The sequence below is a fragment of the Artemia franciscana genome, chromosome 7 (genome assembly GCF_032884065.1).
Source record: "Artemia franciscana chromosome 7, ASM3288406v1, whole genome shotgun sequence".
NCBI lineage: Eukaryota > Metazoa > Arthropoda > Branchiopoda > Anostraca > Artemiidae > Artemia > Artemia franciscana.
In genome coordinates this window covers 9,005,132-9,077,220 of record NC_088869.1, presented here as the reverse complement: position 1 = coordinate 9,077,220, position 72,089 = coordinate 9,005,132, and the positions used below count along the sequence as shown (strand labels likewise).

At 34.2% G+C, this 72,089-nt stretch overlaps 1 protein-coding gene and 1 long non-coding RNA gene across 3 annotated transcripts; one reads left to right on the top strand and one right to left on the bottom strand.

Moving 5' to 3' along the window:
* Nucleotides 1-17,562: 17,562 nt before the first annotated feature.
* On the bottom strand, nt 17,563-60,219 carry LOC136028812 (homeobox protein six1a-like). Of its 2 annotated transcripts, none has more exons than XM_065706719.1 (6): nt 60,043-60,219; nt 50,026-50,234; nt 39,996-40,205; nt 34,070-34,198; nt 31,177-31,340; nt 17,563-19,868 (listed from the first exon to the last, which is right to left on the bottom strand). In XM_065706719.1, exons 2-6 carry the CDS (start codon nt 50,215-50,217, stop codon nt 19,595-19,597), a joined length of 969 nt encoding a protein of 322 aa, XP_065562791.1. In that variant the 5' UTR covers nt 50,218-50,234; nt 60,043-60,219; the 3' UTR covers nt 17,563-19,594. The 2 variants fall into 2 exon arrangements, with proteins under 2 accessions (XP_065562791.1, XP_065562792.1); XM_065706720.1 differs by having other exon boundaries at nt 60,131-60,209.
* Nucleotides 60,220-60,373: 154 nt separating this feature from the next.
* Nucleotides 60,374-67,161, top strand: LOC136028811 (uncharacterized). The gene is made up of 2 exons (XR_010617879.1): nt 60,374-60,451; nt 65,687-67,161. It is a non-coding gene; the product is annotated as an uncharacterized LOC136028811 (long non-coding RNA).
* The last annotated feature ends 4,928 nt before the right edge of the window (nt 67,162-72,089 follow it).

The following is a 72,089-nucleotide window of genomic DNA, read 5'->3' as shown; positions in this document are numbered from 1 at the left end:
TAAGGTACGTATGTTTATTACTAACAAGAACGTACGAAAAAAAAAAAATCTAGTTGCATTTTTAAGTAACCAAAAATGTGAGGGCAGCTGGGTCTCCTCCCCCATTCTTTTTTTATCAAAATCGTCTAATCACAACTATGAGAAAGCCATTTAGGAAAAAAAAAATTAATATGCAAATTTTGTTTCAATTATTCATGTGCGTTGAGCCAAAATCAAAACATGCATTACTTCAAAAACCTTCAGAAATTAAATAAAAAAGTTTTTTTTTAACTGCAAGTAAGGAGCGACATTAAAACTTAAAACGAACAGAAATTATTCCGTGTATGAAAGAGGTTGTCCCCTTCTCAACGCCTCGCTCTTTACACTAAAGTTGTTTTTATTCTTTCAATAAACTAGAGTCGTGACAGAGTCAAACTTTAGCGCAAAGAGCGAGTAGTTGAGGAGGGGACAACCCCTTTCATATACAGAATAATTTCTGTTCGTTTTAAGTTATAATGTCGCTCTTTTCTTGCAGTTAAAAAAACTTGTTTTTTAATGTAATATAAGAAAAACCTACAGGCAAAATTCTCCTGGCTCTCTTCAGAATTTTTTTTGGCCGCATAGTTACTATTGTTCAAATTTTCTTATATTTTTGTTGGTAAATTGTTCTAATTGTTAAATTTCAATTTTCTGCGAAAGAGAAATCATGATAAGTAAGAAATAAAATGTTTCAAAATCAATTCGACCTGTTGTGTACATTTCTAAACGCAATAAAATCGCACTGCTTTTTTAGACTCAGGCCCTTAGGACTCTCCCTCTGCCTCTTTTTTATAACAACCCTAAATACTGAGCATGACAATAAATTAGATACCAAATTTGCTTCTAACTTTTGAACAATCCTGCCTTGTGTCGTATTTTTTTTTAAAAACCAGGTCACAACTTCATATAAAATAATTTTCCTTGACGGATTTATACCTAAAAGCTAATCTAGGTTTATAAAATATTAAATAAAAAAGATTATTTAAATGAAAGTAAGGGACAACATTAAAACCCAAAACGACTGAAAATAATTCCATAAATGAAGGGGTTGTTCCATCTTCAGTACCTTGCTCTTCACGCTAAGTATTTAGCACTTTTAAAAAAGCTTGAAACGGCCGTTGTGTTTCAGAAGTTCTTCTTGAAATACTGAGGCAAACAGCCAAACTTTGGCACAAAGAGCAAGATATTGATGAACGGAGCAACCTCTTCATACACGGACTAATATCTGTTCGTTTTGAATTTTAATGTTGTTCCTTACTTTCAGTTGAAAAAATTGGTTTTAATTTAATTTTTGATCGTTTTTCAAAAAATACTGGTAAATTTGGCTCAGCCCTCTATGAAAAATTCCCTCCCCTCATGGGAAAATCCTCCGTGGAAAGTTCATCCCACGTAAAATACACCCCCCCCCCCCGTAAAATTCTCTTTGGACAGTTCCATCCCCGCTGAAAATTCCCCCTTCTTCTCCTTAAAAATTTCCCCTCTCACTGTTCAGACTGAAGAATTATCATTAACTTGCTTTCACTTGAAACGACTTTAATTTATAATCGTATTACTGATCATTCTGGAAATCCCCCCTTCCGTGAAAACCTCGCTAAAAATGTCCCTCAGAAAATCTCTACATGTAAAGTTGAATTGGCAAAGAGTAAGTGAGACAAATAAAAAGAATTTCAAATAGGAATTCTGTCAATTCACCCAGTATAAAATTTCCCCTGGAAACTTCACATCCCGGAAATTTCCCTCCTCATTGAAAATTCTCCTCATGGAAACCCACCTCAAGCACGACCCCCCATCCCCCCAATATCTGTATACTTCCCAATAATATATACTAAACACAAACAACGGGCGAATTTCACAACTTTCACAAATTTCACACGCACGGGCTGTGGGGGTCATACTACCCCTAAAGGCATAGTTGCTGGTTCTTTCGACTAAGCTGAACAAAATGGATATATCAAAATATTAGTCGGGCGACTTTGGGAAAAAGGGGGTGCGGGAAGGGGGCTAGTTGCCTTCCAATCTTATTGGTCACTCCAAAAAGACACTAGAATTTTCTTAATCTTCTAAGACAATAAGTTCGATACAATCAGCCTGAAAAAAATAATATACACACGTGATCTTTCATCTAGCAAAAAAAAACTACAAAGTTTTACATCTTTGTATATATATGAGCTTGCAACTTCTACTGTAGAATTCTCTGATGCGCTGAATCAGATGGTGTGGTTTTCATTAAGATTCCTTGACTTTTATGGGGTATTTCCCCCTTATTTGAATATGAGGCAAATATTCTCAGGCTCTTAGCTTTTGATAGGTAACACTAAACTTGATGAATCTTATATATTTGGAATCAGCATAATAAGCTGATAAAAAGCATAATAATTGATATAAAAATTCCCTTTTTTAGGGTTTCGGCTACTATTGAACCGGGTCACTTCTTATTTACAGTTCGTTACCACGAACTTTTTGATAAGCCTTGTGAAACATAAAAATGAGTTAGAAGAGGGCTATCCTCCCTCATATTTGGACATAGCAACAACAGATAAAAAAGGGACGGGTTATTAGCCTTTCTTTTTTTGACATACACTTAAGAAATGACGGGATTGGCTAAAACAATGCAATAAGTAACGTCTCAAAAATAAACCAAGACATTATAAAAAAAAATTTGATACGGATGTCTAGGGAGATAAGCCCTCTACTTCTCTCTGATCTACCCACATTCAGTAGCCTACATAATTTTATTGTCGTCTTTTTTTCATTTTTAGCATTTCTTTGAAAGGATTTCACGGTACTTGTGTATTATTCAGAACACGCTCAAAATATGATGAAAATATAATACTTTATTAGGAAAATTGTAAACTAACATAACCTTTCAAACATGGCCTATTGTTAAATTTCCAAAAATGTTCCTTCTCGTAAGAGTATAAAGTCATGTTGTGTCCATTGACGCACTGTGTTGTTGTGGGCAACAACCCCTTATCCTGGAAAAATATAATTGCCTCTTTTTCAGTCTTTGGCAAATCGCAAATCTTCATTTCAAAATCCATGTTCGGACACTATCTTCTATCACTATGCGTAGCAAACTAAACTGAGTTTTGTTTTTGTGGCTATGAAACCATATTTTCTCAACAAATGTACCTGCATCGTAGTTTGTTTCACGAAAGAACCTAACTTCACTTACTGAGTGTGTTCTGAATAATACACATTTACCGATTTCACTTATGATGCTGTAATCTTAAGAGGAAAGATGTCAAGATTATAATCTTAAATAATTAAGCTGTAATATTAAGATAGAAGAAGTCAGGTCAATTTCTATCTCATTTTCATTCTTTTCTTGTCCTGAAGGACAAAACATGAAGCAGTTCTGAATTCTTATGCTGTATTTGAATTTTGTGTAAAGTGTATCTGAATTTTTCTGCTGTATTTGAATTTTATGTTCAATTTATTCTGAATTCTTCTGCTGTATTTGAATTTTATATTCAGTGTATTCTGAATTCTTCTGCAGCATTTGAATTTTATGTTCAGTATATTTTGGTTCTGAATGGCTGACACACGCAAAACCCCACAACCCCGTAGTGTTCTTTTTATAAACGAGCTAGGTCCCGTCAAGTTGATGCTCATTTGTTCCTCAAACAGTGACAGACGAAGTCTACTTTCGGCAAACTTGATTATGACAATTTTGCCTCACTCCTTGATTTTGAAAAGTTCATTTTGCACCCTCCCATATTTTTTTTGTAGATCAATACTTCTGCTTTTTTTTATCTTTTCTCAAATCTAGTGATTTTAGTTGATATATTATAATCTTTTTATTGATGTACTGTGGACTAATTTCAATCTTTGCCGGACCGGTTGCAGCCTATATAGAAAAAGTAATTGTCTTGAAGACCTAGTAGTAAAAACTAAAAGCTTAAGTGGCGTACAATAGCAACAGATAGTTCACCACTATAAATTAGCGTAGATAACTGCTTTTTCGCCTAACTTCCCTTTTTTCCATTTTCAGTAGGGTTTTATCCACGACGCTATCATTTATCTTGTCACAAAATGAGTCAGCGTTTTGAAGAAACAGAAGCTATGTAAAAAAGAACAAAACAAAAAACAAAAAAAAAACAAAGTTGTCAAACCTGGACAACGACTTACCAATCTATTTTTATCCTAATCGGCTTATTGCTGTTATTCTATAATGGACTAGTTGAGAATGAGAGATAACAATAGACACATTGACAATTATTTCGTAAGGAGTTACTACATTAATTTGAGTTTTTTTTGCTAAATATAAAGCTTAATTAGAAATCAATTTTCAAAGCAATAATTGTAAAATCTAAATAAGAAAACAAGTCGAGATACGTTTTAGGCCTAGCAGCAAGGCCGGTATAAACTGAGCCAGTTTATACTGCAGCTTAAAGGCCCGAAGCTTGAAAGGCCAGTTTGTATTTTTTATTTCATGTGGAATCCAATCCGGAAAATAAGAAAATTTCTTAAAACATGTATCTTGTGAAAATTTCCACTTCCTGAAAAAAACTTTCCTGAAATTTCTTAGAACATTTTCCCACCTCATTCGGAGACGATTTGCTTTTTCTTTGACCTTAGGTGAATGGCCAAAACAAAATCGCGTATATGAATATATGAAGCACACACTTCTAGGAGCCGTATTTGAACACTGTTATCAACGTCCCTTCCAATATCCTAATCTTAGTTCATAGACCTGTCTTCTGTTCTTCTATTTTGTTTTCAGCTGCAACTCCCCCCCCCCAAAAAAAACAACCAAATTGGCTATTTTACTTTTTACTTCAATATTAAAGAAAAAGTCTGATATATTAAAGCAAGGGCATATCCAGGACTTTTGTTTTTGGGAGCGGAGGGGGTACGAAAAAAATCTTTACAAGACATTTCAAATATTAGCTTATATGCATTTTTGCTACTTTTTACAGGTCGGAAAAAAATTAGGGGGGGTATAAACCCGGTAACCTCCCTAGATCCAGTCTTGTAAGTAAGGGATCCCTTATATGTATAGCCTTGTAGCAAAAGGTCATAACTGGCTTAGTCAGTTTCAACAATCAGTAAAATATATTATTTATACGGTCGTTTCCCCACTCTAAATATGATGTAGATAATTTTGGAGACCACACTACCTTTCTCTGACGATAAATAATAGTTCTAATAGGGATAAAATCCTTTTAATAGACAGTGATAAATTTCACAAAAATACAAGATATTTCGGCCACATATGCAGTGACCGTCATCAGTTCTACTGGTGATGGTCACGGCATATGTGACCGAAATATCTGGCATTTTTTTTTTATCCCAATTTGAACTTTTATTTATTTTCCCCCTCTTTTTCTTCTTAGTGAAACGCTAACGTCTAGCATTCATCTTAGGCATTTAATCAACTGTCAATCAGTTTTCAGAGAAAAATTCAAACCATTTTTCAAACAACAAAACTCCCACATTCCAGAGTCAACTTTCAAGCACACATCAGACACAACTTCTCCTTCAATACCCTTCAAATACCCTGTAATTACTTGTTATTATGCTACAAAAGAGGGCCCCGTGCTAATGCACGCTTGATTACCCCCCTCTAGTACACAATTCGTTGTTCATTCTACAGTCTATTCACAGCTTGTCGCATCAGTTTAGTGCAGCGAGCTACCTAGCGGTTGCATTATGGAAACACGATGATCCCGGAAGAATACTGTTAGGCGAGGCTACCGTTTACTGTATTTTGAACATTTTGCATAAAAACAAAGGGATTCAAAAATTTTGGTGGGCATTTGGGAGAAAAAACTGAAAGCTATAGGCTTGAAAATGAAAAATATCCTTTTTTTAAAAGTTTGTATATGGTTGATTAAATGTAGGCTCAGTGTGGGTATGTATGCAAAAATGTTTCCGTAGGGTGTCAGGTATAAGGGATGTAGTGGCTTTGAAAAAAAAAATGGAAACACAAAAAATATAGAAAAGCCAAATTAAAGACAAAATATAAGGTACAATAGGAAACACTGCAGAATTATAGTATTTTTCATACATAGTATTTGTACGATACAGTATGTGTATGGTATTTTGGAAAAAAATGAGAAATTGCTGCTTTGAAAAATACAGCAAAATAACTCTTAACTTAAACAGATTTCTATCTATGATAGTTTGAAGATAGGTTCAATCCATGGAAGCATGCACACATACTTCTGAAGTGTGTTAGATATAGAGTGTGGGCGGGGGAATCTGGAAAAATCTATAAAAAAAAATGAAAACGCAAGGAATACAGAAAATGAGGGAGTATAAGAAACTTTGTGAAAAATTCCAAGATCATCAAGGATCATCCAGGATCAAGTTTTTAATGCACATTTTTTTACGGGTTTTTATACAGAGCCAATTGGAGTTGAAAATTGAGCTGGGTATTTTGGAAATAAATCAAAAGGAATAAACTGACTATGTTTCTAAATATTATATATATATATATATATATATATATATATATATATATATATATATATATATATATATATATATATATATATATATATATATAATATACTAGACAACATTTGTTTATTTTTAATGATATTTTTAATTTTGCTTTAATTTTACTTAAGGCAACGCAAATTTTACTTTGGATTCTAGGAATGCAAAAAATGTGCAGAATACGCAATTGTGAAATGGTGTGAAAAATTCAAAACGAATTGAAACAGAAAACTTAAATTAAAGAGCAAAGACAAGAAAATACAGATCAAATACAAGGAGACTCAAGAAATTATCGATATTTGCATGTAAAATATCTATTTGAAATTGTTGCTTGGTATTGTAGAAAAATTTGTTGCTTTGAAAATAAAAAAAAATTCATAGCGTCGTTAAAAAGTCGTTAAAATTTGGGTTCTTGGAACGCATTTAGGGTCTTTCTTAGGACACACATCTAAGGATGCTTCCAAAGGAGCTCAGATATAGTGGGGGTGGAGGAGAACTTTGGAAAATACTATTAAAAAATGGAAACACAAACAATAAAGAAAAAAACATAAGAAACTATAGTAAAATTGAAGCATTATCTTGATTGTCATATACAATATATGATTTTTGTACCAAAAGTATTGCCGATTTTAATAATGTCTCGGGGTGCCAATATCTAGTATTTATTATATTGAGGACAGAAGCAGTTGGTGAACAATTTCAGCTTTCATGCTTTATTTTGAATGAATGTTCTATTTAGAGTACACACTGTCAAAATAGGAACTATTTGTATTTTTTTTAAGGACACATAATCCGAGATATAATCCCTTTTAAAATGAAATCGATACAGGTCTATATTTATGAGTCTTGAATTGATGGTACCTCTGTGGTTACAAAAAAGCATTTTCAAATAAATTCTCTAGGACTAAGCTATCGTATGTAACTCGGTGCATACAGTATGGGGAAGGGGATGTGATAAAGGCTCACTCCAAAATATTATTGGTACCCTCCCTCCGTCAAAATTTCACACTTCCCATCAAAATGTAGGTGTATTTTTTTGGCGTGCTCTGTCCTATTTTTAAATCATGGGCAAGTCCCTGTAAATTTGTCAATAGAATTCTTTTCTACCTCTCCCTCTGTGTGCCTACCAAGCGATTCCAAGTAAAAAAAGGTAATTCTAAGAAAACCTGGACAGGGAACAAATTACGCGTAATAGAAAAAGAACACAATAGTTAAAATACGTTTTAGGACCAAGATCAGGGAGGGAGATAAGACCTTCAGATCCCCTAATAAAGTCTATTAAACCCCAAGCTCAAATAAGTACAAAAAAAATTATAGTGTCAAAAATTTTACTCCTGATTGCCTGATTTTAAGCAGCAGATGCAGCCACATTCAAATGCTAATATTGGTAATTGGTGAATGTTGTAAATCTTCACCTCTTGTCAAAATGAAACATTGTAGCATAAAGTACTAATTTAGAAGCTGCGATATGAGAGTTGAAAAGCAACTACAAGAATATCGAAACCAATGAACTGTTCGTTCTCTTTCGTGGTTGTACATAGTTGTGCGCCCCACGAGTGTTCGCTCACTATCAGAAATCACATACGCCAGGTGGTGAATGCCAAGCGTGGCGTAACTGTACCAAGCTTTTTGGGGAGTTTGCCATATTTTTAGGGATTGTGCCGGTCGTGGCAGAATTCTGCAGTACGCGTGGCATTCCGAGAGATAGGCTACAGCAGTTGGCAGAAAGCCATCACCCCTTAGTGCCTAGATAAAGATTCCAAGTATGGGAATGGAAGCTCCTGATTTTTTCTACTAAAAATATTATAGATTTAACTCAAAACAGCCACAATGTTAACCTAAGGTTTTCTAAAATATTAGCATTGGTCGGCTAAAATTCGATAGAAATAATCAGTCTGTCAGTAAAATCTGTCGGTTTACCCGTCCCACAGTATTTTTTCTAGTAGCATATCTGCCCATACCCCCTTCCAATATGCAACGAACTTACATAATTGCATATGCCTTCCACTCAGTGACACAGAGCATATGGCTTTGAAAATGAATTGCTTTAAGCTGGATTCTGAAGTAATGAAAGTAAATGTAGTCCAAGGGGACAGCCCATAAATTTTACCAGGGAGGAGGGGAAGACAAGAGAAATTACCCTACTGCAAGTAGTTCCTTTTTTCCAGGGATTTAAAAGAAATATTTCAAATATTTTTCTTTGACCGAATTTTAAATTCTTCATGTTTTCCGAGGGAAAATTTTGGCTCTGCTTGGCGGTACCATGCTGGACACCAAATGAAGAATGCCGTTACATTTAGCGAAAGACTAACTTATAGCACTTTTAAATTTCTGGAGGAGGATCAAGCCTTTTTAAGGAGATTTTAATGATTGAAAGGAGTGTGCTAGTTATAGTAAAGTCCAAGCTAAACGCCATAAGAAAGAATGGAGTAGGAAAGGTTTAAAATGCACCCTTTCTTCATCTGTTTTGTCTAATAAACAAACTAAGAAGGGTAGCCTTAAAAAAATATTTTACGAACTGTTCTTTTGTAACAGAAATACAAAAGGGGTTGTTCATTTCCCTTGTTCAAACAATTTACGTGTATATCATGTGGAGTAAGTAATATATGTTCTGAAAAGTTGCTTCGAAGGAATTTTTGCTATCAAATGAGACAGTGCAAGATATTCTGCCATTTTTTTTTAACCAAACCTTAGATTTGTAAATCCTTCAAAAGGCTATGTTTACAGGAATAATTCTTTTCTGCTAACAGAGAAAATTTATCCTCCCATCAACGTTGGTAAAAGTAACAGCCCCCCTCCCAACAAAAATGTTTGTCAAACGTAGATTTTTTGTATTCTAATGAGTTAAATAAACCCCATGCTGTTTAAAATTCCTGTCTATTTAAATTTTTACCATTATAATTATTTCAATAATAGAAAGTATAAAGAATGCTTTGATCGGTATATAAGGCAAAGAAATGAAAAAATGTACCCTAAATCTAGCAACAAATTGCAAAGGTGGTAGCTTTTTAAAATCTGAATTAAGTAGCTTTATTATGCTTTGATGTTAGAATTGCGATAAAAAGTATTAAGTATTTAAGAGGAAACATAAATCCAGTTACCTGTATGTTACTTGCCTCAGTATATATCACTAAACATAAATTTATATACAGTGGAATATGTTATTCAACAAAAATGTCAACCTCAACTGGTCTCTTTGTATTATTTTTCTTCCAAAATTTCTTTCAAAATTTCTATTATTTTTCTCTCCGAAAAGATACCTCCGAAGGTGAAATCTGATGGACGCCAAAAGCTGAAGAAGGAAAAGAAGCCTCCAATTAAAGGAAGAATAGAAAAACAAAATGCTATTCAAAACTAATATTTGTTTTCATTTTAGTTATTAATCTAGTCTCTTGAGGAGTTTCCTGAAATTTATACAGTATTAAGAGTCATTCCTAGCCAAGTCGTTGGCACGCTAGTCTTTATATCGTGTGTCCGTGAGGACAGTGGGTCAAGTCCTGGTGTCGTTGATTATTTGGTTTGGAACGGGGTTAGTGGCGTGACTCTGTAAGCTCAGCCAGAGTTGACTTGGCTCTAAATGGGTAGATAGAGAAATTTGGGGAAGGCAATTAGGAGGGTTTGCAAAAGCAAAAGATGACTGCCCCCCCCCCATTGCACTTCCTGGCTGAAGGGTAAAAAAAAATCAGCACCGGCACCGACGGTTTGGACTTTTGACTTGACAGTCGACCGACCGGCGACGGTCGAAGACCTCGACGGTCAACTTCGACCGATGGTTTGCACTTTCAACGTGCCACATGATTTACTTTTTTGTTATTGAGAGTCTGTTCACTATTTTAACACAAACATCCCTTAAAAACTATAAGAAATGGAGTTTTTGGGTTTGACTTCTGAACAGCTCAATTACATATTTCCGTGTGTTGCTATTTTCAATGAACAAAGATAGAGTGGGATTGCAATTTTAGCGGCTGTAGAATTTCCTTATGTCAATTAAGGCCCATTCATGGTTCGCCACGAGCCCTCAGTTAGTTATGATATGCGTATTCATCTTTTATGACAAATGGTTAGCTGTTGGTCATAAATAAAAGGAAAAGCAGAACTGAAACTAATAGAAGGGACCCGTAGGGAATGTTGTATGAAGATGTTACTGCTCTTCAGTTTTTGAAGGGTTAGAAGCTTCGTAGTTTGTTGATTTTATGATATTGATCAATGGAAAGTGGAATTGTAAATAACTTAAGCATTATTTTAATTTAATTTGGGTTAATTTGTTGCAGTTCAAATATGGCTAAACTAAGTTATTTTACATCAATTAGATTAGCTTAAGGATTTATGATATGTCGTTAGCTGCTACTCACACTAAAGGAAAGAGCACAGCTGTAAACAATAGAAAGGAACCCCAGGCAGTCTTTTCTTGCAAGAATGTTATTGCGATGGAGTTTTTGAATGCTTAAAAAAATTCAGTTTCTTGGTCAATTGAAAGTAGAATTGTGATTGATTTAGTGTATGGTTTCAGTTTAAATGGTGGACTTTATTTGTTAATCTTTAAAATTTTCATTCAATATATTAACACTGTAATAATGAACTGCCGTTTGATATAAAGTCGGTAAAAATAATAATAATAACAACAATAATAATAGCAGTAACAATAATAATAATACAAATAATAGTAATAATAAGGATAATAAGAATAACAATAATAATAATTTATGCCCTTCTGATCGAGTCACATCTGGCTAAATAAAAAAAAAAGTGTGGCGGTAGAGATCTAGCAGCGAGATGACCAGTATAATATTTGAGTCACATCCTAAATACTTATTATACAAAAACAAAGTTATGATGAAAAAAAAATGGTATAGTATGGATGGATTACTAAACCTTTCAATATTGCTGAACAAAACAGTTCTCTTAAAAATTCTGTCGGATATGTTTTCGGAAATCAAAGGACTTGGGGGGGGGGATGATTGTTCTCCATTCATTTTTGATTCTTAAAAGGGCAATAAAACTGTCAATTTCCAATCAAATGAGCTCCATCCAATCCAAAGTTTATACGACTACCCGTTCCGTAAAAACTTATATGCCCCGGGCATAACTTACAACACTTGCCCATAGATTATGGGGGATCGTATCCACCCTAAAGACATTGTTATATGTTTTTGGACTATTGGTAAGAAATAGCTGTTTCACAATTTCAATTGGATGCCTTTTGGGGAAAAGGGAACGTCAGGGATGGGGGTTAGCTGCTCTTCGTCATGTTTGACTCTTAAAAGGGACCTAGAACTATGCATTTCAAATCAATTGAGCCTCTTCTACAATTTACACGACCACCCATTCCATAGAAACATTATATGGCTCTGGGGTATAACTTACGACACTTACAATAGTTTTTTGGGGATTCTGTCCATCCCAAAGGGCCTTTTAATATGATCTTTGGACTATTTTTGAACAAATGGCAATCTAATTTTTTTTTTGTCGGATTTATTATAAGAAAAATAATACATAGGAGGGGTCGGGGCTGCCCATGATTCCTTTGACTCTTAAAAAGGGAACTAGAGCATCTGGCTTCAAATCCAGCTACAGAACCCCCTCTGTAGCTTATACGACCATGCTTTCCATAAAAACCTTATATGCCCTTAGGGCATAACTTACAACCCTTGCGCTGAGGGCTCTAGGGGAGGATTGTCATCCTCAAAGACATAATTTTAGACCTTTCAATTACCTCACAATTTTGATTAGACGTGTTTTGGGAATTGATGGACGTGGGAGGGGGGGGACATTTTTATTTCCAATCAAATGAGCCTTTTTTGAAGTTTCCATGAAAACAAATAGCTATCTAAGAATTCTTGTCAGATGCACTTCGGGAAAATACGAGGTGTTTGGAGGGGGGATCCAATCTCTGACCACATTGAATCAACCAGCTCGTGGTAACGAACTGTAGTAAGGAGCGACCCGGCTCAATAGTAAACGAAACTCTAAAAACGGAATTTTGATGCTAAAAGACACATCAAAAGAATCAGATTTTCATGCTAATTTTGAATATATAAGTTTCATCAAATTTAATCTTTGTCATCAAAAGTTACGAGCCTGAGAAAATTTGCTTTATTTTGGAAAATAGGGGAAAACACCCCCTAAAAGTCAAAGAATCTTAACGAAAATAACACCATCGCATTCAGCGTATTAGAGAACCTTATAGCAACAATTTCAACTTCCTATCTGCAAAAATGTGGAATTTCGTATTTTTTTGCCAGAAGACAGATCACGGGTGCGTGTTTATTTTTTTTTCCCCAGGGTCATCGTATCGACCAAGTGGTCTTAGAATGTCGCAAGAGGGCTCACTCTAACGGAAATGAAAAGTTCTAGTGCCCTTTTTTAGTGACCAAAAATTGGGGGGCACCTAGGCCCCTTCCGACGCTCATTTTTTTCCCAAAGTCAACGGATCAAAATTTTGGGATACCATAATAACTATGTCTTCAGGATGACTCACTCCCCCACAGTTCCTGGGGGAGGGGCTGAAAGTTACAAACTTTGTCCAGTGTTTACATACAGTAATGGTTATTGGGAAGTGTACAGACGTTTTCAGAGGAATTTTTTTGGTTTGGGGGTGGGGTTAAGGGGAGGAGGCTATGTATGAGGATTTTGCTTGGAGGTTTATGTCATGAGGGAAGAGAAATTCAATGAAAAGGGCGCGGAATTTTCTAGCATTACTATAAAAAAAGACAATGAAAAAAAAACATGAAAAAGTTTTTTCAACTGAAAGTAAAGAGTTGCATTAAAACTTAAAACGAACAGAGATTATTACGCATATGAGGGGTTCTAAAAACACCTTAGCATAAAGAGCGAGGTATTTAGGAGGAGATAAATACCGTGCTCTTTATGCTAAAGTATTTCTAGTAATTTCAACTATTTATTCTATGGCCTTTCTGATTCAGGGGTCATTCTTAAAGAATTGGGACAAAACTTAAGGTTTTGTGTAAAGAGCGAGGTATTAAGAAGGGGACAAACCCCCTCATATAGATAATAAAAAATATAAGAATATAAAAGTTTGTTACGTAAGTTAATTCTTAAGTTACGTATATTTTTTACTAATAAAAACGTTCGTTAAAAATTTAAAATTCTAGTTGCCTTTTTAAGTAACCGAAAAATTGGAGGCCAAGTAGGGCTCCTTACCCACCCATTATTTCTCGAAATCGTTTTACCAAAACTAAGAAAAAGCCATTTAGCCAAAAAAAGAATTAATATGCAAACTTCATTTTAATAATTTATGTGCGGAGAGCCAAAATCAAAAATGCATTAATTCAAAAACGTTCTGAAATTAAATAAAGAAAACTAGTTTTTTTTAACTGAAAGTAAGGAGCGACATTAAAACTTAAAACGAACAGATATTACTCCGTATATGAAATGGGTTGTCCCCTCCGCAATCCCTTGCTCTTTACGCTAAAGTTTGACTCTTTGCCACAATTCTACTTTTTAAAACAATTAAAAACTTTAGCGTAAAGAGCGAGGGATTGCTGAGGGGACAACCTATTTCATATACGGAGTAATTTCTGTTCGTTTTAAGTTTTAATATCGCTCCTTACTTTCAGTAAAAAAACTAGTTTTTTTAACTTAAAAAGTTTTTTAATCTTAAAAAGATTACTGCAACCTCTGATTACCTATCTAATGAGTCCTTTCCGGAGTTTATATGACCACTTTACACGCCCCGGGGTATAACTTGCAACCTTGGCCCTGGGGGCTATTGCAGGGGGTGGAGGGGGGTGGGGGGCTTGTCATCATCAGTTTGACTCTTTCTCTCAGTTCTACTTTATAAAACAGTAAATGACTTTAGCGTAAAGAGCGGGACGTTGAGGAGGGAACAGCCCCTTGCATACACGCGGTAATTTCTGTTCGTATTGATTTTTAATGTTGCCCCTTACTTTCAGATAAAAAACTTGTTTTTGTTTATTTAATTTCTGAATATTTTTGAATTAATGCATGTTTGATTTTGGTTCTCCGCAAATGAATAATTAAAACGGAATTTGTGTATTATTTTTTTTTGCTCGATAGCTTTCTCTTAGTTTTGATCAAACGATTTTGAGCAAAAAGGTGGGGGAGGAGGCCAAGTTGCCCACCGATTTTTCGGTTACTTAAAAAGGCAACTAGATTTTTTAATTTTTAACGAACGTTTTTATTAGTAAAAAATATACGTAACTTACAAATTAACTTACATAACGAACTTCTATATTCGTATATTTTTATTATGTATATGAGGGGGTTTGCCCCCTCGTTAATACCTCACTCTTTACACTGAAGCTTTAATTTTGTCCCAATTCTTTAAGATTGCCCCCAGAATCACAAAGGCTGTAGAATAAATAACTGAAGTTACTAAAAAATACTTTCGCGTAAAGAGCGAGGTATTTAGGAAAAGATCAACCCCCCATATGCGTACTAATCTCCGTTCGTTTTAAGTTTTAATGCTGGTTGTTACAGTGGAAAAAACTTTTTATATCTTTTTTTCATATTTTTTTAAATAGTGCTAGAAAATCATGTGCCCCGTTCATTGAATGTCTTCTCCCATGACAAATTCCTCCAAGGGAAGATCTTCCTACGTAGCCCTCTCCCCTCAAAAACCCCTCCTCAACGAAAAAATTCACCTTAAAAGGTCTGTACACTTCCAAATAACCATTACTATATGTAAACGCTGGTCAAAGTTTGTAACCCCTCCCCCGGGGACTGTGGGGGAGTAAGTCAGCCCAAAAGACATAGTTATTAGGTTTTTCGACTCTACTGAACAAAATGGGTATCTCAAAATTTTGATCCGCTGACTCTGGGAAAAAATGAGCTGGGAGGGGGCCTAGGTGCCCTCCAATTTTTTGGTCACTTAAAAGGGGCACAAGAACTTTTAATTTCCGTAAAAATGAGCCCTCCTGCAACATTCTAGGACCACTTGGTCGATACGGTCACCCCTGGGGAAAAAAAAAACAAACAAATCAACACGCAACCGTAATCGGTCTTCTGGCAAAAAATACTAAGTTCCACATTTTTGTAGATAGGAAGTTGAAACTTCTACAGTAAGGTACGCTGAATGCGATGGTCTGATTTTCGTTAAGATCCTATATCATTTAGGGGGTGATTCCTTCTATTTTCCAAAACAAGGCAAATTTTCTCAAACTCGTAACTTTTGATGAGTAAGACTAAATTTAATAAATCTTATATATTTAAAATAAGCATAAAAATATTATCCTTTTGAAGTATCTATTTGTATCAAAATTCCATTTTTTAGAGTTTCGTTTACTATTGAGCCGGGTGTTCCATAATTGATGTCAATGTGTTTATTACCACAATGGGGTTCTGACAATATAAAAAACATACCTGTCATACCCTGGAACAGCCACCATGCCCCACCACTGCAGCTGGCTACAATGGTATATTCTCCAAAGAAACGTCAAATAACGTCCTGCAAAGAGAATATTCTGACAAGAGATCCTAGGACTTGGAACATCTTTTGCTCGCGCATAGAAGAAAACACCCACGATGTTTGCGAAACTCCAAGTTGTCTATAATTTTCTTTTATGCATTAATACATCTATATCGACCTCTTGAAGTACCAATCACAGGGAAAAATCTGAGGTTTTGAATTGCTATGTGGAAACTTACACAATCAAAAATATGATTGATAAATATGATTAATATCTTATTAGATGTCGCTGTTTTTTTTATAATTATTTTGAATTACGAAAATGCTTCAAAATTATCTGGTATATGGTAAATATATTAAAACGGGGAGATTTTAATATATATATATATATATATATATATATATATATATATATATATATATATATATATATATATATATATATATATATATATATATATATATATATATATATATATATATACACACACACATATATATATATATATATATATATATATATATATATATATATATATATAAATATATATTAAACATATGTATAAATATATGTATGTATTTCCATTTCATGCATTCAAAAAAAGTTCACATAGGAATAGTAAGGTACATAAATATGGTACCTTAGAAATTAAGACGATCTAGAAATTAATTTTTATTGAGAAACAGCTCTTTATGCAGTCGTTGATAATAGCGGGTACTTAGTTAGAGAAGAAAACGTGGGTGAAGAAAAAACACCAAAAAGTAAGCTAAAAATCTGTGGGACCTAAAAGCTTAATTTTCTTTTGATGGTAGTTGCAGGGTTGCCACCCCTAGCGATTTATCCCTATTTCTAGTGTGTTTTTATGTTACTTCAGCAAGAAAGTCACAAATCAGCACACAAATCTTAAGATTATTGAAGAAAATCACTAAAATCTAGTGATTTTTTCACTGAGCGGCAACTTGGGGTCTTTGGGAATCAGCACAGGGTTAATGTTTGAATTCTTATGAACGGAAAGCGTTATCAGTTTTCTAGTTTATTTTAATTTCATGATTCAACGTGACAACGTGACAGCATTGCTGGAAATGTCCTAATGCCTTAAAAAGTTCATAGTTTTGGCACAGCCAAAAGAACAATTTTAGAGAGATTTTGGTTCTCAGGTACTGGTGGCGTAATGTGGTCAAAACCCTGGGAAAGGGAGGCAAAGTTGGAGCCAATTTTCCCAATTCAAGGGAAAATGACAGCCCAAATAGTACCATAAAAGCAAAGGTATATTAAAGAAAACTGATCTGTTTCTGAGGGTGCTTGAATTATGTAGACCTACCTTAGTTCTGACAGGATTTTGGTGACGCTAAATTTCAGCTGGAGGGGGAGGGGGTAAACTAGGGTCCGGGGGAGTTTACCCTTGCTGAATAGTAATTTACGCCCCTGTCTTGTATTAATAAACTTTAAATGGGTTCCGGGGGTAAAACCTACTGTGTTTATTTTGAGGTTCCTAATGCCTTGCTATGAGGCGTTATTTTAACGCCTCATACGAGGCCTTGCTATGAGGCGTTATATTTACTATGAGGCTATTTTGCTATGAGCCACTTGATGAAAATAGAGTATTTTTAAATAAAGTTCATTAAGGTTTGGTATCTTTTATCGTTTGTTGTTTTGTTTTTTTGGTATTTCATTACAAGAAAACCTAGTAAAACACATAAAAGCCAAATAAAATATTAATCTTTTATTTTCTTTGGATCGTAAGGAAACACGCACATACGCAATAACTAACTAAAATCACAGTCATTTAAAATATGTAATACACTTTAAGAGTCAAAAACTTATTTGATACAAAATATCTCATCTTGAGAAACAGCTACATAACAATAAATCAAATTTTATTGAATATATTCAAATTCATTCTAAACTTAAGGCATTACATATCTCTTTGTAAAGTATAAAAACAACGACTAGTAAATAAATATTTTACAGCATAAATACTTTTATTAATAATGTCTCTGAGGGGTTGCACCCTCTCCACCATTCGGTGCAAATCTCGGACGTCACTTTTTACGGTATTTGACACACTTCCACCACGCCAAGCTTATACAAAGCATGTCAGACTTGTACTATGCGTCGCACATCCCACTTGGTATACACAATTTTTAAAACTGGAAATCCCTACAAGGGCCCGATCCAAGGGGCCGGGGAGAGTGGACCGCCAAGATATTTCTGGCACAGTCATTCTGTTCTTTTTTTACTCTTAAAAATTGTCAATTTGGTCAGTTACTAGAGCCCATGTAACATTGCCCTCCCTCCCCCCCGATTTTGTTCTAGATCCACCTATGATCCCTAGGACGTCTTTCCCGTATTACAAGCGTGCAATAGCCGAAAATATTACGAGTATGTCGGTACTGTTATCATCACTGGTAGCATATGAAGATGTAAAAAATAAAATTAAAGCTAAAAAAGAGGGAAAACAAGTAAGTGTCACTTTCAACTTATGAAACTTATTTCAACTTTGTACTTCATAAAATGGTAGAGTAAATGAGAATTTCTGCGAATCATATTTTGTGCAATAGCACTTGATAAAGAAAAAAGAAAAGAAAAGAAAAATTAAAATCACACATTTCTTTGAACAAAATATCTAAATGGAGTTGCGTTTGAATTAGTTTTCTGACGTAATCGACAAAACAACTTATTTGAAAAAGTAGGAAACAAAGTTGGCTCACAATATAAATATTTACTCAGACTTCAGAGGTGGATTTGGTGATTAAATTCTTGTGGGGCCGCTATGCTAATGAGAATATTATGTTAAAACATCAAAGCGCAAAAGTACACTCTTTTATTGGATATTGTTAGTCCAATTTTTTGTCTTTTATTTTAAACCAGGTGAACTATTCAGTACTTCAAAATTATAATGAATAAAAATATCAAAAATATAATCTAAATAATTTTCTAGTGGATTCGTAAAACTGGTAGCAGATCTCTCAACCTTAGAGCTCCCAGGCCAGTAGCCAACACTAGCCTATAAGGAAATAGACCTCCTGGGTATCCTTGATTATAAACATGAATAATTGACGGTTGGTATGATAGGTAGGCCTGTTTAGATACGCCTGTGCAGATACGACAGAAGCAACAAACGTAAGGAAATGAAATTCGAGTTTACATTTGGTAGGTATTAAATAAAACGCAACAATTAGTTTTTTGTAAAAATAATTAACGATATAAAACTATTGAATTTAGGTTATCATTAAGCTTCGTTTTTTTTATCTATGTCTTTTTACATCTTGTTTTGTGACTTTTTTCATACCTTGACACGAAAAAAGATAAGAGTCTTATAGCTGAATTTGACAACGACCAAAGATTTTTATCCAGAGAAAACAGGAGCGGGGACTCAGCCATGAAATAATCTATTTTTATCCATAAAAAGGCCCGAAAGTCTGCATTATTGGGTGATGTTTTAGCAGTGGGTGGAGGGTAGGGCATTCCAACTTTTTACTTTTGGGCCCTGCCTGGATTTAGGTTATACTTGGCATTGACATTTTGCTTTAGTTTTTGAATCAGCTCATTAACATAAGGACCCATAAGAAATTTTGGTCAAATATTCAGCGGATGAAAAATATTAAGATGAATTATCGTCAAATTATTAAAAAATCTAAATCCAGGGTACAATGATCAGAAACCCTGGGTGTTTTCCCAATCTTGGTTTCAGTATAAGCAAAACACTTCATATTGCTTTAGAATATCACTAGAATTATTCACAAATTGTGATAGTCATGCAAAAGCTGCTGAATATCGTTACTGCTATGCACAAGTCCTGAAGTCGCTAAATGCATGTGGTATGCAGCTGCTTCACTTTTAATGAGATCACCATAGATACTAGCAGCACCTTGAGACGGCACTTCTGTCATTTGCTGCGTTAGCTGAGGAACAGGAGACGGAGTATCTAATCCTCTTGTCGGATCTCCATCTAAGCTCTCACTGCCAGAGTCTAAACCACTTGCTCCACCGTCGTCCTTAGATCCTGGGGGCCTACAAAATTGTTACAATTATTGTCGGTATTTCTACATTTTCTGTTTGTTTGTATATCTACAATTTTGCAGGTAAGATAAAACTTCACAACTCTAAGTTATTGGTTTTGATTCATCAAAATTAGTTCGACAGATTTCCAGTATTCGATCAATAAAGATTCTACATTATACTTTTCAGTCCATTTGTTGTTGTTTTTTTGTCAGAAGAAACGCTATGGCAATTTATTTAAGTTTTTGCAATTGATATTATGAAATATAAGCATACAAATCTAAATTTTTTTTTCTATCCTTAACTTTTAACTGCCGCCAAAATTTAACAAGGTACGCCAGAGTTTTTTTCTGAAAATATTGAAGTCACAATGTCACATACTATCATCTTTGTGGTTTTGTGAGCAACTTCAGGTAAGCTGGGGATTTTTGGCTCGTATTCCCTCAAAATCCAGTTAGTTTCGCAAAGGCTCATATATATATATATATATATATATATATATATATATATATATATATATATATATATATATATATATATATATATATTTACAAATGTTACTTAATTTATTTATGTTTTGCCTTTGTTTCAAGCTATCTCCTTAACGTACTTTCTTCTGTGAGTTACTTTTACGATTATAATGAGTTTCAAAAATAGATCCCTCACAAACCCCCTAGTTTGAAATTGATTTTGAAATTGATGACGGTATCAAAACTTTCCATTCAAATTTTAAAAAAGAACGATATTTGTGTACTAACGTATAAACGAGATAATTTACATAAATATCCGGAACAAATATATTTCGTGGTATTGTTTTACGATACTATATTGTACTATTTAAGTTTTCAATCACTACCACCTCCCCCACCCCCTTATCTCGAAGATAGGTGATAATCATTACTGAAAGATACTAAACATAAAAAAAGTGTTTTTTTTTCAACTGAAAGTAAGAAGCAACATTAAAACTTAAAACGAACAGAAATTATTACATATATAAGGGGGTTTGTCCCCTCGTCAATACCTCGCTCCTTACGCTCAAGTTCTAATTTTCTTCCAATTTTTTTAGAATGACCCCTGAATTATAAAGGCAGTTTAATTAGAATAAATAGCTCTTTTGAAATTACAAAAAAAAACTTTGGCATAACGAGTGAGGTATTGACGAGGGGGCTAACCCCCTCATATACGCAATAGTTTCAGTTCGCTTTAAGTTTTAATGTTGCTCCTTACTTTCATTTAAAAAACTTTTTTTTAAAGTAATTTCTGATCGTTTTGAAATAACGCTGGGAAATCCCTCCCCCCTTCATGAAAAATTATATTCACCCATGAAAAATTCCTCAGTGGAAAGATCCTCCTACGTAAACCCCTGACTCTGCCCCCTGGGAACTATAGGGGATTAAGCCACCCTCAAAGACATAGCTGTTAGATCTTTCGGCTATGCTGAACAAAATGGCTATCTCAAAATTTGGATCCAGTGACTTTGGAAAAAAATGAGCGTGGGAGGGGGCCTAGTTAACATCTAAATTTTTGGTCATTTAAAAAGGGCACTAGAACTTTTAATTTCTGTTCGAATGATCCCTTTTGCAATATTCTAGGACCGTTGTGTTGATACGGTCACATATGGGGAAAAAACAAAGAAACACAGATCCCTGATTTTTCTTCTGGCAAACAAAAATACGAAATTCCACATTTTTGTAGATAAGAGCTTGAAACATCTACACTAGGGTTCTCTGATACGCTGAAGCTGATGGTGTGATTTCCATTAAAGTGTGATTTTCATTAAGGTGTTATTTTCATTCATTCTCATTCAATGACTTTTAAGGGGTGTTTCTCCCTTTTTTCGAAATAAGGCAAATTTTCTGAGGCTCGTAACTTTTGATGAGTAAGACTAAACTTGATGAAACTTGTATATTTGAAATCTGTAGAAAAATCCCATTCTTTTGATGTATCTACTGGTACCAAAATTCCGTTCTTTAGAGTGTCGGTTACTATTGAGTCGGGTCGCTCCTTACTTACAGTTTGCTACCACGAACTGTTTGATAAAGCAAAGTGATAAATAAGACCGTTTTCGAATTTTGGATATGTTCGTTAACATTAAGCTTAGTATCATTTTTTAACAACATGAGTTAAATTATTATTAGTATCATTTTTTAATTATTAGTATCATTTTTTAACAACATGCAGTTTTTAAACTGCATGTTTGTGCAGTTCGAAACCGCTGTTGAGGTTTAACTCTCATTTTGTTTAATAAATTGCGCAAGGTACTTACGTTGTAGCGGTTATTGTCTCTAATTTATGGGTTAAACCGCATATTTTAGGGGAATTTTGATTGATTAAACTGGTATTTTGCAAATTTTGCAATATTTTTTTTTTAGCAAATTGATTTTACAATTGGCCCTAGAAAAAAAGGTAAAAAGGAATAAGTTACATATGCGTCCATTAATAATTTCATAAAAATAAAATAAAATACAGTCGGAGGTATATAAACCGAATTTAAAACCATGGTCCCATCCATAGGAGGAGGAAGTTACCCAGTTTGGGCTTTCCAAAATGTTTCTCTGACTCATAAACTGGTAAATATACAAGTTAAAAAAATATGCTTCTCCGGAGGAACTAAATGTATTTCTCCGAGTCTTAAATTGGATTTAATAATGCAGGCAAAAAACAAAACCCTTATATGAGACCCTTTGTGAAAGTCCGCGGAAGAAAAGCTCCTTCTTCATTATTTTAGATAATGTGCCTAAAATTAAGGGCCGTCTAAATTCAATTTCGCATACATATCCCTTGCACTTGGGGGGCTTTGGTCCTTTCAGTTACTAAATATTCCCGAAATTTTGAGGCATTTCTTATTCAAATTTTTCAAAAGTTATAATTATTATTATTCCTCTTTTCTCCCCCCAAAAAGATCATACATAAGCCCCCTCCCTTGTAATGTAAAAACAGTAAAAACTGAGTTTTTACGACCACAAAACAAAACAAACAAAAACATTAAGATACCAGTTCAGCAGAGAAACCAAGGCAAAACAAAGGCAGGGGCAGTTCAGAGTTCTGCCAAGTACAGTCACATCATACGACAGCTTTAATCAATTTGTTATATTTTTTGTATAATCGCAACGAACCCAGTTAACTTTCAGTAATCACAGTTATTGTCTCATAAATTTATTTTTTATTACTTTTAGAATTGTTATGAAATTTGGTAAATAACATTTTTACTTCTAAGTTATTCCAAAAAATTTTCTTAGACAAGCTCTGTTCCTTGAGTGGAATACTTGTTATGTTATATGTTTCATCTAAATAAACGATTTAAAACAACAACATCAATGCTAAAGGCTCTTTGATTATTGTTTAAGAATTGGCACCTAACTATTATAGAAATTTTAATGGTAAAATATTCAAAATTTTATTTCGTCTTACTATTTACATTAAAAAAAAATCAAATAGTCCAGGCAACAAGGGTTATCTATATTCAATTCTACGGCTATGACTTTTAGAGTTGTTATGAAATTCGGTAAATAACATTTTTACTTCTAAGTTATTCCAAAAAGAATTCCTTAGACAAGCTCTGTTCCTTGAGTGGAATACTTGTTATGTTATATGTTTTATTTAAATAAACGATTTAAAACAGCAACATCAATGCTAAAGGCTCTTTGATTATTGTTGAAGAATTGGCACCTAACTATTATAGAAATTTTTAATGGTAAAACATTCAAAAGGCTTTTTTTTACTTTTTTATACACTTGCAACTAACGTATTTAACTATTCAGCAATAGTAATCAGACTTCTACAAATTTCATTTATTTTGGCAAAATACGTTTTATTATATATAGGTTTAATTATACAGAGATTTAGATTCAATTTCACGGCTATGTGCTTGAAACAAAAAACTACATAAGTTTTTATGATGAAAAACATTTATACACCAATTCAATAGAGAAAGTACACAGCATGCCGCAAACCGAAGTTGAGACCACAAAATGTTTCACTTGAAAGTCAATATTATTAAGTGTGAAAAGTAAGTGGATTTATTACTTTAGTTTTCATTTATATATAATAATTTGCCAAGTTGGTATCAAGTTTGTAGGAAATTGCCGCTGCTATTATTGAAGCTTAAAAAAATTGCTTAAGGAATAAATATTATAAACAGTGGCCTTTCAAGAGCCCGTATCACCTAGCTGTTCCTATTTTTCTCTAAGTTTTCCAATTCTTCTTTTTATTACGGGCCTTTTTACAACGTTATTCCTTTTCCTTTACTTTATTATTTGTTATTCCTATTTCGTTTTCCTATTCCTTTACTATTCCTATTCGTTATTCCTATTCCATATTCCTATTCCTATTCCTATTTACGTTATTCCTATTCCTTTACTATTTTCCTTTTCAGTAAGGTGTAAACTAAACTTAAACCAGCACGAAGTTTGAAGGGGCGGGGAAAAACAACTCTTGCCCCTGTCATTTTGTATCCGTTTTAAGTTTTACATGAATATTCCTGGTGTTTGTTTTAACTTTGACTTTTTATTAAATGGCTTTATTTTTATTCCTATTCAGGTTCAATATCACTATTTACTTTTTGCTGGAGTTTTATTTTGTTGAAATCTTTTTCTAATTATTCTCCATTTCTTTGTTAATTGACGAAGTCACATTGCTTGTTTGTTGATCACAGGAAGCTTAATAAAGTTATTCTTTTTATAACGGGCCTCAATTCTTTTATAATGTTTTTTTTTTCTTTTTTCTTTCTCCTTAAACTCCCAACCCTAGAGGGTATGTCATGATCTATCTACGTTTATTGTTTACATTTATTGTTAAATTGCTAAATAATAAATCCTAACGAAGTGTAAAAATTGGCTGAAGAAACATAAATATGATTTTTTCAAAAGTCAATATCATAAAATGTTTTTCTTTTATATTTCCTCATTCTCCTTTTTGCTCTGTGTGTTTTTTTTTTTTTTTTCATTTTTTTTGTTCGCCTTTCATTCCAGCCCCTTGAACCTTGTGTGTGTGTTGGGGGGAGGGAGGGCTCAGGATAATTTTTTTGGATTTGTTTTGCACCCGATTGGCACGTAAACGAATAGTCAAAGGGATATTTTTTGCGCAAATAATGATTCATAAAAAAGAAATATCCCATTTGTTTTTTGTCAAGCAATGATATTTATTATAGGGTCAATTTGACTCCATTTACAAATCAATTTGAATAAAGTATACACTTGAAAATATTTTACTTGTCTGAGCTATTAAGTAAATATATATAAAAGAAAATGACCCAATTGTTATTGAGCACTAAATATTTTTTACAAAGCCAGTTTGACTAATTCCGTTCTCACTATAGCTTCAATTTAAAAATAGATCTCAACTAGCTCATCACTTAAGATTATTCTAATCACCTAAGTAACTAACTAAATACCCCCTCCCAAAAGAAAAGATAAAATGGTCTATGATTGAGAGAGCAATAACTCTTTTTATAATGTTGTAGTGTTTATTTCTTGTTTTTTACTTTTACAATACACTGGGTGAAAGATCAAAACGCCACTTGTGGGAAAAGGGCCAACTAATTACATTGCATTTTCTTTTTTTTTTACTAGCTTATGTCTTACATAATAACCTAAGCTAAAGTATTCTACACCCAATGAGAAAACTGCTTATTTAAACGCAAAAGAATTCCGTAATTTCAGAAAATTTGAGGTTAGATCCATACAAATTTGTGTTTTTCAATTGTTTTATTTAATATTTATGTTGATTTTTATTTATGTTTAATTAATAATCTTGTTTTAATTTTATCACTTCCGCCAGGTTAGACTGCACTGTCAGAGGCGCTTCCAGTTTATATTCCTGTTAAACTCATGCTTAAGGATAAAAGTTTCTATTCTCGTCTGTTTGCCCTCCTCTTTACTCTTTATACCTTTTTATTCCTCCTTATTAGGGTGTAGCTAGGCCTTGAATAGTACATCAAACAGTTTGTGGTAACGAACTGTGGTAAGGAGCGACCCGGTTCAATAGTACCAAACTCTAAAAACGGAATTTTGATACCAATAATTACATCAAAAGAATACGTGGGAAAATCTTTCCCTGGAGGAATTTATCACGAGGGAAGAGACAGGGGGCGCGGGATTTTCTAGCATTATTTAAAAAAAAAATGAGAAAATAAATGATTTTTTTTCAAGTGGAAGTAATGAGCAGCATTAAAACTTAAAACAAACATAAGATATTACGTATATAAGGGGATTCGTCTCTTCCATAATACGTTGCTCTTTACGCTAATTTTAGTATTTTCAACTATTTATTCAACGGCCTTTGTGATTCAGGGGTAATTCTTAAAGGTTTGGGACACAATTTAAGCTTTAGTGTGAAGAGCGAGGTATTGACGAGGGGGCGAACCCCCTCATATACGTAGTAAAAATACACAAATATAGAAGTTTGTTACGTAAGTTAATTCGTAAGGTACGCATGTTTATTACTTACAAACATTTTCATAAAAAAAAATCTAGTTGCATTTTTAAGTAACCAAAAATTGGAGGGCAACTAGGCCTCCTCCCCCACCGCTTTTTATCAAAATCGTCCGATCAAAACTATGGAAGGCCATTTAGCGAGAAAAAAAAATGCAAATTTCGTATTAATTATTCATGTGCGGTGAGCCAAAATTAAAACATCCATTAATTCAAAAACGTTCAGAAATTAAATAAAGAAAAACAAGTTTTTTTAGCTGCAAGTAAGGAGCGACATTAAAACTTAAAACGAACAGAAATTATTCCGTATATTAAAGAGGATGTCCCCTCCTCAACACCACGCTCTTTACGATAAGGTTTTTTTATTGTTTTAAAAAGTAGCGTTGTAAAAAAGAGTTAAACTTTAGCGTGAAAGCTTTTGACAAAAAGTACAAAATTCTGCATTTTTGTAGATGGGAGCTTCAAAGTTCTACACCAGGGTTTTGGATGCGCTGAATCATATGGTGTATATGTATATATATATATGTATATATATATATATATATATATATATATATATATATATATATATATATATATATATATATATATATATTAAATAATCATCAATATTTGATTCTTTGTTTTGATGTTTGTTGTTATTAAGAATCTGTTTCTTTTAGTTACGGTCACATACGAGGTTTCCGTTTATTTCTTATCTTATGGGGGAAAACGTTTGGTTGCAATTTTAGAAATTTTCAAAGAAGAAATCACTCAATTCTTGCACGAGTACCGTTCCTAACAATGTCTTATGACTGTTACTTAAAATTGCTCTTTCTAAGTTTAAGAAAATTTGTTGCAAAAATAAAACAAAAAAAAAACTACATTTAAGAATAATAGATACAACAGTTCCTCGCCATAGCATGGAACAATCCTGAACGTCGTCAGTCTAATGGCATAGACGCGAGGTACATGATTGTAGGATTTATTAAAATAGTGATTTGTGTAATCAATTATAACAGCTGATGTCATTTGAAATAAAAATTTATTGACAGCAGTGTATTTTACAACCAAGGTCATAAGTTTATCATCAGACTTTTACCAAACTAAACAAGGTTTTAGCAAAGAATTAATTAAAGTAAAGCCAATTAGAAAAATTTCCATAAACCTTTGTTATTATCGTAAGCTTGTATTAACTGAAGTCCTTGAATAAAGAGTTTTCTGAGAATCGGCGTTTACCCATGCCCCCCACGCCCTAGGAAAATGCCCCTGTGGAAGATATTTGGTATTTGTCTGTTAAACAGAAAACATTCAAGAATTACGCTCAGATCTGACAAAAAACCGGTTTGGCTCTCTGGAATTGGTTGTGATTAGCTGATTTTGAGAGTGGAAAACAACGATGTAAGTATATTTTAATTAAATATTTAATGTTCAGGGATGGTTAGGGGGAAGGTTAAATTGGGTTAGGTATTTAATAAATAAGTTCTGGGTGACCAGCTTTTCATTTTCCTTTGTTGTAGTTTCCATATTTATGTTTCTACACCACTACATTATCATAATATTTTGGCTATTATGATTATATAATATATATAGCATTAGGATTAACCTAACTTCACATCTTGGGTGGGTTCTATTTTACGAGCAAGTACCAAATATCTCACGGAAATGCCCCCTTCCCTGCGGAATATTCCTTTTAGATGATTCCTACCCACATAATAAAGAATTTTTATCTATTTTTTCCCAGAGGTACTTAATTATGGAAGACGTGGTCGTATAAAATTTGGAGGGGACCCCCCGACTCATTCGATGGCTAATTAAAAGTTCTTGTGCAATTTTAAAAGTCAACACTGATGGGCAGGCAACAACCCCTCCCATCACTTTCGTTGGGAGCTTAAAACTTCTACAAGAGGGCTTTCCGATACGCTGAATCTCATGATGTGATTTTTATTAAGATCCCTTGACTCTTAGGAGGTAATTCCTCCTTTTTTGAAAATTAGAGAAATATTTTCAGGCGCGTAGTTTTGATGGGTAACATTAAGCCTAATGAACCTTAAATATTTTTAATAAGCATACTAAGTCAATTCTTTGATATATCTGTTCGTATTAAAATTCTATTTTTTAGAGTTTCGGCTACTATTGAGCCGTTTCGCTCCTTACTTACAGTTCGTTAACACAAACTGTTTGTTATCATAATTATGGTAAGATCGAAACAAATAAAGTCTTATCAATCAATTCGATCAATTCGATTTTTACTGTTTTAAAAAGTAGAGTTAAGAAAAAGAGTCAAACTTTTGCGTAAAGAGGAAAAGCCCCTTTCATATACGGAGTAATTTCTGTTCGTTTTAAGTTTTAATGTTGCTCCTTACTTTCTGTTAAAAAAAACTTGTTTTTTTTATTTAATATCTTTAAGAGAAGGACCGTCAAAACTTCTAAAACAGAATTAAAATTTAGAAACCCATGGAGAATATAATACATTATGGAAACTATCGTAAAATCTCAAGATCCAATGGAAGAGGGGGGGGGCTGCAGTAGTAGCTTTTGACCCTACACATAAAAAGGTAATGGGGGCTTTGGGCTACGGCTCAAAACTATCAAGACTGTCTTTCTCGATTAATGGTGTCATCATGACATGAGATGGCGAGACAAATGAAACCACTAACAGTTGTGTTGCCCACACTGGCTTTGTCCAGGGATAGATTGTTAGCAACAAAGGCAGTAGGCTCTTAGTCCAAGAAGACGGGAGATTTTCAAAATGAGGCAGAGACACACCGGGTGATTGAGGTGTCACATCAAAGAACGCATAAGCTGGTGAATTGCTTGAAAATATATAGGAAATTAAGGGAGAAATCATAAAATCTTGCAATTTTACAGGGCTGTGGGGCAGCAGAGCACTCCTCTCGGAGTGCTCTTTTATGTGCCTGATTGAAACCTAACGGGCAGTAGGATACCGTTATTTCATTACAGATAGTGGATAATTTACAAAATTCCATGTTTTTGTGAAGCAAATTTAAATGACGTAGATAACTTCGAAGACCACACTGCCTTTCCATGACGACAGTATAACAGTTCAAAATAGGGATGAAAACTTTTAATAGACTTGAACAGATATAAAATTTTTAACTGGATATTTCGAACACATATACAGTGTTCATCATCAGCAGTAAAACTAGTTTTACTGCTGATGATGAATACTGTACATGTGTTCGAAACATCCAGTTAAAAATTTTGTATCTGTTCACTATCTATTAAAAGGTTTCATCCCTATTTTGAACTGTTATACTTTCGTAAATTTAAATGACCGACCTGCTCAACATATAAAAACTATTCTCAAATTAAGGAACACAAAAAGCTAAATATTCTCAGCAAAAATGTGAATTCCACAATCTCAAATGTTATTAAAATCCCATTAACAGCTCCCGTGTCGGTGGGGTTCACATTTAACTGTGATTTACCTTGATTTATTATAACCAAGCATTTTTCCGTCATAATTCTGTATAGCTAAGACACATGTTCAGTCGTAAATTCTATAAATTGCTCGGAGGTCTTTCTTTATGATAAAATGAAAAAAAAAATGTAACCACAAGTAGGATATTAAGTTTCGTTGTGCTGGGTGATTTTTTCTGAAAGATCTTAGAAACCCAACTGTTATTTTACTTGAAATTTTGTTGAAAGTTATGATGTGGTTTTTAATGGAACTCGGCGTGGGATTTTGAATTCGACAGATGGAAATTGAAAAATAACTTTAACTTGTCACATTAGTTGATGATTGTCGCGAGGAGACAAAAGAAAAAAGAAGAAATGATTAAATTTACCTGATTTTGGTCTACCGTTTTGAACTAATGCACTGAACAATAATTAAATAATTTAAATATTAATAAATAAATATAAATAAATAATTTAAAAGATAGCAAAAACCTGAATTAGGAAAAATGCTTTGACAATTTAAATTACAACAAAACATTTTTCTTTTCTATATCGAAACTCAAAAGATTAAAAAAAAAACTCCAATAGCAAAAAGAAAGAAAGAAAAAACTCACATCTAGTCATTGTCGAAGCTAAAATTTGACTCTGTTGATAATATGTTTCCTCGGAATTTCGAGGACTCTATTGAAGTTTAAGGCTCATTTCTGCTTCTTCTCGAAGTCCACAGTCAAGTCCAATTAAAAACAGGAATTTATGGATTGGTCTATTTCTACTGATCTAATGGAATGTAATCTTTGATTTTATTTCCCCAAAATTTTACTTAGTTAAACGTTTTTTTTACTTTTAACAGTTTTAGTTTAGCTTTTAGTTTTACAGCCATTAAGGTTGAAAATGCCGCATTACTGGGTATATACCGTGTTTCAAACAGTAAGCTGTAGAAAAAAATGTGGTTCAATCCCACTTTTTAGGGGTATAATGAGGGAAAGGTTGAGTTGGCTAGGACAGGTTTTGCAGATAAAGGATGACAGATTGATGGATATTGTCCTTTTCAGCAAACCATCTATGGCCAGATGAAAAGCGAGTCATCCCTGAAGGGGCTGGAAAACGTAAGAAAGAGTTTCAAGGCAATTGGAACTTTTCGGAAGGGGGCAAAGAGGGAAGCTATAAATATATTGGGATGCGAGAGACGCGTGCACAGCTCTGTTATCCTCAAGAGGCTTAGTGCTGCAGTGAGTTGCTAGTAGTAGTTGTAGTAATAGCCGTTTTTGATATGAAATAAACAATCTCTAAAATACTTTTTCATCGATTTCTTTGAAAAATAAAACGCTATTGGCGAACTATTTACCTAAAATGCTTTGATTTTCAGAGATTCCATTTTTTACTTTTTCTTGAAGGTGGTCTTCAACTTAAATTAAAACTCAAATTTATGGATTAGTCAAGGATTTTTGGTAGACCGATTGGTAAAAATAAACACTGATATAGCTGACCTGTCTTTGTGTTCGGCGGCTCTATCTCTTTGCCTTCTGTTCTTGAACCAATTTGATACTTGTGTTGTCGTTAGCCCTGTAGCTTCGGCAAGTTCTCTTTTCTCTCGAGGGGAAGGATAAGGATTGTGAGAGTACCATTCTCTTAATACTGTTCTTGACTTCTCCTAAAAAGTATTTACAACATGTGAATAGGAAGGAGAATTTGACTCACGTGCCAAACACAAAAAACTGTATGTCACGCAAAGTCTTGTCATTCTCTTTATACTGTTCTTGACTTCTCCTTAAAAGTATTTAAAACACGTGAATAGGAAGAAGACTTTGCCTCACGTGCCAAAAACAAAAAATTGTATGTCACGTAAAATCTTGTCATTCTCTTAATACTGTTCTTGACTTCTCCTAAAAGTATTTAAAACACGTGAATAGGAAGGAGAAATTGGCTCACGTGCCAAACGCAAAAATTTGCGTGTCTCGCAAAATCTTGTCTGACGTACTAAACCCAGAATCTGTTTGTTTGTGAAATAGATCTAGCTATGGGTAACCCATTATAGCAGTGAATCAAAGGCTAGTCAAGTGACTTCATACTAAATGGGTTGTTGAAAGTAGACGAAGAAGATTTGTTATTAGTTTTTATTATAATGAACAAATTATCTAACGAGAAAATTTTGGATTTTAGTTTCTAAATATATATCCGGTTTATTAAGGTTTAAAGAAAGGGGCTTAAATTTCATTTTATATTGCCTTAAATGTGCCAGATTTGGTACTTATTTATTATACGAGAAACACACTCGAGAACTTGAATCGCGAACATGAGACATTACCCGTATTTCACGATGTTAATACCAGACAATTAGCTCTGGCTCGGTGGAAAAGTACAATTTAGCAATATTTTAAGTAAATATTTAGTTGGTATTTTGGTTAGGTTAGTTTAGGTTACGTACTTAATATAATGCACCCTGGGCGGCCCCTCTTCCATAATTTTGTGTTTTAGTTTTCACAGCCGAAGGTAATTGTTTGGTATCAACACTGTGAAAAACGGGTAATGTCTCATGTTCACGATACAAGCACTCGAGTGTGTTTCTCGCATAATACACAAGTACCCCGGATTATCTGAAATATACCTTAAATATTGCTTGAAATATTACCAATAAATTTATCGCAATATTGCCTTAAATATGGATTAGACTGCCAAAGTATGTTTTATTGCCGGTTTGGGTTTGGCTCTTGTTTCTGGATTTTTTGATATATCAACCTGCAAAATCAAGTTTCACTCAGGTCCATCAAAGAAAAACAATAATAGTCACAATTTGAGTTAATTTGTTTGACGTATCTACTGCTACCCCAATAAAAAAAAATTACAGACAGAGACTAAAATTAGGAGGGGTGGTTTGGATGGAAAAATAATTCGAAAATAACGAATAAAATAGGAACTTAAGAAATACAAAAAAAGTCAAATACGCAGCAGGAGGTTGAGTATTAACCTTTCTTTGATAAATGAGCAATAGATATTACAATAAATATAAATTGTGGCAGAGTTCTTGAGGCCACATATCTTTTTTTTCTGTTGTATAATTACGGTTTAGTGAACTTCAGTTAACGAAAACCACAATCATAACGGTATAGATATTGAATAAAATTGCAAAATCTGAATAACTGAAACAAATGGACAATCACCATAAACAATTTAAACGATTTTATTGCAATATGATATTTAAGTTACAGCCAAAAATTTATCGGCCGGTTGTATAATAAAGAAAAAGAGGCATTTGTATGTATAAACAAAAGAAAAAAAAGAAAAAAAAAATTGTCTCTTGAAAATCCTCTGTGTTCATAAACTTATCAAGTTGCAACCTTGTGATGAGAAAGTCACCCTGTTGCATGCCTCTGGGTGAAACCTATTCCACTCCCCTGTAATTGATGAAATATAACTTCTTCTGCTTTTTAACAATGGCACCCCCAACCTTAAAAAAAAGTATGACGTATTCGTCTGCGATCTGTCTGGTAATAGGGAAATAAACAGTGGTATATTTTTACTTGGAATACTGGTCTAGCTGCTTGTTTCTAAAAGTTAAGTTAATATTAAAGATATGGGTTTACAAAGCTTGACTTTTTAGTATTTAAAACCGTCACTGTCTTTGAAAAGAAGGTTTCCAACGCTGCAAGAAGGAATACACTCGAAAGCACGGCTAAAACACGGAGCTCCCGTCAGAATTTAACAATAGCCCGTGAATCACTTGTGAAAAATACCAAGGTTTGAAAACACTTCCCAAGATAATAAATAATAATATACACTGTTCATATACTTTATGCAGATGATAATTTAATGCGTATTCTTCACGCAAGGTTCCAAGATGAAGAATAAAATCCCTAATTCTCAGGAAAAATCGTCCCAAGGGGCAGCCTGGTTTGAACCTCACGTGATGTGCCTATTTGCATGTTCGCCTGAGGTAATTTAAAATGAGCTACATGTTATTGTATCAGTAGACGTTTAAGAAACATTAATCTTAATAATCTTTTATTTAATCTTTTATTAAATCTTTTATTAAATAATCTTTTTAATAAATATCTTGGTATATTGGGCGTGTTTGGTTAAACTAAGATTCACATCACAGATCCTTAAACTAAGGACAATGAATTTAATAACCCAACCTATTTTCAACTTTCAGTTTTATTTTGTACATCGATTTTTTATCCCTCTTCAACATATTGTGCATAGTGAAAAAAATTACTATTTATCATAAGTTAAACTTTAGTGCAAAGAAAGAAGGACTTAAGGGGTGGCAACCCCACTCATGTGGGGATAATATAGTATTTTTTTGTTTTAATTTTCAGCGTCACATTTTATTTTAATTTGAAAAAAATCCTTTTTAAATTTTAATTATGATGAAAAAATTACCTTGAAACAGTAGCTGGTCTCTTCACCATCCCATATGGTGCGAGGAAGAGGAAACTTCCGGCGGACTCGGTATTTCCCAACAGCGCCTAGAGGTCGTCCCCGAAGTTTTTCGGCTTCAATATAATGTGCCTTCAAGTAAAAAAGAATCCATACAAAACAACTGCGCTGAACATTGTAGGGGTCAAATAATATTGCTATGCAACATGATACTTTCTCTGTCTAAACTCATTTATTAACACGAAAATCTTGCTGAGCAACAAAGCTAACAGCGCAAAAAATACAATTGAATCCCCGTTTGAAATAAAGAACCTTGAATTACCCAACTTCAGGGTAGCCACCAGGTCAAAAATGTAATCACAAAAATTTTTGAGAAAGAATGGCTAAATCAGCAAAAATATAGTTGGGGGTGGTTTGGTTCCCGCCACCTGAAAATCTGAATTCTTTGTATTTCCACTATCCATCTGAAAAAATCTTGAAAATCTGGGCACCCCAGATTTTCCAGGGGGGCCAAGCTTCCACCACAAAGGGCCCTTTTCCGGCCATAATTATCCATTATGTCCAACATAATCCATTCTGTTCAAATGATTTGAACTAACTGCACGCCTATTAGCCAAAGAGCGTAATTACCTGACGACTTTTGAGGTAATTACGCTATTTGCTATAAATCATTGTAAACTTTGAAAGTAGGTTAGATTCATAATAAAAGTCTCAAATTCTGTCAAATGCCCCATGCCCACCCCAAGATTTGGCCCAAATGGCGCCTCTGTATAGGTCTGATAGGAAATACTGTACGTAGAAACTAAAATATTACTTTTGCGTTGATAATGGTGATGTTATTATAGCCCAATATCGTTGTCATTCAATTGGCGACAAACAATGTCACTTACCTCATCATCAAAAGTAGGCTCTATGCATGGCTATTACAAGCAAATATGTTGGGAATTGAGAGGGGGGCTAGTAAAACAACATATTGTCAATTTTTACCAACTCCTTTTATTTAACCAGTAACTAAAATAATGGACGTTTTTTCATGCTTTATTATCTAGAGAAAAATTACTTCATATGTTGCTTTGCTGCAATAAACATTTGTAGAACTAATTAGTCACCTAGCAAAGTGACTATTTAGGTGACTAATTAGTCATCTAGCTGTGAATATTGTTGGATTGTTTTTGACGCTTGATGGTACTGGGTAGCAAATTGATTGATGGTAGCTGGGTAGTCCATTTCTACACAATGTTGGATTTCCCAGTAAATCGCTTTACTACCTTAGAATGTCTTTCACAGCTCCTACATTTTCCATTTTCCCAGACAGTATACACTATACATTTTCCCAGACAGTATACTGGACAAACATACCAGAGGAGAAAAAAGGAGTTGCTGTGATAGTATTTTTTTTTTAAGAAAGGGTTTATTCATCAACAATAAACATAAGAAAACCTGAAGTAAAGCTTGTTTAGGTAAATAATTACCTCACTAGACCTATATATAAATTAACTTATGAAAGGTGACGACAATTAAACACCAAAAAACATAACAAGAAATGACAAAAAAAAAATCAAATAAAAAACCATTTGGAACCTGCTATTATCAAACCCAAAAAGTAAAGAATTTGATTAACTTAATAAATAAAGGAACCAGAGAACTCATCACCCATCCGCCTCATAAACCCTAAAACAATCAGATGAGTTGTTTTGGATTGTGCATCAGGGTTGTAACCTCTAGCACCAAAGTGCTATTTTAGCACTATTTTATTATGTATAGCACTGTATCACGTGCTCAGGGTTGCTAAAATACAGTGGAAGTACTATTTTAGCACTATTACAGTCAATTTTTGACTGTAGCACCGAAAATCGCTAGGTAGCACGCAGATTTTAAAAAAAAAAATTTGCGCAAAAAATTGCAGCACTTCAGGAACTAACATGGTGGCAACCCTGCTGTACATCCAGACAACTCTCAACTCTGATTTTGAGAACACCACTAATTTAAATTAATAGATTGTTTCCAGTCATCTATAATTCGGTATCAGAATATGGAATGACCTTCAAAAATGTTTTTTTCATTTGCCATGGGACTCGGCCCATTTTATTTCTTGAAAATATACCTTATGTATTTTTGTGCGGAAGGATATGACATGCATGCAAAGAAGTAGATCAAATATTTTTTATGCTGATTTCAAATATATAAGTTTCATCAAGTTTAGGCTTACCCATCAAAAGTTAAGAGCCTGATAAAATGTGCCTCATTTTCGTGAAAACGGAGGAACACCCCCTAAAAGCTATATAATCCCAGTGAGAATCACACCATCAAATTCAGCATATCTGAGAACGCTACTGGAGAGTTTTCAAGCTCCTATTTTAAAAAAATTATGAAATTTTGTATTTTTTGGCCAAAAAAAAGATCACGGATGCGTCTCTGTTTGCTTTTTTCTCCATGGGTTATCATACTGACTGATTGATCCTAGAATATAGCAAGACGGCTCATTCGATCGGAAATTAAAAGTTCTAGTGCCCTAGGTTACCAAAAATTTGAGGGGAGGCAACCAGGCCCCCACCCAAGCTTATTTTTCCCAAAGTCATCTGATAAAAATTTTGACATAGCTAGTTTGTTCAGCATAGTCGGAAAACTATTAACCATGTCTTTGAGGATTATTTAATCCCAGGGAAGGGTCATAGTCCCGGGGGAAGGGCTGCAAATTATGAGCTTTGCCCGTGGTTTAGAAATAGTATTTTGTTATTGGGAAGCATACAGACGTTCCCAGGGGAGATTTTTGCTGGAGATTTTTTCAAAAGGGCTATTTATTCTAATTAAAAGGCCTTTGTGATTCAGGGGTCATTCTTAAGGGGTTGAAAAAACTTCGAACCTTAGTGTAAAGATCAAGGTATTGACGAGGGGGTGAACCCCCTTATATACTTAATAAATTCTGTTCGTTTTAAGTTTTAATGTTGCTCCTTACTTTCAGTTGAAAACTTTTTTTTTTTTAATTTAATTCCACAAGGCCAAATAATAACCCAAATATTGGAGGTTCTAGAAACCTAATCCTTGTCCTCCCCGCCCTTCAGAAGCTGGATGGGACCGAAACTCCAAACATACGCAGGTGGAGCTCAGACTCCTCACTAGGTTCAGCTGGAATCCGAACGAATTTTTTTGAAGATGTTCTGTTTTCCGAAGTTTTGGGATCCTTTCCTCCCAAGAGATCAGATGGGGTATAGATGATAAAAGATATACTTAGACTAGAATACCTGCTCTCGTTTCCCATTGGGTAGAGATCCTAATAATCTCGTTCAGTAGATGTCTCTAAAGTAAATCTCTTAAAGTAAATTTATTACCCGAAAATTCACATGGAATTTAAACAGAGTATAACAAAGGAAAAGGACAGCGAAACTACCGGCACAAGATGGCTAGCCATGGGCTCGCTCTTCCGTTAGCGTTTTTCAAAAAAAATTCTCGGTGACACACTTAACACAGACTGTAATAATAGTTCTGGACAGAACATCAAATTAAACCTTAAAGGGCAGAAACATTCTCCCATTTTAAATTTTTTTATTGAAATCGGGTAGCCTGTTTTGATAAGTCTATGGATTACAAAATTATAGCCCGAAGTTAAAATTTGATGTAAATTTACCCAGAACTGTTATTACATTATTCGCTTGGCTTGGAAGTTTTTTTTGCAGTGCTAGATCAGTTTGATTTTGTTTCTTTTTTATGCTATTCAGTAGGAAAATAAAACCTTGTTGGACAACGACCAACGGTATTGTAAACTACAAAGAAATTTTCCTTCTCCAATTGTTCTCCAGAGAAGAAAATAATCCACGAAAGCTGTATATTTTGCTCCAAAACAAAATTATTGGAATGGTAATTATTTAGCAGGTATGGTTAGCTTAGAAGCAGTTTAAGGCCGCATGATACCTTAAATAATCCTCCTATAAAAGGCCGAATTCAGGGGGATTACGGGGTTTGGACCCTATCCCCTGAGATGTTTGTCTGACTTGTAAAAGCGTAACAGAAGTACATATTAGCAAATTTTTGATGTGTTCTTACATTTTTTTTGTGTGTAAACATCCCCCAAAAAATGTTGCCCCCTGAAATAAATCCTGGATACAGCCCTAGCCCTGTCTCATCCATTGTAAACTTTTCTGATTTGTGTGGCCAAACTATTTAGAATTGATTGGGTGGTCTTGTCGTAGCTTATAGAGCTTGGATGAGAGGTTCAAATAAGAGACAGAAAACGTTAAGCTGACACCTAATTTTCTGAAAATCTTACAAAAGCCATTTGAATTCCCCTATTTTCTTCCAGAGGCAAAGATGATCAGTTTTCATGAGACTTAACATCATTAGAAAGTGTAATTTTTTTTCCCTTAAACGAAGCAGAATTCTCTTTTTGAAGTTCAAAAAAAGACAGTCCCTAAAGGTGTTCTAGCATACCTGTTAGGAAAACACAGTAAAAAAAAATTCAGTTCAAAGGAATTTTCATTTGAGTAATTTCACCGTTTTGAGAGTTTCCTGTTTCGTGACCCGATTTGACTGAAAAACTAGCTGACAGAATGGAAGCAAATTTCATTGTCTTTTTATTCAAGTTTCTCAGATAAACCACATATTCTTGACATATTTTGATGATAGTCAATTCCCTGGGGAAATTCTCTAATGGACACTTTGTCTTTGAGACAGTCAACCAACACTAAGGCTCGCAAAACAGTTTTTAAGGTATCGAATAGCCTTAAGTATTGCGTGTTATGTAAAGAATGTTACTAGACTCTTTTTTTGGCATAATAATGTTATGGGATATAAAATTTTGAATTCCAATAGAGTCCTTCTTCCAGTTAATCATTCCAAACATGGGTTCATTACCGAAATATTTTATTCTTTTATCTTTTTCAATTTTATTTAGAACTTAAATACTTTTCGTACTTTCTACTTATAATATGCCTTTCGGTTTTCAACGTTTCAGAGATGCTGCTTCAAAATTTAAAAATTTTATAAATAATTTACAATTTAATAAAAATCTTGAATAAAATTTAAAACTTTTAAATTCAACAATCCAAATTCTATAGGGCTTTTTTTTAAAAAGTCAAGAAACCATACTCTTACATTACAATTTAAAAAAAGATTATCAAACTTTGATTTTAGATTAATTATTTTTTAGCATTTGTAAACAAACACGATAATGTGTAACAGTGTTGCAAAGTTGGGAAAGTTTTCGTCCGTTGGGCTAGTAAATCTTAAATTTTGTCTTATAAATTTATAGGCGTTAGCCCGATTTAATGAAAATTAAGGAAAATTAGGCTACTGAGTTTCCTATTTGGACTAGCATATTTCACGATAATCTAGAAACAATGTTAAATAACTTAACTGAACTATCAAAAAACTTGAATTTTAAGATTTCCACAGAGCCAATCATTAAAGGACATAAACTGAAATGATCCTCAACCCCCCCCCCCTAATTTATTAAAAAAAGAAGTTGCAATAAATTGTAATATCGACTTATTGCATTATATCGACAAATATTTTGCACATGTCAATCTCGTATATAGGAGTTTTTTTTAAGAGTGATGAGGATAACAAAGAAGAAAAAAAATGACTAAAAAATCGGAATAAAAAGTGCAAAAAATAACTAAAAAATTATGATCGGAGAGGACCCAGTCCCAAGGACCTCTTGCATACGTGCAGGATATACTGGGATACACGATGGCTTTTAATAAGGAAAATCAAATTAGGGACCTCAAAAAAATTCCATAACTTTACTAATTGGTATCCCGGCCCAAATATAAATATAAAATGTATCTAGTTCGAAACAGAGAGAGATTTACATCGTAATTTTTTTATTTGGGAAAGCATGGTGGATCAGAAACAAAAAAAGTTTTTTTTTCTTCTTTTTTTTAAGCGTTCTCTTGTAAGAAATAAACGGATAAGTACATTATAAAGAACTTACTTTAAGCCATAGTGCTTGAAGCTTTGGATGATTGTGCGTTGAAAACTGATTACTTTCCAAAAGTTTATATAATTCCTTAAAATTTCCTCTGTGGAAAGCCACTACAGCCTTAGCTTTTAAGACACTTTCATTTTTGTGCAAATGTTCACAGGCAGGTAAAGACCACAAAAACCTTGCAAGTCTTTCAATATTTCCACTCTGCTGCAATACCTAGAAAATGGATGCTGCACTGTATATAGATGTATATATAGATGTATATTTATTTTGTATATAGAGGTATATAGAAGTCTTTCAATATTTCCACTCTGCTGCAATACCTAGAAAATGGATGCTGCACTGTATATAGATGTATATATAAATCTATATGTATATAGATCTATATATACATCTATATAGATCTATATGTATATAGATGTATATTTATTTTGTATATAGAGGTATATAGAAGTCTTTCAATATTTCCACTCTGCTGCAATACCTAGAAAATGGGTGCTGCACTGTATATAGATGTATATATAAATCTATATGTATATAGATCTATATATACATCTATATAGATCTATATGTATATAGATGTATATATAGCTGTATATTTATTTTGTATATAGAAGTATATAGAAGTCTTTCAATATTTCCACTTTGCTGCAATACCTAGAAAATGGATGCTGCACTGTATATAGATGTATATATAAATCTATATGTATATAGATCTATATATACATCTATATAGATCTATATGTATATAGATGTATATATAGCTGTATATTTATTTTGTATATAGACGTATATAGAAGTCTTTCAATATTTCCACTCTGCTGCAATACCTAGAAAATGGATGCTGCACTGTATATAGATGCTTGTAGGAATTTTATAGCAGGTGAATTATTTTTTGCAAAGTGGGTTAATTATTTTAACTACTTAAGACATTTTTCAATGCCCTTTGCTTTAGCTGCTCAGATATGTCTAGTCTCATTCGATGGTCCTGGCTATTCATTTTCAAATGAGTTTCTTAACTATGGCGGTAATGGCGCTAGAAATACGCTACTGAAGATTATGAATAGGATTTTTGAAAAGGGGGATGCACCTACGGATTTTAGGAAAACATGTATTTTCGCAAGAAATATGTGGTACGTTTTGCGAACATATGCATTTTGTCTAGAGGTAGGGAATGCTACTGTGTTACAAAAACAAGCCCAGGTGAATTTCAATATTTTTTTTCCCAGAAAAATAAAATATATCCGTTGGTTGAAGCTAAAAGAAAGAACTAAAAGAATTGGAATTTTGAAGTCTCTTAGTATTATGCAGAATCGCTAGGTGGCATGGACATTTTTAATTGTTAATAGGACAACGTGTAGTCAACAATCTTGTTATTTGTGTAAAATTCTAGACGAGGGGCCTTTTTCAATCTTCAAAAGTAGTTTGTTTATTTGAGGGAAACTCTCAGAAAAGATCCAGAGTCTAAATGATCCCCTGAGAAATTGTAATGAAGCAGCTACCTCCAATCCTCCCCCTTCCAAAGGGCAGTTATCTTTAATGATATTTTAAAATCTATGTGTTTAAATGAAATTTCGAGAAACAGTTGAACTGCTCAAATAGGGTACACGGAAAATGTTTTGAGCTTCATTACTTTGCTAAATCCTGATTTATAAGAGCTTTAATTTTTGTAGATCTAATTGTTAAATTAGAAAAAAAAATACTTTATGTGGCTTAAAATTATGCTGAAGTTGCCTAATAGCAATTGCATTTCCAAAAACTAGAGCTAAATACCTTCCCAGGTTATTTTTTGAACCCTAGATTCATTCCTAAGAGTCAAAATAAAAATAAAACAAGTTTTTTTCAACTGAAAGCAAGGAGCGACATTAAAACTTAAAACGCACAGAAATTACTTCGTATATGAAAGAGGCTGCTTCCTCATCAACGCCCCGCTCTTTAGGCTAAAGTTTGACTCTTTCTCTCAATTCTTCTTTTTAAAACAGTAAAAAACTTTAGCGTAAAGAGCGGGGTGTTGATGAGGAAGCAGCCTCTTTCATATACGAAGTAATTTCTGTGCGTTTTAAGTTTTAATGTCGCTCCTTACTTTCAGTTAAAAAAACTTGTTTTTTTTATTTAATTTCTGAACGTTTTGGAATCAATGCATGTTTTGATTTTGGCTCTCCGCAGAGGAATAATCAAAACGAAATTTGCATATTTTTTTTTTTTTTTGCTCAATGGCTTTCTCATAATTTTGATCGAATGACTTTGAAAAAAAGAGCGGGGGACGAAGCCTAGTTGCCCCCCGATTTTTTGGTTAATTAAAAAGGCAACTAGAACTTTTAATTTTTTACCAATCTTTTTATTGGTAAAAGATTTACGTAACTTATAAATTAGCTTACGTAAAGAACTATTGCATTCTCATGTTTTTATTACATATATGAGGGGATTCGTCCCATCGTCAGTACCTCGTTCTTTACAGTAAAGCTTAAATTTTATCCCAATTCATTAAGAATGACCCCCTGAATCACAAAAGCCGTAGAATAAGTAGTTGAAATTACTGAAAATACTTTAGCGTAAAGAGCGAGGTATTAGAAGGAGGTGAGCCCCCCCATATGGGTAATAATTTCTGTTTGTTTTAAGTTTTATTGCTGTTCCCTACTTCCAGCTGAAAAAGCTTTTTCCCTTTTATTTTTTAATTTTTTTTTTAAATAATGCCAGTAAATCCTGCTCTCCCTTCATGGAAATTTTCTTCTCCCATTACAAATTCTGAAGGAAAGTTCCCTCAACATATCCCCCTCTTCTCAGCCCCTCTCCCAAACCAAGAAAATCCTCCTGAAAACGCCTGTATACTTCCCAATAACCATTACTACATGTAAGCACAGGTCAAAGTTTGTAACTTGTTGCCCCTCCCACGGGGACTGTGGTTGAGTAAGTCGTCCCCAAAGACATAGTTATAAGGTTTTTCGACTACGCTGAATAAAATGGCTATCTCAGAATTTTGATCCGTTGATTTTGGGAAAATAATTAGCGTGGGAGGGGGCCTAGGTGCCCTCCAATTTTTTCTGTCACTTAAAAGGGGCACTAGAACTTTTCATTTCCGTTAGAATGAGCCCTCTTGCAACATTCTAGGACAACTGGGTCGATACGATCACCCCTGGAAAAAAAAAACAAAAAAAAAACAAATAAACACGCATCCGTGTTCTGCATTCTGGCAAAAAATGCAAAATATCACATTTTTATAGATAGGAGCTCGAAACTTCTACTGTAGGGTTCTCTGATACGCTGAATTTGATGGTGTGATTTTCGTTAAGATTCTATGACTTTTAGGGGGCGTTTCCCCCTGTTTTCTAAAATAATGCAAATTTTCTCAGGCTCGTAAATTTTGATGAGTAAGACTAAACTTGATGAAACTTATATATTTAAAACCAACATTAAAATGCGATTCTTTTGATGTAGCTATTGGTATCAAAATTCCATTTTTTAGAGTTTTGGTTACTATTGAGCCGGGTCGCTCCTTACTACAGTTCGTTACCACGAACTGTTTGATTCACCAAATTCGACTGCTTTCCAAAATACCAAGAATTCAACTAGAACTTTACTATAATTTGAACTACTTGTGCTTGCAGTAGGGGTGGATCTGGGTGTGAGTGATTAGAAGACCGTGCCCCCCAACAAAATCTGCTGCCCTCATTCGTTTTTCTCTTTTATTTACCTTTTTAAAAATAAATTTGTCAATTTGTTCAATTTTTGGCACCCTTGTCATATTGCCCCCCCCCAAGAGTTTGATCTAGATCTGCCTTTAGCTTGCAGCAAATAATGCTTAACCCCTGGAATTTATACTAAGCAAAAATTGCATGCAGGGTTGTGGGGATTTATGGCCAGACGCCTTTTTTCTGAACGCAAAGCTTGAGAATACAGAACAGGTTTCTGTAGTAATATTGCACAATCCTGCTAAATAAATAAATAAACTGGCCAACTCAACTCGTTGTGTTTGTTTATCAATGCGATGACACTAAATGCAGATATGAGGAAATGAGACTTTTATTGACAAGGGGTTGATGGAATCCACTAAGATGCTATACTAGACCTGGTTCCTGTAAACACCATTTCTATTTTATCATGTAACTTAACGAGAAAGAGAGGCTTTCATCGCTTAGTTTATTGCCAGTAAATGCTTCCCAGACCATGTGCTTTATTACGAAATTAAACAAAAAAAAAACAGGTTTTTTTAAATGAAAGTAAGGAGCGACATTAATTTCTGGACGTTTTTAAATTAATGCATTTTTTTATATTGGCTCTCCGCGCATAAATAATTAAAACGAAATTTGTATATTAATTTTTTTGGACTAAATGGGTTCTTCATAGTTATAATTGGAAGATTTTGAGAAATAAGGAGCGAGAGAGGAGGCCTAGTTGCCCTTCAAATTTTTGATTACATAAAAAGGCAACTATAACGTTTAATTTTTTACTAACGTTTTAATAAGTAAAAAATATACGTGACTTTCGAATTAACTTACGTAGCGAACTTCTATATTCGTATGTTTTATTGTGTATATGAGGGGGATCACCCCTCGTCGATACCTCGCTCTTTACACTAAAGCTTAAATTTTGTCCCTATTCCTTAAGAATGACCCCTGAATCACAAAGGCCGTAGAATAAATAGTTGAAATTACTAAAAATAATTTAGCGTAAAGAGCGAGGTATTACGAGGAGGTAAACCCCTCATATGCGTAATAATTTCTGTTCGTTTTAAGTATTAATGCTGCTCCTCACTTTCAGTAGAAAAAACTTTTCATATTTATTTTTTCATTATTATTTTTTAAATAATGTTAGAAAATTCTGCGCCCCCTCCATTGAAAGTCTCTTCCCCCATGAGAAGTTCCTCCATGGAAAGATCCTCCCATGTAACCTCCCCAAACCAAAAAAATCCCCCTGAAAACGTCTGTACACTTCCCAGTAACCATTACTATATGTAAACACAGGTCAAAGTTTGTAACTTGCAGCCCCTCCCACGGGGACTGCGGGGGATTAAGTCGTCCCCAAAGACATAGTTATTAGGTTTTTCGACTATGGTGAATAAAATGGCTATCTCGGAATTTTGATCCGGTGACTTTGGGGAAAAATGAGCGTGGGAGGGGGCCTAGGTGCCCTCCAATTTTTTTGGTCACTTGAAAATGGCACTAGAACTTTTAATTTCCGTTAGAATGAGCCCTTTCACGACATTCTAGGACCACTGAGTCGATACGATCACCCCTGGGGAAAAAAAACAACAAAAAAAACAAATTAACACGCATCCGTGATATGTCTTCTGGCAAAAAATGTGAAATTCCACATTTTTGTCGATAAGGGCTTGAAACTTCTACAATGAGTCTCTGATACGCTGAATCTGATGATGTGATTTTCGTTAAGATCGTATGACTTTTAGGGGGTATTTCCCCCTATTTTCTAAAATGAGGCAAATTTTACTTTTGACAGGTAAGACTAATCTTGATGAAATTTATATATTTAAAATCAGCATTAAAATGCGATTCTTTTGATGTAACTATTGACATAAAAATTCCATTTTTTAGAGTTTTGGTTACTATTGAGCCTGGTCGCTCCTTACTACAGTTCGTTACCACGAACTGTTTGATATTATACAAAACCAATAGATATTAACATAGAACCTGTCACAAATAGACCTATAAGATCAGCAGCGAAAAAAGCTAGGCTGGCATTAAAAACGTGTTTTTAAATCATTTTCTTTCATTTCAATGAATTGCCTCGTTTCATAACAATTTATTTATCAGTCTGAATTTATTCATAACAATTTATTTATCAGTACTGAGGTAAGGATGCTGGGACTGTTTTGAAAAACTGTTCATTTTAGTTTTATTGGTTTTATCCTCTTGTAAGTTGTTTTTTCTTATTTGTATTGCTGAGGACGGCCCTTGGGCATAGGGCCGAAATATTCATTCTAATTTGTTTCCCACTGTCTTAAAAAATTCCCTATTGTTCTTCTTGTTTTTGATGTTTACAATTATAAATATATAAATATAAATTAAGTAGTCAAATTTATATTTAATATATAAATATATAAAAATAAGTATAAACATTAATATATAAAAATATATAAATATAAGTTAAATTGTTAAATTTATATTAAGTAGTCAAATTTATAATTTATATTACATTTAATATATAAATATAAATATAAATAAATTAAGGAAAAATATATAAGGAGAATTATAAATATAAATTAAGTAGTCCAATTTATATTTAATATATAAGTATGTAAAAATAAATATTAATATATAAAAATATATAAATATAAATTAAGTTGTCAAATTTATATTAAGTAGTCAAATTTATAATTTGTATTATATTTAATATATAAATATAAATAAAAATAAAATAAGGAAAAATAAATAAGGAGAATTAAATGAAATTTCAAGCTGTAAACGAGCATAACTCTCTGTCAGTTAATACACGAAACACAAAACAAAAAGAAATTACCATCAGTAATCAACTCAAACCTAAAACTAACAAAAATTACCACAAAAAAGAATAGGACTCTCTCATGCTTTCTAAAGACTAGGATGAAAGCATAACAATTATTATTCAAAGTGGTTTTTATTTCGAGCTGTGAGTTTTTGTTTGTCGTTACATCAATTAAAAAAAGAAAGAAAATTGCCATAATGACCAAGATTACTGAAAAGCACTAATGAAATGTGAATCGATAGTTTAATATGTGTTGATATTCATTCCTGAAAATGTTAGGTTTTTAATGTTACAACAGAGAAAATATTTCAAATATTTTTTTTGATAAGCGAAAACAACTTTCTTGTTTTTGGAGAATGAGTGGGCACTAGCCCTACTCCTGCTTGTGGAATTTTCCATTCGTATTCGGTTAGTTTCTATTCGTTTTTTTTGGGTTTCATTTAGTTATCGATTGTGATTTATGCCCATTTTAAGCTTGAATAATAAACCGACTTTATCTCTGCTAGTCCTTGGTTTAATGTAGCTCTTTATTTTGCTTTTAAAGGCTTCTTGCGAAGGAGAAGTTTTTGTATATTCTGTACAAAACGTGGCGAGGAAACGTAAATATTTTGGTTATTTATTGTTATTATTGTTATTATTATTATTATTAGGTTATTCACCTGCCACAGGCACAAATAGTTCGAATTATGGTGAAGTTCTAGTTGAATAGCTTCTTGGTATCTTGGAAAACAGTCGAATTTGGTAAATGACTCTTAGGTTATTATTATTATTATTTATTTATTGGTTATTTATTTTTTATTCGTTAATAAAAGGAATAATTGGGAAGGTTTTTCAGTTTTTTTTTCGGTTTTCTTACGAAGGTTTTGGCTTGCTATTTCATTTTTGAACAAAATTTACAGCAAATTCTAAGAATAGTTGTCGTCCAAATTCAAAATTTAAAATTTGCTTGATCCTCACGTCCAATACTCCCTCAAGAATTCAACTGGATCCCTTCAGCTTCTATTTCATACCTTTTAGACCTATCTAGGATATAGTGGATGCGGCCTTTTAACATCTTGGATGGACGTTGTGTGTTCGTATGCTGTTCAACATTTCATTAAAGACTCATTGGAAGTTTAAACTTATTATTCTAATCCACTCCTTGGGATATAGCAGATACGTCCTTTAGACAACATTGATGCACGTAGCGAGTTTTGATTTAGTTCAAAGTCCCCTTTCATGTAGCCAGAAATTTCCAACTTAATATACTCAGCTATTCCTGAGATATTGCAGATATTGCCGCTTCCAACACAGTGTCTTATGCTTAATCATCCACCATTATTCCCTGAGTGTTTCAACTAAATATCTTTATCCATTCTTGATTTGTTTCAGATACGTACTTTTGACATTTGGGATGCACAAAGTGTAGTTCGATTAGTTCGACATACCCCTCAACGTATCCTGAAGGTTCCAACTTGATACCCGTAGCCATTCCTGAGATATGACAGACAGGAACATTGGAATAGTGGATCCACAAATGTGTTTTTTTTTTTATTTAGTTTGACTCCCCATTCCCCTCAAACATTCTAAATGTTTCAACTTAATACCCTTGACCGTCAGTCAGATATTGCAGATACGCTCTTTTGACTACCTGGATGTATACACTACACATTGTCTTTTGATTTAGTTTAGCTGCCAGTATTTCCGAAAAGATTCAACGTAATACCCTTAGCCGTCCGTGAGATATTGAAGAACATCCTTTTAACAAATTAGTTGTGCATAGTGTCTTATTTCTGTAATTCGCTGAAAGCTCCAACTTGGTGCCCTGAGTCTTTTACTCTGATATTGTACGCTCTTTTGACAACCTGAAAATATATTGTGTGTTTTGATTTAGTTTAAGATCTTGCTCAGCATACCCTAACATTTTTAGCATAATAACCTTAGCCTTTCCTAAAACATTGCAAATACACCATTTTGACAGACTGGACATACATAGTGTTATGATTTCGTTTAACATCCCCCCTAAACATTCCCTGAAAGTTTCTAGCTATTACCCCCAGCCTTCCCTATGCGCCCCTAAAACAACTTGGATCCACACAGTATGCTCCAATTTATATAAAGGTGTTCCTCATCGTTCCGTGAAATATTCAACTTACCACCTATAGCTGTTCCTTAGACATTTTAGATACATTCCAGCCACTCCTGAGATATTATATATATGCTCTTTTGCAGCCTGGACTCCTATAGGCTCTTTCGATTTAGTTCAACTACTCTTCCCTTCAATTACTCCCTAAAAGTTTCAACTAAATACTTTTAGTCGTCCGTGAGATACTACTACTAACAACTCACCCTAGCATCAAGGCGTCTGAGGCCAACACAGCTAGACACGTTCCTCCTCCATCCCAATCTATTAAAGGCCTCTCTCTTTACACCCTCTCAGGAAGTTCTCATTTCTTTAAATCTTTCTTTATGACATCCTCCCACCCCAGACGAGGACGACCTGCTTTACATTTAGTCCTAGACGGTTGGCCGTAAAGGACAATCTTTGGTAATCTGTCATCCCTCACCTGCTGAACGTGCCCTAGCCATCTCAACCTTTCCTTCATAATAGCCCTAGAAAGCGGGACTAAACCACATTTTTCGTACAGCCTACTGTTTCAAATGCGGTCAGTCAGCCGGGTACCCAGAACAATCCGTAGGCAATTTCTCAGGAAAACATCAAGTAAATCTTAATCCGCTTTTCGAAGCGCCATGCTTCAGAGCTATATCTGATTACTGTCATCTACGTACCTTCCAATATTCTTGTCTTGGTTTGCAGACTTATCTTCCTATCCTTCCAAACTTTTTTTTAACCGTGAAAAAAAAACACCCTGAGCCTTGGCTATTCTACTTTTAACATCTTCACTGCTCGCACCGTCTTAACAGATTTTTGATTTGGTTCAACATCCCCCTCAGCATTGCTTGAAGCTTATAATAAATACCCTTAATTGTTACCGATATGTTTTGGATGCGTCTTTTTGCAAACTTGGATGCCCTTAGCCTGGGGGGGGGGTCGACACTGAATTTAGCTCAATATCCCTCTACACAGTTCCTGAAAGTTTCAATTTAAGGCCCTTAGAACTTCCTAAGATATTCCACATACGCTCTTTTCACAACAAAGATGTACATAACGCCTTTTAATTTGGTTTAATATCCCCCTTAATTTGTCAAAAACTTTTATCTTATTACCCTCTGCCGTTCCTGAGATATTCCAGACACTTTGGCTATTTTGAATAAAACGGCTATGTTAAAATTTTTACCAGTGTTGAGGGTCACACTGTGTTGCCCAGTGCTAAATGGGGTCAGGGAGGGAGACTGCTTGCCCTCAATTCACCTTTGACTCCTACTTTCAATTTCTATTACTGGAATGTTCTGCCACTACTGATACGGAAACTTTCAATTTCCAATCAAGTGAGCCCCCTCCGAAGCTTTTACGACAACTCCAATGAGGAATGACCTGGTAAAAACAAAAGCAAAAAAACGTAACAGGTATGTCTCATTTCGCGTCCTATGATTCGCTTTACGATGATACAGCGAACCATATAGATTTATAAATTACCTCGCATACACACGCAACTTGTTCTTGGGTAAAACCAAAGGACGGCATCATTGAACTGGCACCTTGGCTGTGGATGTTCTGGGACTGGTGGTGAGTCGCCATTTGTGGCATCATTGATGACATCCCACCCATCATATTACCCATCATGCCACCAACAGACGGTAGAAAATGTGATGCTAAATCTGACATCATCAGTCTGGTCTTCAGTGCTAGAATGAGGAAGTTTAGCTAATTATCTTTTATAGTTTTTTTTTCAGGGACTTTTTTTTCTACTCCAGCCAGTTATTACTAGAGTAAAATTTCCCTCAGCACCTGAAGTTCAAACCCAGCAGCATAATAACTATATTTCAAAATTTCATAGCATCAAAGAATGTGTTGTTATTTTACCTAGACTTTTTTTTATTCTGGGAGCAATAGACGTCCCTGGGGGCAATAGATTTCGCAGAGATGTGGCAGTTAGTATACAAGCTTTAATTTAGTGTGAAATAAAATCAGTTTTTTTTTCCAAACACCGGTGTTTAATCATTAAAAAGTCTATTCATTTCATCTAGCATAGTTGATATACTAAAATATTGTAAAGTGAAAAAGAAAACAAAATGACCAGTTAATCCAAACGATTAACATTCTTAAAGCTGGGAGAGGCCCAAATGAAACTGAATCTCAAAAATTATTCTGTCGATTTCTTAGCCCAAATTAGAATTGTTGGGTTATCAAGCATAATCGAAATAATCGATCATAATCGACTCTACCAGTGAGGATTAGAACGGCTCAGCATCTTCTAGAGTTTAAGAGAAAATTAAAAGAATATCTAATAAAGAATGGTTGAAATGGTTGAATATCTAAGAAAGAATGGTTAAATGGCTGAGAAGGAGGTGGTAGGGAGGTCTGGTTGGTTGAGGGTGGCAGAGAGGAGTGGGTGGATGAGTGATAGTGGGGGTGTATGGTTGTTGGGAGGTATTTATTTATTTTGGAGGGGATATTGTGAAGGAGATTGATCTTTTTTGTTTTGTGTTTTTTTCTTTTTTTGTGGTAAGCTTTTTTCTTTTTTTTTGCTTCTTGTTTATTTCGCTATTTTTTGATGTGTCTAGAAAAATGGTTAAATTTTACTACTGCACGCCAACAAAAGCGTATGTTTTTCCATCAGTGTAGTAGATGTAAAATGTAAGGAGTTATAATTGTGTTTTTTAAGAAAGTAAATATCAATAGCAACTGTCGAGCGAAATCAAGTTCTGGTGATCGTTGGTGACCGTTTTAGTTTGATGATTTCCTTCAAATCGTGGTCCCATTATCACGGTATCCCTCTAAAAACAATAAAAATTGTATATTATTTTAACATATGGTATCATTGATGCCTTCTCCTTTGGTTGATCTTCTTTTCTAGACCTAGCGGATTAAGGCGATAATAACGATTAGGGTCCATTTGACAGAATCTTTTCTATGTGCATTCAATAGCCTGAGATTATCAGCACCAGGTAAAAGGTTTCGTATAGCACGAATTGTGTCAAATTGTTGTCAAAGTGTCGAATTTGTGAAGCCTATTGTCGCCAGGGGTGTAATCTACTATGAAGTAGGGGGTAACTGACCCTCCCAGACCTTGGTTTGTCCCTCCCCTCCAGACCCTGTATCGCCATCCCCCAGCAGCTGAAATTTAGTTTCTTTAGAAATCTTGTCAAAACTAAGATAAGCATGCATAAGTCAAGTACCCACAGAAAGGGGTCAGTTTTCTTTAGTATAAGTTTATTTGTATGGTACTATATCGCTGATTCTTCAGTTTTAGTGCAATTTCATTTGAATTGGGAAAATTAGCTCCAACTTTGCCCCTCCCCCTAGGATTTTGACAAAATTACGCCGCTGATTGTAACTCAGAGGCTTGTTAAACCCTGGTAAGATATTAAAAGAAAGAAAAAAAGATTTTTTGACTGAAAGTGAGGAGCGACATTAAAACGTAAAACGTACGGAAATTATTCCGTATGTGAAAGGGGCTGTCCCTTCCTCAGCGCCTCGCTCTTTAGGCTAAAGTTTGACTCTTTGTTTTAAAAAGAAGAGTTGTGACAAAGAGTCAAACTTTAGCGCAAAGATCAAAGAGTTGAGGAGGGGGCAGTCCCTTTCATATACGGAATAATTTCTGTTAGTTTAAGTTTTAACGTCGCTCCTTACTTTCAGTTAAAAATACTTTTTTATTATTAAATTTCTGAACGTTTTTGACTAATGCTATTTCGAATTTGAAAAATTAAAACAAAATTTGCATATCAATTTTGGCAGATATATATTGTATATGAAAAGTTGCCCCTTCCTCAATACCTTGCTCTTTAAGCTTAAGTTCCTAACATTTTTAAAAAAGCTCCCTATTTTAATTAAACAACCTCCGTGTTTCATTAGTCTCTATTAAAAAAATTTGAACAAACCGTCAAGCTTTAGCATAAAGAGCAAGGACTTAAGGAGGGGGTAACCCTTTATATATGGAATAATTTCTGTTTATTTTGAGTTTTAATGTTGCTCCCTATTTTCAGTTTAAAAAAACTTGTTTTTTTATTTAATTTCTCATTGTTTTCCAAATAATTTCGTTAAATCTGGCTCAGCCCCCATGAAATATACCCCTCCTTCTCACGGAAAACTGTATGGAAATTTCATCCAACACAACCCTCGTAAAATTCCCTCCAGACAGTTTCATCCGAATTGAAAATCCCTCCTCCCTATAAAATTGCTTGGGGCCGATTTTGCCTGAAAAATTATTCTTAGCATTCTTTCATTTAAATAAGACTTTAATCTCACATCCGTTTTTAGATCACTCCAGAAATTCCACCTTCCGTGGAAATCATTTCCCAGAAATCGTGACACGCGTGGTATAGCCCTCGCGCAATTTCCCCGGAACATCTCTACATGAAAGATTTGGTAAGACAATTAAAAAAAAATCGTATAGTAATTCTGTCAACCTCCTATCCCCATCGTATCATTTCTCCTGGAAAATTCACCCCACGAAATTTACCTACTAAAGAAAAATTCACCCCAGAAATTCCCCTCCCCAAGGAAAATTCTCCATTTAGAAATTCAACCCAAACACAACCCCACTCCGAAAAATTCCTTTATACTTCCCAAGAAGAAATACTATACGTAAACATCGGATAAATTCCACAACTTAAAAGGCCTCTCCCCACGGACTGCGGGGGTTTGTTTTACACCAAAAGACACAGTTATTTGATCTTTCAACTCTACTGAACAAAATGGCTATCTCAACATTTTGATCAGATAATTTTGAGGAAAGATGGGCATGGGAGGGGCCTAATAACCCTCCGATATTTTTGGTCACTTAAGAAGGCCAAGATAACTTTAAATTTCCATTAAAATGGACCCTCTCCCAATCTTCTAGGACTATTATTTCATTATGATCACCCTGGGGAAAAAACAAACAAAAGAACAAAACAAATAATCACGCATCCATGATCGAGCTTCTGGCAAAAATAGCGAAATTCCGCATTTTTGTATATAGGAGCTTGAAACTTCCGCAACAGGGTTGTCTGGTACGCTAAATATGATCTCATGATTTTCATTAAGATTCCTTGAATTTTAGGGAGTGTTTCCCACTATATCAAAAATACATCAAACTTACTCAGGCTCGTAACTTTTGATGGGTAACACTAAACTTTATGAATCCCTTATATTTGCAATTAGCGTAATGAGTTGATTTTTTATGTATCTACTGATATTAAAGTTCTGGCTTTTTGAGTTTCGAATACTATTGAGCCGAGTCCCCCCTTACTTACAGTTCGTTACCAGGAACTTGATATGGTATGAATGTGAACTCGGCAAGTTTCTTAAGAATCCCACCAGTAATAGCGCTATGTGGGACTGAGCCTTGTTTCTTTTTTAAACCAAAATTGTTTAGGGGATTGAAAAGTAGTTTTCAGCAGCTATTCAAACGGTAATTAATTTTTATATGCAAGAATTGCTCCCGTTCGCTCGTTAACCTTTGTGTCACGTCAGGTGGAATTAAATGTTACTTAGGATCGGGGCCATAATTTTCAATGGGATAAGGAGGGCAACTGGCATTTTCAATATAGCGACTCACACCCCGCCTTCATTCAGTAAAAAATTACTAAAACTCTAATTCCACGACTTCTGGTAAGTCGTGGAGTTGGTTACTAGTAAAGCAGAAAGAATTTACTTATTTCTAATTCCAGAAGAAGAGAATTGCCCACCTCTCCCGCTTGTGGTCACCCAGATTCCAATTGAAGTTTTGAGTAGGGCAGTATTTTAAATCTATGTAGACAGATAGGCATTGGTATGAAAACACCTTCTGCCATCCTGCCATTTTCGGCTAAATATTTGCAAGATCAACGAGCCCCCGCATTTTAGTCTCTCTAGGCGTTGATTGTTTTGTTATTTTGTTTATATTATCTTTTAGATGGATTAAATTTTATTTTGTTTACTGGAAGGATAAAAGAGTATATTTTCAAATTCGAGCCAAATTTAATTTTGAAGCCAGCAGAAAAGAAGAAGAAGAAAGAAAATCTTCTCTTCGTCGGATAGATAATTGTCAAAATGACAATTCGTATTTATTTCTGCTATTCTGCAAAAACAGTTAAAAATGTTAAAAATTCTTTAATCTTTATTTGATGGAAATTTAAGCCTTAGGAAAAGGAAAAAAAAGATATTTTGTCAGAAAAAAGTCAGCCTTTTCAAATATTGCTGAATATACACTTTCAAAGTTTTATCCCACCCTTACAGGTAAATAAAGCCCCTCCCCCGTTCTTCCGCGCAGTGGTGGTTTCAGGCCTGGACAGTGGGGGGGGGGAGCTGCCCCCCAGTTTTTGTGAATCTTTTTACTTTATATTTTTACACTCTTATGGTATAATTGGCCCTTCTCCCCAGATTACGAGGCCTAAAACCACCACTGCTTCATCATAAATAAAGTCCCACCCTTCCTTGTGGGCCACTTGAGCTCAGTAATAAAAGAAACAATTTTTTTCCGACACCTTTCTATTGGGGTGTGTTACAAGTAGGAGAGAATTCTAAAGAAAACTAATCGACGATGCATGGGTTCAACAGGTTTATGGAATTCAAGGAAATATCTTGGATTCGACTTTTGACTAGGGAGGCTGATAAGCTTAAACAACAGAACTTGTGATGTTTAAAATTCTTTTGAGGCATATATTTAGATTTCGCAGAAAGTTGTTTTGGAGTATTAAAGATCGGAGAAAAGACACGAAAACGTAAAGATGACATGAAAACATATAATTCCTATGATTTCCTATGAGGAGAGCTGTTCCCTCTCCACCAGCTAGTATGTTTTTGATGGTACAAATGTGCCACCATGGGTGGTATACTTCCACGACACCACTCCTCTTCGTGCCACGCATGGAACATATCACACCAACTACGTCATATTACCATCACACATGGCGAACGTCATATGGTCTATATGATTTTTTAGATCTGGCAGTCCCTCAGGAGGGGGTAGCAAGAGCCCCCCCCCTAAGAAAATAAGTATTAGTCCCCTATTTATAGCCTTACAAAAAACTAGAAATATTTATTAGTCGTCTCTAATAAATAAGACATAAAATAATGTAGATAAACTGTATAAAACGGTTATTTCTATTAATAATAGTAAGTTAGTCTACTTCTTAACAAATATGAAATTCATAGGACTAATGTTAAGACTTCTGATTAGACGTATGATTTATGGTATTGTTTTTAGATTTAGGGTCTTCACTTGCTTTATGCAAGTGTTTTGTCAATAATCGAACTGTCTGTTTGTTTTCTCTAATGTGTGTTTGTTTTTTTGCTTTTCTTTCATAAAAAAAACGATCTTCAGTATCACAAACAGCAGGAGTGGATCCATAGAAAGAAAAATGCAGGGGCACGTGCCCAACCCACAGAATATTGAAAATTGAACTAAATACACATTAACAGGGGAAAATGGAAAAAATACCAGTGAAGGAACCCATTTCGCTCCTTTGCATAAATTTTGTATCCATCCCTGAATAAAAGTTATTTCAAACAAATTGGAGTAGATGTTGCAGAAGAAAATTATGGAAATGTTAACTTTATCAAATACCCTACCTATATTATTTATATCAATCCCAGTAGATGATCATATTGAATAAATGTGACGGTTCTAGGACCTAAATTGGGATGTAGATCCATTTTCAAATATATCATTAGATTGATTTAACAAGTTTTTAAGCTTTTATCACCACTGGGTTATTGTGCAAGAACGTCAGTAGGGAGGAGGGCACTTTCCCCTTCCTTAGATTTCGAAAAATAACTATTTTTTGTAGTTTGATTTAAAATGTCTTTTTCGTGTATGTTCATTGATTAAATTGAAAAAAAGACATAAATCTGCTCGCCTTCGATTTTGAAATAACTTTTATGGTATTTTCATAGAGAATGCCATTTGGATATTTTCACTAAAAAAAAAAAAAAAAAAAAAAAAAAAAAAAAAAAAAAAAAAAAAAAAAAAAAAAAAAAAAAAAAACACAAATTGCTTCCCTCCTTGACCTCCACGATGAGAAGTGTCATTTTCTTCTAGTAGCATAATATCACTCGTAGGTTTACCTCATAGCTTTACTAATGCAACACTTGGGCCTCTGCATTGCCTCTCTGAAAATTACTGACACTGCCTTTCGTTTTCCGACCTAGTCAGCCAGCAACCAAGACCCACAACAAAACCAGCCTGCGCTTCATATTTTGTTTCTTTTGGATAAGCTCAAACCTCGGTCAAAACCTCTTAGGATAAGTTATGCCTATGACAAACTACAAAAAAAGGTCAAACCTCGACATTTGAGCAACAGAAATATTTTTGGCACCAAAATGTTCAGAAAAATTTGCTTAATACCATATCCAAAATCAATCATGCAAAAAAACCCTTTTTTCTGGAAAAAGAGGGAGAAAGGAGAGGGGAATCTCAAATTTGAATCTATTCGATATTTTCTGGATTGAAACTTTATTCCATTTTAATTAAAAACCGGGGAGACTGAAAATGATATCAGAATAGGAAAATGTCGTCCCTTAGTATCCCATTTGTACCCTAAACGAGGTCAGAGGGGGTTAGAAATCAGAATTTTAATTTGTGCAGTATTCACAAATAAATGAACACCAAAATAAGAGAAATTGCTTAATAAGATATTCAAAGTCGTTTGAAATTACCCGCGCCAGAGGGTAATTTCAACGGTTGAAATTACCAGAGGTATAAGAAATACCTCTTTTTCATGGAAACAAGGAAGAAAAGTAGGGGAAATTGAATTTAAACTTTTCAAATATTTTCAAGATCGAAATTTTGTTTCCTGTTAATTTAAGTTTTGGGGGACAGAGCATGACATTAAAATCGTAAAAATTTTTCATTTAGTGCCCCATTTTAACCCTAAACGACGTCAGAGATGCATGAAAAATCGTAATCTTAGTTTATCCTGTATTCGCACACAAGGAACACCGAAATATTCTGAAAAATTCGCTTGATAGCATATATGGAATCGCTCGAAATCTGGGCCTAGAATTGCTCTGTCTGAAAGTTCGAAGGCTGAAAGTACTACGACTGGGGCTGAAAACTTTCAGCCCCTTATTGCGTTATACGCCTGATCATGAGGGTATTCTAAAACTGATTCAATACAGATGTAAATGTGATTGTGATAGCATTCGATGCACTCGCAAAAAGAGTGACCTTTTCTGCACTATTGCTTATAAACTTTGCCCTGGAACAAGCACCCTCAGCATTTCTTTGGACCGTTTAATCTCGATAATCAATGTGATTTAGCTAAATTTTGTGTTTTATTCAAGAACGCAGAGCGCAGTCATAATTTTTTCTGTCGTAATTCTCGTAAGTCGTAAGAACGCAGTCGTAATTCTTTCAGTCATTGTAATCGAAAACAACGTTGTGATTGAAGTGTTCCTATTTGGTCATTTTTGCTTTAACTTTTACTTTTCAGGCTGTCTTACAATAGTATTCGGATTTGTCAAATCCAAGAACGAGGTTGAAATGGCAATCTTCTGATGTTATCCCCCCCCCCTCTTATTACTAAAGGGTGAGGTTGAACATAAGAGTGGGAGAGTCAAGACATACCTTAAAGAACATTTGAAGACAATCTTCTGCTCTAGATTGCACTCTTTAGCCATGAAAAAAAAGAAGCTTCCAGCAAACAAAAATATCAGTGTAAGTAAAATTACCCCCCCCCCCCGCATTTCTGGAATCAGATTGATACTAACAGAGATCCAATATTAGTTCATATTTGAGTTAACGAGCGTGAAAATGCAATGAAGTACTGTTAAAAGCTAAAGTAGGCCAATAGCAAAAAACGGCTCCACCCCCCTTAGGGTGAAAATGAGGCACTAGATGATGCGATTTTTTAGTTCTGATGTCATTTTTGGTCTCCCCAGAATTGAATTAACAGGGAACGACCTTTCAATCCACCAAATACTGTACAAATTAAGATTATGATTTTTTCATCCCCCTTTGAACTGTTAGGTTATGTATTATATTATTATAATATCACAAATGGTGTTTTTACCACAAATGGTAATTTTTTTTTCATTTTGTAGTGGACTGTAATGAAAATACTATAAAAAAATAATTAACAGGAGGACAGAATGCCGTGACGCGCTCCCTCCCTCCTAATGGGGACATATATAACCCTAGGCTATGTTTGAAAATTCTGAAGAAAACACCACAATAACAAAATGCTCAATTTATAATATGTAGAAGGTTCTATTAATCAGATTATCATGGTTTCTTCTTCAATCTATCTTTTTAATAGTTTTAAACGATACAAATGTCTGATTGTTTCAGAATGCCCAAATAGACTAATAATACAAAGCGGGCAATGAAATGGTTGCCCGTTAACGGATATAAAACCATTATTGCAGCAATAAAAAATAGCGGAGGAGGGGGCGGGTTATAACTGTGACAATATTGACCATTATATGTGTAAGGAGCGTCCTTGTGTCACGGATTATTTGCTTGTGGACGGGCTCATTTTGCTAACAAAATTTACGGCCAAAAGGCAGAGGATCAGGAAATCGGTATTTGCTCGACTTGGACCGTTGGGTTGCATGCTGATTTTTTTTGTTAAGTTCTCCCCTTCTTATTACCAGATCCAGAAAAAAATATCAGTTAGTGCAGGAATTCCAATTGAGTTCTTAAAATCACTGAAGCAAGCTTATGATGTGAATGTCATTATAGGCTACACTTGGAGTGCCTTATACAAGACAAAATAAAAATGTGACATCACAATACAATTAGCCATATTGAAATGTAAACAAGCTTATTATTGAATTTTATTATTGAAATTTAAATTTATTATTGAATTGATTATTATTGAAATGTAAACAAGCTAAGAAGACAACTGTTGCTTCATAAAACCCAGAACAATTGTAGTTAATCTCTCATTAATTCATAAGAACACTTAAACTTACTTTACCCCCAACCACCCTAATGTACAAATATACACCCCAAATTATAAATTTCCATTGTATTTTGCCATGCATCATAATTGTGTTTCAACTTAATACCTCAAACTGAGCCAACGTTGGCAGAATCTAAAAACGGAAAAATGTTCGGAATATATATAATTCCGGCTATATGGTAAGGAGGTAAAGTAAAGCAGGGGTGGATTTAGAGCAAAATCTTGGTGGGGGGGGGGGACGGGCAATGTGACAAGGGTGCAAATAATTGATCAAATTGACAGATTTATTTTTAAAAAAGATTGAAAAAACAAGGAATCTGGGCGCCAGAAGAAATATTGGAGGGGTCAGGGTCCCCCCAGATCCACCACTGAAGTTAAGTGAAGTGTTTTTCTGAATGATTAAGCGTAATTATTCTATTGTTAGGAAATAGGAAATGTTTTCTTAAGATGTTTCCTTCTCAAAAGGTCAAATTGTATATTGGTACCACCTCCAGCTTCATTATAGCATTAATACGTTAAAAATATATTTGGCTCTCTCTAAACTCATACTTAACCTATGCCTTGGAAGACACGAGCCTGAATTAAATTTCCATACGTGTTTGTTTTCACTATATCAACTTACTTCACATATAAAGACAATTCCCCTTTTCGGTATAGTCTGGTGTCTGTTGACAAAAACCGTCTTAAATAACAGCTTTTAAATGTGATACCTTTATTGCCACCACAGTTTAGTCCAAAGTCAACACTGATCAGTTTTAATCTTCGAAATTCGAAACTCTAAAGACAAGTGTATACTAAGCTCACTTGACTACCACTTAGCGGATATTCTTACACTGTGGGCGGAACCATTTATAATATGCTTAATTTTCATTGGCTATCTTGAATATAAGCCCCGCCTATGTTTTTTGAGGCAATTATTTTGAATAGTTGTTGGCATGACAATAGACTTTATAGATGGGTGCCAAAGGTGGGATTAGTACATAAATTTTGGATAATGGTTTACCACTGTTGAATGACGGAGTTGATAGTTGGTAATGAAGAGAATTTTATGGTTAGGTTGTTAATGCTGTCATAGTTAATTTTATAATAATGATAACCAACATTTTTGATGCTGAATTTAATAATGGTTGTTAAATTAGAGTTACAGACTTATTGTTGATACTAATTGACTTTTAGATTAAAGTGCCGCCTCTTTGCACAATTTTTATACCGGAAGAGAATTGTCTAACATACTTGACGATTATTAAGTATGAGGCAATTTATGTGACACGCTATATCATTGGTATAGTATTGGACATGTTGATTGTAGCCTATACTACGGAATATAATTATTAAAAATTTCCTGGGTACTTGTGTAATATTCAGAACACATTTAGGAAGTTTACTCTGTTCGATCTGAGAAAAATTGGTGTTATAGAAAACCATATAACTGGCTTTCGTATAAAGTGAATATAACACTCGATGCCTTTTTTATGCTCTTTACGAATATAATAATCGCTTCTCCCTTAAATTGATATTTAAGCACTTTTATAGCTCTTAAAAATGACGAATTCTGAAAAATTATGACAGTTCATATAACTAACTTACCAACAAAGCGAACATACCACTTGATGCCTTTTTTATGTTCTTTACGAATATAATAATCTCTTCTACCACAAATTCAAATTTAAGCACTTCTTAAGCTCTTAAAAATGACGAATTTTCAATTAAATTACGAGTTATCCGTCGTTTCCGACAAAACAATACTACGTTTTCTCTGTGCCGTTTTCGACAAAATAGTACTACATTTTCTTAGTGCTAAAATTATTTATAACAAGGTTAGGTTAAAAATTGCTTAAATTTGAATTTAAGGTAGAAGCGATTATTATATTCGTAAAGAGCATAAAAAGGCACCGGTTGGTATATTCACTTTATACGAAAGCCAGTTATATGGTTTGCTATAAATCCAAATCGGTTTGCCTGTCTTAAGTCGGTTATAATTAGCTTAGGCTCAGTGACATAAATTACTATGTAGGTATATTTTAATTAAATTTTTAAAATATAGTGTTGGTATTTTGGTTTGGTATTTAATATAATGCGTTCTGGGTGGCCTGCTTTCCATAGTTCTTTGTAGTAGTTTCCACAATTCTGTTACTAGTCTTACATTTTCTTCATATTTGGTATATTTCATGATGATTAACATAACTTCACTTCTTAAGTGTGTTCTGAATAATACACAAGTATCATCTCTTGAAATTTGAAACACATACATCACCGATACTATAGGTTACTGACCTAAGTGGTTACTGACCTCAGTAACTATAGGTTACTGACCGATACTGACCTAAGTGGAAATTACCATCAAGCTTATTTAGTCTGCTTAAGTCCCGCGTTCATTCTCGCGGGACGCGGGACGGTATTAATACACAATTTCGGCTCTGAGCATGAAGCATGTCAATAAAACAATCCTTAGTTCATAATTTTCAGAAAAATTGCAGTTAATACATTTTGAAGCTGTTTCGGTACTTATGTACTATATCGACCGCACTCAAGAAGTGAAGTTAGGTTAATCCTAATGAAATATATCAAAATATGTTGAAAATATAATACTTAGTGACAAAATTATGGGAACTTCAACAGAGAATTATGAAAAGCAGGCCGCCCAAAATGCATTATATTAAATACCTAGCCTAACTAACTCTATATATTAAATATTTAATTAAAATCTGTCTGCATAGTAGTTTATCTCACTCAGGCTATGTTAATTATCTCCAACTGCACACAAAGAAACCAGTTATACCCCCACTGCTTAATGCGCAAATATGTAGCCCAGTTTATATAATTATTTTTCATGCATTTTACCATGCGTCACCCGTGTTTCAACTTAAGATACGTAAATTGAATAAAAGTTGACGAAATCAAGAAATGGAGCACATTAAAGGAGAGGGGGGGGGTTGATTTAAAGTGTAGTGAAAGTGGCTTGAAAATATGTTAACTACTATTTGTCTGCATATTATGAAGTAGGAATTACTTTCTTAGCATGTTTCCTTCTCAAGAGCCCGGATTGTGCATTAATGCCGAGTGTTTCTGCCGTATTTCCTTCTGAGGGCATGAACCAGGACTCGACTGGAAAGTCTTTCTAATGTGCTGTTCTGATAGACATGCAAAACTTTGACGGTCGAAGCCTTCAACCCATTTCTTCATTATTGGTCTTAGTCGTGGCTGTCGTCCGTCAATCATTTCTTTGAGTTTTCTTTTTGGGACCGTTTGGGGATAGTTGTTTGTTGAATATTCTGAGTAACTCGCTAATGAGAAAGCTAAGAAAAACATATAGCCTGCTTTCAGAATCAGAATTTGATCGTAGATCATTCATTTGCGTAAACTTCATTTGGTACAGCTTGTTTCTGACGCAAATGAATATTAAATTTGGATTCAGGATGAATCCTAATCCAGAAAAACAAAAAATACTCCTTAGCATACTTTCACTTGAATAAAGATTTGTTTTTTATTTAGTTTCTGTTCGTTTTTAAGGTCTTGGCGGAATCCCTCTTGTGTGGAAAATATCCCCCCCCCAATGCAAAATTTCTACCACAGAAAGTTTCGCCGTGGAGATTTATACTGGTAATGATTACCTCATGGATAGTTTCTCCCGTGGTAAGTCTCCCTACGTAAAAATTCCCCAAGAAATTCTAACTCCGCTGAGAATTTCCCCCCGGACAATTTCTCAAGAGCATACCTAATTGTAAAATGGGATCGCCAACGAGTAAGTAGGACAAATAAAATGAATTTCTTATGTAACTTCTGGAAAATTCCCCTGTGTATAGTTTCTCATGGGGAATTAACCCCCAGAAACTTCCATCCCAATAGAAAATTCATTTCCAGGAAATCCCCCCCCCATTGAAAAATATCGGTATACTTCTCAATAACAAACACTATATGCAAACAATGGGTAGTTTCATAACTTGCAGCCCTTCCTCGGGGTCATGTTATTCCCAAAGACGTAGTTATTGGACGTTTCAGCTATACTGAATAAAATGGCCATCTCAAAATTTTGATCAGACGACTGGGGAAAAAAGGGCGTGGGAGATGGGCTAGTTGTCCTTCTATTTTTGGTCACTTAAAAAGGCACTAGAACTTTTCATTTTCGGTCAAATGAGCCCTCTTCTAATCTTCTAGAACTATTAGCTATGGACAGTCATAATTGGTTACTGATACGATCGCCCCTAGGAAGAACAAAGAAAAAAACAAAATAAGTAAACACGCATCCGTGAACTTCCTTGTGGGAAAAAAAATATGCAAAACTCCACATATTTAAAGATCAGAGCTTGAAACTCAAAAGTAGGGCCCTTTGGTATGGTGACTCTGATGGCATAATTTTTGATAAGATTCCTTGGATTTTGGGGGATATTTCTCCCTTTTTTGAAAATCAGGTAAATTTTCTCAGGCTCGTAGCTTTTGATGGGTAACCTTATACTTAATGAATTTTATATATTTGGAATCACCATGAAAAGCCAAATTTTCACGTATCTATTGTTATCAATTTTTTTTTATAGTTTCGGTTACAATTGGGCTGCGTTGCTCTTTGCTCAAAATTCGTTACCACTTTCTGTTTGATGATGCTTTTTTTATGATTCCTCTTTTTGCCAAAATAATAGAAACATTTTGTTTTTGTTTGGTGAAGCTCATTAAAAAATGGTATTCTTAAAATTTGAAGTGATGATGATAATTTTATGTATATTTTTCTTTGCCAAAACTCAGCTTAAAGCCAAATTAAAAATCAGGCAGCCACTTTTTCGATTTGAACTTATTAGTCACGCTATTTTTAGTAATTCAAATTGCTAATACAATAGAAATACATCATTGTTATTTTGGCAAAGCTCATCAAAAAAAAGTTTTGTCCCTTTTACAATTTTAAATGATATTTTTTTCTTGTTGAAGTCACTAGCTATAACCTAATTTTTGTTTAAATATTTTATTAATTAGCATCAGCCCTACCCACCATCAGTCTACCCGCTCTTGCTGACTCTAAAAAAAAAAAAAAAAAAAAAAAAAAAAAAAAAAAAAAAAAAAAAAAAAAAAAAAAAAAAAACAACTGACATTACAAAATATTGATTTAGTGGTTTTGTGGTCATAATGATGTTGACTATGGTTGCTAAAGTTGACAATGTCTTACCCAGATAATCACTCAAATTAACCTTTAGTCTCAGATTAACCTTTTCCAAATCAATTACCCGCTTCTAATTGACCTTCAATGGTATTACTACAGCAATTTGGCAAGCGCTATTATTATTATCTATACTATTTATTACTATCTATACTACCTATCTATAATGTTATACTATCTATCTATTCTATTATATCTATCTATACTATACTATCTATACTGTTAAATACTATTTATTATTATCTTGATGTTGCATTTTTGTATCCTATTTTGTCTCAGACCTAGCTTACCAAGGTTAGATTTTTCAAAACACTTATGACGTTCAATATAAGGAAATTTTATAAAAAAAATATGATTTTTTTTGGGGGGGGGGGTAGCCCCAAAGGTCGAACTGCATGCGTAGCTAGGGCCCATATCCTGTCCTATGGCATATACTGTGCTAGTGATGATACTCTGATTCGATATTTTAATATTTTTATTTAGATAGAATCCAGATCAGTAATCAGTTTTTGTATAAGAAATTTTTACCAAATTACCTCATTATTCAGATCAGATCACGGAAATACTAAAACAATTAGGTAGGGTATGTGCTAATTTAGCTTGTTGCAAGAAAACTTCAATTCAGCGTATTTTAGTTCTTGCACTCGGTAAAATAAATTTTATCCAGTTTATTGTAAGAAAACATCAATGAAAATAAAAATCTATTCAATACAAGGTACAAAATAAACAGAAACGGAATGTTTACAGAGATAAACTGATCAATGACTCTTTTTTTAGCGACTTTTTAGAGCGCTTCCGGGGGTTAAAATAAGTAAAAACAACTCATTTGAAAAGTATCATATTTTTCAAAATTGTACACTTTTGTGCAGTTTTAGTAATCTATTGTAGGGAGATAGAAGGGGTGTTCTCTACACACCTCTTGCGGTATGCTCCACGGCTACAAAATGGCCATTGTCCTTTACCTTAGCTCCTCCGTTCGTGCCGAATTAGCTGATCATTGTGAGGGTCTTAACTAATTGTAGTATTATGTTTCAGTCGCGGGGAAAATTTAGGGCACGGGGAAATGTAATTCCTAGAGAACAGAAAGGTTAATACTGACCATAGTCGTCTCTTTTTTTTTTAGCATACTCTTACATGTAACACAATCGATGGGCTGCCTAATTTCAAAATTGTGAACAGGTGGCGCACGGCAAGTGTGGTGGAAGTGCCCCATACGAGGTGCAAAAGAGGTGAGCTGGAAATATGTCAAGTGTGGAAAAACAAATGTGACTCCAAGATGCGCACCAGGTGATGAAGAATGGACCTGCTCCTCAACCTTATCCTCCCAGTTTCTTGACGTATTCATCAACTCGGTTTATGACTACCGTTTATTATTTTTTGTGGTAAGATCCCTTGCACCGAAGTAGTGCGAACCACAAGCAGGCTATTTCACAGAAAAAGTAGCATTTTTTACGCAAATATTTCAAATTTAGAAAACCAGCATGTTCTTTGATTAACAATTGTTTGATCAATTCATCAATTAAGTGATATTGGATGTGCTTGCACATTTATAGTAAGTACCACCACAAATTCAGTACTCTTTATTGAGTAATACTCTCAAAATACTAAGGATCCAAACTAAGGATCCCTAGTTTGAAAACTGGCATAAATTATGCAGTTATTATACATTTAATGTGGATTTTAACTTGTAAACTGCTGTAAAAACTCTTGTAAACTGCTGAGATCTTTCCCCTTCCCTCTTTTCTCTCTCCTTCACTTTCTCTTTCTCCCACCCTAATTTTTGTTTTTCGTTCTTTTACTTATTTACTTTTTTTACTTTAGCCCCCTCCCCTCAAATGGAAAAATATATAGCCAGATTTATGTACTCACTATGCATTTTTCAGTTGCTTAATTTTGTCGACATTGCTTGTTCGCCTTTTGTTTTAACAGTGACATACGGAAATAGACGAAGAAATTAAAATTTGCACTACATATTTGCACATGGGGGGGGGCGGGGTAAGTAATGCGAAAGACTTTTAGGAATAATATAAGTAGCCTAACTATTTTAGAATTTGGTACCTATCTCTTATTGTCAGCACACCCAAGAAGTGAATTTAGGTTAATCCCAATGAAATAGTTCTTACTCTATAATTGCATAATAATTGTAGCTAATACATTTTGCATACAGACCTGCTATTCCTTACACCCTCCCCCTAATGTGCAAATATATAGCCCAAACTTCATGTTTTCCGGCTATTCTCGCAACACGTTTCATCCTGCTTACTTGTAAATGGAATCAACTGTGACGAAACAGAAATTAGAAAAAACAAGTTGCGGGTGGGAAAATGCATTCAAAATATACATTTTGGGCTATATATTTGCACTTTAGGGGAGGCTGGGGCTAAGGCATAGCGGGTCTGCATGCAACATGTTTTAGCTACAATTATTCTGCATATTATGAAGTAAAAATTGTTTCATTAGGATTAACCTAACTTCACTTCTTGGGTTTGGTGCCTATAAGAGATAAGCAGCTAGAATTTTTATAAAGTTGTATTCAGAATTTCATATTGTTTCCTTCTAAGGAAGGCAGCTCTTGCACTAATAAATATTTCTTATTTACTGTTTATGAGTTTGTATTTCTCTAGTATATTTCCTCCCTTCTGTAGAGGCCATGGAGCTTTTAGGGGGATCAGTGCATTGTCTGTTCGAAGCTATTTTTTGAAAATATATTTATTAACTTAGCAGCCTAACTGGAAAAAAAATTAGTTAAGAAACATCAATAAACAAATAGAAATCTTGTAAACAAATAAAACAAACTTACTTACACATGAGATCTGAAATTTGACTCCAGATAATTTTTTCATTGGTACATTGTCACATCAGCAGAGAAGGAGGAGTGTAGTGCTTTTAGCTTACCATCACTGGTAGTCCTCTGGGCGCAACGTTTGCATAATGCAGGCTTTATTAGGGAAACTTTTTAGTGACAGTAGTTTCTACGGCTCTGAATCTCCAAATTTTTCTGTTTTAAGGATGCAGCCTTATGAAGGTTCTAGGTACTGTCGAATTTCCTAAGCCAATGCGCTGATGAGTCCCATACTATTTGCTCACCAAATTTTTTACCATCAACCTTTGTGGCTTATCAAACAAGTCTTTTTTTTTACAAAAAATTTCGAAAGATTTAAAAATTGTCAAAAAAAATTCAAAATGGAATTCTAAAAAAAAGTAAAGAGCCATATTGAAACATTTGACGAGCAAAAATAAAGTCATACAATAGCTTATACTTGCTTTACTCAATGATTAAATGAAACCCAAATAGATAAATATAGATAAACAAATGAATTTTAAAACGAGTGAAAATAAAAACGAATCATCATATCAAACTTAAAATGGAAAGAAATTACCACAAACGGGAGCAAGGATACCGTCCCTTCAAACACTTCTAAAGGACCAGAGCGTTAATTGAACTTGACCGAAAAAAACAACAAATTTCCAACCATTTATTTTTCATTATTAAAGGTTAATATTTGAAAAAAATATTGGAATGAATATTATTATATACTAGCTGTTGGGGGGGCGCTTCGCGCCACCCCAACACCTAGTTGGTAGGGGTGCTTCGCGCCCCCCAAGCCCCCCACGCGCGTAAGTCGTTACGTGTCATATTAGTTACGCGCCATTGTAGTTGTGTCCCTGTGTACCGCCTATGAATATAGATATATATATATATATACTAGCTGTTGGGGTGGCGCTTCGCGCCACCCCAACACCTAGTTGGTGGGGGCGCTTCGCGCCCCCCCCAAGCCCCCCCGCGCGCGTAAGTCGTTACGCGCCATAATAGTTACGCGCCATTGTAGTTGTGTCCCTATGTCCCACCTGTGAATATAGATAGATATATATATATGGTTTTAACTACGTAAAACTTGCGAATATACAACATTCTTTGCTGTCCCATTGTCTTTGCATATAAATAGATTGTCAGGTTTACCGACTCTTGAACATGCAACATATAATGGTCCATGGGAAAACAATCTGTATTCAGATCTATACCTCATGATTCTAATGATTGCCCTTGAGCTTTGTTGATGGTGATTGCTAATCGACCATTCCCTGTCCCGGTGTCCCGGTCGTCATTTACATCCCCCTGTTTCCCCCGGTGTCCCCGTTGTAGTTGTGTCCCTGTGTCCCGGTCGTCATTTATATTCCCTGTGTCCCGGTCGTCATTTGTATCCCGGTGTACCGGTCTGTATATACATTCGTTTTTTAGTTTTGTTTTTCTCCTTTATTTTTTTCCTTTTTTTTTCTTTTTTAGTTTATTTAGATTTTTAGATTTTTTAGTTTTTTTATTAGTTTTTAGTTTTTTTTCTTTTTAGTTTTTTTGTAGTTTTTACCTTCTTTTTAGTTTTGTTAATTTTTTTTTTTACTTGTGTCCTGGTCGTCATTTATACTCCCTGTGTCCCGGTGCTTTGTTGATTGCTAATCGAACATTCCTTTTGTCCTGGTCGCTTTCTCTTTGAGTGTCGTCATTTATTTTTTTCTTTTTTAGTTCTTTTAGTTTTTACCTTTTTTAGTTTTTTTTAGTTTTTAGTTTTTTTAGTTTTTTACCTTTTTTTAGTTTTTTTAGTTTTTTTAGTTTTTTAGCTTTTTTATTTTTTTTATTAGTTTTTAGTTTTTTTGTAGTTTTTGCCTTTTTTTTATTTTTTTTAGTTTTTTAGCTTTTTTATTAGTTTTTAGTTTTTTTTGCCTTTTTTTAGTTTTTTTAGTTTTTTAGCTTTTTTATTTTTTTTATTAGTTTTTAGTTTTTTTTGTAGTTTTTGCCTTTTTTTAGTTTTTTCAGTTTTGACGTCACCTGATCCAGTTTTTTCAGGTGACGTCACCTGATCCACGATCCACAGATCCACAGACAACTTATTTTTATATATATAGATAGTTTTTTTTTTTACTTATGTCCTGGTCGTCATTTATACTCCCTGTGTCCCGGTGCTTTGTTGATTGCTAATCGAACATTCCTTTTGTCCTGGTCGCTTTCTCTTTGAGTGTCGTCATTTATTAGTTTTTTCCTTTTTTTTTTTAGTTTTTTATTGGTTTTTACCTTTATTTTAGCTTATTTTTCAGTTTTTTCCTTTTTTTTAGTTTTTTTTATTTTTTATTTTTTTTAGTTTTTTACCTTTTTTTAGTTTTTTTAGTTTTTTTAGTTTTTTAGCTTTTTTACTTTTTTTATTAGTTTTTAGTTTTTTTTTGTAGTTTTTGCCTTTTTTTAGTTTTTTCAGTTTTTTTTTTAGTTTTTTATTGGTTTTTACCTTTATAGTTTTTTTAGTTTTTTAGCTTTTTTATTTTTTTTATTAGTTTTTAGTTTTTTTTGTAGTTTTTGCCTTTTTTTAGTTTTTTCAGTTTTGACGTCACCTGATCCAGTTTTTTCAGGTGACGTCACCTGATCCATCCATCCATCCACAGACAGACAACTTATTTTTATATGTATAGAAGATATATATATATATATATATATATATATATATATATATATATATATATATATATATATATATATATATATATATATATATATATATATATATATATATATATATATATGTGTGTGTGTGTGTTTTTAACAACGTAAAACTTGCGAATATACAACATTCTTGGCTTTCCCATTGTCTGTGCATATACAAAGCCTTATATACTTATAATGACGTCATATGCAAACGCTCTTTTTTACAAATAAACAAACAAGCATACACACAACTCGTTTTTATACAGATAGATAGATAGATAGATACAATACAAATTAACTGCATAAAACTTGCGAATATTCAACATTCTTCGCTGTCAAATTGTCGCTGCATAACATGCAAAGTACAATTGTTCATGGGAAAAACAATCAGTATTAAGATCTATACCACATTTTTCTAATGATTGACCTTGAGCTCTGTTGATGGTGATTGCAAATGCTAATCGAATTGGGAATTGCAATCTTTTAAATTGAAAAGGCAAATCCGTTGGAATCATGGGAATGCGAGGAATAAGAACAGCCTCACCCTCAAAAGGCCCTGTCAAGATTGTTGCCTCTATTACGTTTTCCATTGTTTTTTTTTTTTTTACGGCAAGTCGCGTGCCATTGCAAAGCTTTGGAGGGTTGATATTTCTTAAAAGTATTAGTGGTACGCCTATTTTTAGTTGTAGCACGTGTGGTGGAAACCCTGGGAGATCCAGGGAATTTAAAAATTCAGATGGATAATTAACCGCTTCATTTGGTTCCACAACTGTGTCGACTGACTTGTAAAGGACTGCCTGAACAATATTGTTGATTTCGTGGACATCTATATTTTTGGGTGCAAGAATCGCTCGTTCACTTAGCGATTTATTATTTTTATAATTGGTTAGAATATTCGGAAATACTTTTTCAATCAATTCATTTTTGGACGTCACTAAATTACAGAATTCAGCAGGTAGTTGTATACGTCCTGAAATTGAGTCTACTGGGAGCTGTCCATATCCAATTGCCAGCAATTGATCTGAAAATGTTTGACCAGAGTCATCGTTTTGCAATCGGACACACATATTTGTAGTTAATTTTAATGTCTTTACGTGTGCCCATAAATTAGAATTTTTCAGGCAAGCATTCATTTCGTCTGCAGGGGTTGATCTAGGTATTATAGGTAATGTTTGCCTGAAATCTCCCGCAAGCAATACTAATGTGCTGCCAAAGGGTTTTGAATTCCCTCGTAAATCTTTCAAAGATTGATCCAGAGCCTCGAGCGATTTTATGTGTGCCATTGTGCATTCGTCCCAAATAATAAGTTTGCATTGCTGCAATACTTTACCCATCCCAGATGATTTGAAAAAATTGCACGTGGGAGTTTCTGTAGAATGCAAATTCAGAGGCAATTTCAAAGCGGAATGAGCAGTTCTTCCACCAGGCAGCAATGTTGCAGCTATTCCGGACGACGCAATTGCCAGCCCTATATCATTTTTTGATCGAATTGATGCCAGAACCAGTTTTATCACAAACGTTTTACCAGTACCTCCTGGCGCCTCCAAAAAGAAAATTTCTCCAACGTTGTTATCGACACAATGCATTATCGTATCATAAGTGTCTTTTTGCTCCGACGTTAACTTAGAAACGTTATTTTGTACATACGACAATAGATCACTCGTGCTGCAACTTTGTTCACGATCCAATTCTACACATGTCGAAACAGCAGCGGTACGATTAGGTGAAGGCATTCCCAAATCCTGAAGAGGTTTGTTTGCCATACATACGAACAAGTCTTCAATAATAACTAAAGTGTAGTTATAAATTTCTGATTTAAAATCAAAAGTCATATTTGACGTCTCTAATCGTTTTCGATTGAGTATATCATCGGACATTTTCGATTTATATTTTTCCCATAACTCTGTAGGAGCTGAAGGAGAGCAGGTTGTTAGTATGATTCCAAACAATGCACGAATTTGACTTGGAGTTGACGTTTCGCACGCGTCATTGATGCAGTTATCCCAGTGTTGGTCATTCTCTAATAAATTCAGAGCTCGGCATGCACTACGGTAAGTGT

Excerpts from the sequence above, each read along its gene's own strand:
- LOC136028812 (XM_065706719.1), bottom strand. The coding sequence starts at position 50,217 with ATGATGTCAGATTTAGCATCACATTTTCTACCGTCTGTTGGTGGCATG. Across the intron at positions 40,206-50,025 it reads AAGTTGCGTGTGTATGCGAG|GTATTGCAGCAGAGTGGAAA; the intron begins GTAATTTATAAA and ends TCCATTTTCTAG. Across the intron at positions 19,869-31,176 it reads GCCGCCGAACACAAAGACAG|GCCCCCAGGATCTAAGGACG; the intron begins GTCAGCTATATC and ends ACAATTTTGTAG.